The sequence below is a fragment of the Lampetra planeri genome, chromosome 13 (genome assembly GCF_965212315.1).
Source record: "Lampetra planeri chromosome 13, kcLamPlan1.2.h2, whole genome shotgun sequence".
NCBI classification, from domain to species: Eukaryota; Metazoa; Chordata; class Hyperoartia; order Petromyzontiformes; family Petromyzontidae; genus Lampetra; species Lampetra planeri.
The window spans coordinates 2,042,058-2,113,440 of record NC_136119.1 but is presented as its reverse complement, the minus strand read 5'-3'; the positions used below and the strand labels follow the sequence as shown (position 1 = coordinate 2,113,440).

Genomic DNA, 71,383 nt, shown 5'->3' with positions numbered 1-71,383 from the left:
GGGTTTGGGTTCTGCCTTTGGGCTCTTCGCTTCAGGTCTTCAGAGTGGTTCTTCAGATCCCCAGGTCTTTTGGTCTTCAGGTGGACGATGACTACTTGACCCGTTCAGAGGTCCGGCTTTTATACCCGTTCCAGAGTTTCTCCGCCCCTAGCCATACCTTCCTTCTCGAACTCTCTAGGGGGCCCTGGAATGTAACGGCATCCCCCCCCCCAGCCCCCCTCTTGGGGTCTGGGGTCCCTGGTGGCCCAACGGGCCGTCTCATCCCACCTATCCTGTCTACCACCCTCTGTTGGCATATGTCCGCTACTGCAGGTAAGAATCACAGCAGAGGTCGCAAACGGGTTTTGATTCCTTACCCGTACCCGTACCCGGCCGCACCAGGGTCGCAAACGGGTACCCATACGCTACCCGTACCCGAAATGAGTGACAAATGGTTACTTACCGATGACTCACGGCCTACCCGTACCCGTACCCGGCCGCACCAGGGTCGCAAACGGGTACCCGTACCCATACCCGGCCGGGTACGGGTAGCCGGGTATCAGGTAGGGTACGGGTATCGGGTACCCGGTTGCGACCTCTGCTACACAGACATGATTCCTTGCAAAAGGTTTAAGTTTTGTGTTTTAACATCTTAACACAACTGTTTTATTGCCAGAAAGGGTAACACCTATTCTTATATTTTGATACTGGCAAGAGAGGTTCCATGATGTGTTAATGATTGTTAGACTATTCGAATTTATTATTAACAAGTCACCGATCATTATCTGGCATGTATGATATTCTTAAAAAAAATAGTGGTCAGCTTCATACATATTGGCTGTCTGCAAACGCTGATTGAAGACGCTTTTGTGCGTATCAATTCATGTCCATGTTGACGTGTGGTACCTTCGCGCAAATGTGGTTTTCATGGCGTAAAAAAACGACCGGCCCTGTGGACGTCACGAGTGCAAAGTTGCGTGCTTAGGTCAGATCGGACGATAGCGGCTGTGGTTTATTGCCTTAACATGCTGGCAATCAGTTCTTCAACGTGGCCATAAGGCTCTCGGGTTACTCTAGGATATGCCCTGGAGTAATCCTTTCGCCCTACCAGCGCGGCAGCACTCCGTGCAAGGAGAGCAACCCCCATCCAAACGTCACCATCGACGCCAACCAGAAGCAAACGAAAAGATAACTTTTTTGGGGGGGGGAATTCGGTGAAACAAGAAATAACCACCCCTTCAATATTTTGTGAAGCATCAACATATCTTGGGGCCGACGTCGCTCAGTCCTCTGCATTCCCCGTGCACACCAGACGTATATTTGTGTATGAACGAGGAGTAACGTAGACACTAACGTCGTCCCAAAAACTTGGTAATGGACTATTGACTTATTCATACAGTATGCTGCCCATGCATGTTTTTCATGGACTCCTGAAATTCCTTTTGAAGACAACAAAACAACAACCAGAGTTCACCGCATTGGCGAGATGTTAAATACGTCGCCTGGTATGCAGGAGGTCGTGGATTCGATTCCGATCCTGACGATGTCGAAATATTTGGAGTTTGCATTGTTCTCCCCGCAGCCGCGTGGATTTTTCTTCGGGTCCTCCGATTTTCCCCCTCCACATTTAGAAACGTGCATTTACAGCATTAGACCGCTACACATTTCCACACGATGAGCCACTTCGTTGAGCTATTATTGATCGCCAGGTCGCTTCTTAAAAAAAGAGATTTTTTTTGCTCAGTGGGCTTTACCTGGTAAAATAAAAAAGAAACTAGATTTGAAGCTTTCGTGACTGCATGGATTCATACTTTTTGGTTTTTTCGGTAAAGTCACGTAGGTAAAAACAAACAAATAAATAAATAAAACAAATGAAAACAACTAAATTAAATCACGACGTTTCGGGAGCAACACAAGCGTCCTTCTTCAGGTGGGGACAACGTGATTTAATGGAGTTGTTTTCATTTTTTTTTACCTACGTGACTTTACCGAAAACAACAGAGAGTATAAAAAAAATCTTAGTTTAATAGTTAAGATGCAGGTGTTTGAGGCAAGAATATATAATGCCTGTGTTACTGAACAGATTCGAGAATTGGACTCCAACATTAAACAATGCAATGCAATAACGTGCACAATATTTCACGCGCGTAAACGACTGTGACCGACGTAGGAAGCGAAGCTGAGTCTCGCTCGAAAGCCACGCGAGAGATGTGTGGGGGCTTTTAGCGTCTTCAAAGTCGGTGTGAGTGTGAATGCTGTGCGTGTTCCAGCAGCGCAACGGCGCTCCAGACGGCGGGGACTGACACGGAGAGACGGCGCCCCGCAGTGGCCACGGTCCTGGCTCTGGGTGTAGAGGACGAGGAGGTTGTGAGTCGCGCTGCTGCTGCTGCTGTGGAGGAGGAGCTGTAGTGCAGGGTGACAGGAGCTATAGTGCAGGGTGACATGAGCTGTAGTGCAGGGTGACAGGAGCTGTGGTGCAGGGTGACAGGAGCTGTAGTGCAGGGTGACAAGAGCTGTGGTGCAGGGTGACAGGAGCTGTGGTGCAGGGTGACAGGAGCTGTGGTGCAGGGTGACAGGAGCTGTGGTGCAGGGTGACAGGAGCTGTGGTGCAGGGTGACAGGAGCTGTGGTGCAGGGTGACAGGAGCTGTGGTGCAGGGTGACAGGAGTTGTGGTTCAGGGTGACAGGAGCTGTAGTGCAGGGTGACAGGAGCTGTATTGCCGGGTGACAGGGGCTGTAGTGCAGGGTGACAGGAGCTGTGGTGCAGGGTGACAGGGGCTGTAGTGCAGGGTGACAGGAGCTGTAGTGCAGGGTGACAGGAGCTGTAGTGCAGGGTGACAGGAGCTGTAGCGCAGGGTGACAGGAGCTGTAGTGCAGTGTGACAGCAGCTGTGGTGCAGGGTGACAGGAGCTGTGGTGCAGGGTGACAGGAGCTGTGGTGCAGGGTGACAGGAGCTGTGGTACAGGGTGACAGGAGCTGTAGTGCAGGGTGACAGGAGCTGTGGTGCAGGGTGACAGGAGCTGTGGTGCAGGGTGACAGGAGCTGTGGTGCAGGGTGACAGGAGCTGTGGTACAGGGTGACAGGAGCTGTGGTGCAGGGTGACAGGAGCTGTGGTGCAGGGTGACAGGAGCTGTAGTGCAGGGTGACAGGAGCTGTAGTGCAGGGTGACAGGAGCTGTAATGCAGGGTGACAGGAGCTGTGGTGCAGGGTGACAGCAGCTGTGGTGCAGGGTGACAGGAGCTAATGTGCAGGGTGACAGGAGCTGTAGTGCAGGGTGACAGGAGCTACGGTGCAGGGTGACAGGAGCTGTGGTGCAGGGTGACAGGAGCTGTGGTGCAGGGTGACAGGAGCTGCGGTGCAGGGTGACAGGAGCTGCAGTGCAGGGTGACAGGAGCTGTGGTGCAGGGTGACAGGAGCTGTGGTGCAGGGTGACAGGAGCTGTGGTGCAGGGTGACAGGAGCTGCGGTGCAGGGTGACAGGAGCTGCAGTGCAGGGTGACAGGAGCTGCGGTGCAGGGTGACAGGAGCTGCAGTGCAGGGTGACAGGAGCTGTGGTGCAGGGTGACAGGAGCTGTGGTGCAGGGTGACAGGAGCTGTGGTGCAGGGTGACAGGAGCTGCGGTGCAGGGTGACAGGAGCTGTGGTGCAGGGTGACAGGAGCTGTGGTGCAGGGTGACAGGAGCTGTGGTGCAGGGTGACAGGAGCTGCGGTGCAGGGTGACAGGAGCTGCGGTGCAGGGTGACAGGAGCTGCGGTGCAGGGTGACAGGAGCTGCGGTGCAGGGTGACAGGAGCTGTGGTGCAGGGTGACAGGAGCTGTGGTGCAGGGTGACAGGAGCTGTAGTGCAGGGTGACAGGAGCTGTAGTGCAGAGTGACAGGGGCTGTGGTGCAGGGTGACAGGAGCTGCAGTGCAGGGTGACAGGAGCTGTGGTGCAGGGTGACAGGAGCTGTGGTGCAGGGTGACAGGAGCTGTAGTGCAGGGTGACAGGAGCTGTGGTGCAGGGTGACAGGGGCTGTGTTGCAGGGTGACAGGGGCTGTAGTGCAGGGTGACAGGAGCTGTAGTGCAGGGTGACAGGAGCTGTGGTGCAGGGTGACAGGAGCTGTGGTGCAGGGTGACAGGGGCTGTGGTGCAGGGTGACAGCAGCTGTGGTGCAGGGTGACAGGGGCTGTGGTGCAGGGTGACAGGAGCTGTGGTGCAGGGTGACAGGGGCTGTGGTGCAGGGTGACAGGAGCTGTAGTTTCAGGGTGACAGGAGCAGTGGTGCAGGGTGACAGGAGCTGTGGTGCAGGGTGACAGGAGCTGTGGTGCAGGGTGACAGGAGCTGTAGTGCAGGGTGACAGGAGCTGTGGTGCAGGGTGACAGGAGCTGTAGTGCAGGGTGACATGAGCTGTAGTGCAGGGGGACAGGAGCTGTGGTGCAGGGTGACAGCAGCTGTGGTGCAGGGTGACAGTAGCTGCATTGCAGGGTGACAGGAGCTGTAGTGCAGGGTGACAGGAGCTACGGTGCAGGGTGACAGGAGCTGTGGTGCAGGGTGACAGGAGCTGTGGTGCAGGGTGACAGGAGCTGCGGTGCAGGGTGACAGGAGCTGCAGTGCAGGGTGACAGGAGCTGTGGTGCAGGGTGACAGGAGCTGTGGTGCAGGGTGACAGGAGCTGTGGTGCAGGGTGACAGGAGCTGTGGTGCAGGGTGACAGGAGCTGTAGTGCAGGGTGACAGGAGCTGTAGTGCAGAGTGACAGGGGCTGTGGTGCAGGGTGACAGGAGCTGCGGTGCAGGGTGACAGGAGCTGTGGTGCAGGGTGACAGGAGCTGTAGTGCAGGGTGATAGGAGCTGTAGTGCAGGGTGACAGGAGCTGTGGTGCAGGGTGACAGGGGCTGTGTTGAAGGGTGACAGGGGCTGTAGTGCAGGGTGACAGGAGCTGTAGTGCAGGGTGATAGGAGCTGCGGTGCAGGGTGACAGGAGCTGTGGTGCAGGGTGACAGGGGCTGTGGTGCAGGGTGACAGGAGCTGCGGTGCAGGGTGACAGGAGCTGTGGTGCAGGGTGACAGGGGCTGTGGTGCAGGGTGACAGGAGCTGTGGTGCAGGGTGACAGCAGCTGTGGTGCAGGGGGACAGGGGCTGTAGTGCAGGGTGACAGGAGCTGTAGTGCAAGGTGACAGGAGCTGTAGTGCAGGGTGACAGGAGCTGTAGTTCAGGGTGACAGGAGCTGTGGTGCAGGGTGACAGGAGCTGTAGTGCAGGGTGACAGGAGCTGTAGTGCAAGGTGACAGGAGCTGTGGTGCAGGGTGACAGGAGCTGTAGTGCAGGGTGACAGGAGCTGTAGTGCAAGGTGACAGGAGCTGTAGTGCAGGGTGACAGGAGCTGTAGTGCAGGGTGACAACAGCTGTGGTGCAGGGTGACAGGGGCTGTGGTGCAGGGTGACAAGAGCTGTAGTGCAGGGTGACAGCAGCTGCAGTGCAGGGTGACAGGGGCTGTGGTGCAGGGTGACAGGAGCTGTAGTGCAGGGTGACAGGAGCTGTGGTGCAGGGTGACAGGAGCTGTGGTGCAGGGTGACAGGAGCTGTAGTGCAGGGTGACAGGGGCTGTAGTGCAGGGTGACAGGGGCTGTAGTGCAGGGCGACAGTACCGACTAGAGATTTGGTGGACGACCGAAGCAAGAGACGTGTTGGCACAGGCAGGAGGAGATTCTGTGTTGGCTTGCCCTGTTGGTGATGGGAAGCCAGTGGAGGGAGCAGATGGAGGTGAGCGAATCTCAAACTGAGGATGTGAAACACCAAGTAAGATGCGGGCGATTACCGTTTTTACAAACTTTGGAGTTTCTTGAGGTTTTCTCGATGGAGATCGCATTAGGGACGGAGTTGCAACAGTCGAGGCGAGACCCGATTATGCTGCACGCAAGGCGCTTGGTGAGTTCAGTGGCGATGGGTGACTGGGGTGGCAGTTGCAAGATCTGACGATGAGTGGCTTGGTGGAGCTGTCAAAGGACATGCGCGTTGCTCGTAACAAGAACTCGTCTTTCGTGTTGAGTTTAGTTTGCCCCCCCCCACACACACTCCGATGAGCACGGTTGGCAACGTACGGTGCGAAAGAAGTGCAACATACATACGTTCAATAATGATACAAAAAGTATTGGCAGATTACAACAAAATGCCCGAAACACGTAATACAGAAGGACCATTCGCCAAAATGTCGCCTGTTATGTTTTCTTTTCTTTTCAGAGGCAGCACAAATGTGTAACGTTTTTCTTCTTCTAATAATTTGTGCCAATGCGCCACTGCCAAGCCAGTCTCGCGCACTTGTTTTGTTGGGGCTTTAAATTGGCACGGCACCTGTGCACAGAAAGAGTGAAACCGCTGATTGGATGCCACGCATACATTAAGCAAATTAATGTACGCTGACAAAGGACCGCGTTGAAGCACGAATGGCATCACGTTTCACTTGGGACGATGTGGGGGGGGGGGGTGAAACCGAACTCGATGGCTCTCTGTTCCTCCCTAGACGGGTCGTGTGTCTCGATCTACATTCATCATCGTCGTCAGCAATCGCAGCACGGAGGCCCTGCTTTGTTAATGTTTAAATGTTCCCGACCCTAGCAAAAATAAAATCTAAATGTAAATCTGCGCACCAGCGATAGCACCAATGGCTGGATGTGCAATGAACTCATGGACTCAACCGAAAGTTTAATATTTGCTAAGAACTGTACAGTCGAGTTTTCGAAATGCTAGACGCAGCAAAGCTCGGCCGTGATGAATCTTTTATCATGGAGGGTGACGTGCAAAAACGTTGCGTTGAAGTGGGCGATCGTTTACCCGAAAGCTCATGCCAATCACTATTCACGCAGCCGCTACACAACGCGGTGCCGTTTACACTGCTGTGACACTGGACCCTGAACCCAGAGTTCAACTCCTAGCCAAGGCTAGTCCACGGCGGCGAGCGATATCTGATCGGATCACGGACAACCGCCTTCATCCAGTAGAGGATTGTCATAGGGCTGCAAATATATCTATTCAAGTCGTATTGGTACGTACATAATGTATTTACAGTTCTGATGCCATACTACTTTTGCTTAATTGGAATGTGTGTCGTTCCCACGTAGAAATCGTGATAAGGTTATGAAAATAATGTAGAACTTGTCACGTGCACAGTTTTGGTTTATTATTCATCCTGAGTGTGAGAGAGAGAGAGCGCTTCTGAGGTGCGGGAAACTACCGTAGAGTACTTCGTGTCGGAGGTATGTGCCTGTAAATTATGTAGTCTCTACTGATGGTTAAACACAGCTGGGGGGGGAGGGGTTAAGAATGGGAGGGGGGTTAAGCAATGGGGGGGGGGGTTAGAAATGGGGGGGCGGGGTTAAGAAATTGGGGGGGGGGGGTGGTTAAGAATCGGCGACCTCCGGATGACATGTCCAGCGTGCTAACCCTGACATCCCTGCCAAGATAAACCAAACGTCACCAAAGCAAGTTTATTTTAATGACGACACAATTTTACATTGAAAAATACTGTACGTTTAAAGATCAAAACATATTTAACCTTGCATGCGAGATTAATGCATAACCTCGTTGGCAATGGCTGTTGCCAAGATCGCAACTTTTCTCTCAACTAAACCACCCATTGTGCCCATTTGGCAGGGCACGAATGGTCGTTTGTTCAACTCGAATTCGCACGGATGTCGCCAGGGAAACCGCAGCTCGCTTCTGCTTACACATTTAAATCACCTAGCACCGAACACCAACAAACATTAGTCATACGCGCTGATGACAAAATGTAATCATCGTCATCAGCCGCCATGGTCAATCCACTGCTGGATTCGTGCCTTCTCCTCCTTGAGTCGTCGTCGTCGTCATCCCTTGGGGTCCTGTGCTGCTCCTGCACGTGGACTTAGCTCGTCGCTCCACCCATCCCTCGGACGAGCCGTCTCCTTCGCATTGCACCTCAGGGTGCTCCAAATGCGCGGTCTCCAGGACATCTGGACCACCCTCTAGCAGGAGCTCAATTCACATTCTATTCATACTCGTTGGTTCTTTCGGTAAAGTCACGTAGATGAATTTTTTAATATAAAATTGTATTTAATTTTTCATTTTTTATTTACATTTTTCATCTACGTTACTGTACCGAAAGAACCAAAGAGTATGGATCCTTGCAGTCACAAAAACTTCAAATCTAGAATTCACATTCTATCAGCGCGTATAATACGAATTGGAACACCAACAAAACCTGCGCACATACAAAATTAATTTGCAAAATACTGTAAACTATCTTGATTTGAAGCTTTCGTGACTGCAGGAATCCATACTCTTTGGTTCTTTCGGTAAAGTCACGTAGATGAAAAATAAAAATAATAATACATTTGTATTATTAAAACAAATCATTCTTTTTTTCTTTTTCATCATAATAATAAAATTTTATTATTTTTATTATTATTTTTCATCTACGTGGCTTTACCGAAAGAACCAACGAGTACTCTAAACTATACTAAATGTAATGTGCCTACGCACGGTTAATAATCGGCCATGATATATCCACTGCTGGAGGAATGCCTCCCAAAGCCGCCACCACCACCTCTGGTGGCCTGGCAATGTCAATTCACCTGGAGCACGAGTCGATTTCATGGCTTCATAGTCCCAGGATTATAGCTTCGGAACCATGATATTTGCCAGCGATATGCGATTAACTTTAAACGATACCATCCCGTTAAGTGCATTCGTGCACTTTGCAAATAAACACACCGGGAGACGAAACACAAATGTCATGTTTGCTTGCATCTAAATATGTCTTTTTAAACACGTAGCAAAAAAAAGTAGCATCAGCAGGAATATTGTCCGAAAGCAACCCCTGTCGTGACCAGCAGTACACTCAGTGCCCAGCGCACGCACGCAACCATACACCACGCGTCCTGCATTCCACTATGCGAACATCCCTTTATCAGCACAAAGGTTGCAATGGTCAGATTTCTAGCAATCAGGGTCACACCTCTAAACCGATTGTTTCAAGGTCGTTTAGCCAGAAAGAAGGGTGGGGGGAGGGGGGGATCACACAGAGGTTCGAAAGTATATAACGCTCATTCGCTACAGGCATTAGGTCGTTGATCCGCCCTCCCCGCGATGATGTCAGCCGCTCTCGAGTGACGGTGAGCGCATATATAGTAGGTGGTTGGTTGGATGCCCGTTGCTGAGCCACGCCGAGGAAATACGACAAGACGCGCAAAGCCACCGCGCCGTGCGGAGAGAGATGGAATTCCTCAAACTCAACGAAAGCGACTGGCTGAGCCGCTACTACGCCAGGAAATCGGTGCTGCAGCCGGCATGGGACCACCTGCGCCTCAACTACACCGACCAGCTGCGCTCTCCCGTCTTCCCGGTCGTCTTCAACGTCGCCTTCTACGTCTTCTGCTGCCTCTGCTACATGCCCTGTAACCTGCTGGGCAAGCGCTGGGCTTTCGTCCACCGCTACAAGATCCAGCAGAACACTCAGCCCACGAGCACGAACTTCGCCAAGTGCTTTTGGCTCACCATGTACAACCACTGCATCTTGATCTTCCCGGCCGGAGTGGCCCAGTGGTACTGGAGGCCACCGATACCCCTGCCCGAAGAGGCGCCGAACCTCGGCGACTTAATAATGGGCGTTGTGGGGTGCCTGCTCCTCTTCGACTTCCAGTACTTCGTGTGGCACATGGTGCACCACAAGTTCCGGTGGCTCTACAAGACCTTCCACGCCGTGCACCACGAGTTCATGTCGCCCTTCTCGTGGTCCACGCAGTACCTGGGCTGCTGGGAGCTCTTCGTGGTGGGCGCCTGGACCACGATCGACCCCGTGCTGCTCCAATGCCACCTGCTCACCACGTGGGCCTTCATGGCGTTCCACGTGTACACCTCGGTGGAGCAGCACTGCGGCTACGACTTCCCCTGGTCGACGCGCCACTGGTTGCCCCTCGGCCTCTTCGGCGGCTCGCTCCACCACGACATGCACCACCAGAAGCCCATGTCCAACTTCGCCCCGCACTTCAGCCACATGGACAAGATCTTCGGGACCTTCTCCGAGTGCGTGCGCATCCCGGAAGGCGAGAAGCCCATCCAGGATACGCACGCCACGGTGCATTCGTACGACAAGTCCGAGTTCAACTTGATGCAAGTGTTTGGGAAAACTGACGAGGAGAAAAAACTGGCTTGAACCTTTTTGGCTCCGACATCGGCAGCAGCAGCACACCCCACCCACCCCCCTCCCTCCATGAGCACGGTTGGCTAAGTACGGTGCGAAAGAAGGTCAGCATACATACATAGAGGTAGCAGCACGTGATTTGCGGCTATAGATTCAGGGTGAGAAGGAACATTAATTCGGCCTGAGGTCTTCTCAGATTCGGGCGATGACTCGTCCCACGCGTGCACTAATTGGTGAATGGAACACCAAAGGCAACGTGTGCGATGGTGACGATGGTGATGATGGTGACGATGGTGATGATGGTGATGCACCAGTGCTGGACTCCCACCAGATCGGTTCTGTTGAGAAACTGTGTGGGCCGCGTGCGTCAGTTTTGGCGGAGAAAGCACCGACAACGACGACGAAGATGATGAAGATGATGACGACGACGATGATGCTGTGGCCGGCGCCTTTCAATTTCTCAACGAATCTACCTGATTACGCGTTAGCAACCGCGGGACCGGACAACCCAGAGCTGGAATTCATTGCCTCCTCATCCTGGAGCTACGATCCGTGCCACTGTTGCTCAAATGCTCGCAAGAAGTGACCCTTGCTCGGGTTGCTGAGAGGCAGCCTCTTCCTGAAATGCACAGTTATATGACGTCTCGAAAACGCAGTTCTCAGATTGCGTAGGGGGTTGTAAGTGGGTTGTTTTATTCGTGAAAGTGTAAAGTAGCAAGCAGCGCTGCTGAGTAATGTGAATGTTTAAATATTCGATTAAAATCCGAGTGGACAGATCTGATGCCGCACTGCATAGCGGCAGTGAACATATGATGTAGCAATCTCTACTGATGCGATTATGTGAAAATGTGTTCCTTCAGTAAATACCGATTTTTTAAGTGTATGTGAAACGTGTACACAAACGACATTGTTTTTACACCATCAGTACTGGCATAATACTACAAGTAAAATTGTAACGCGTAGGCTTTAGCGATCATTATTATGATTCATAATTTTTTTTAGTTCAGGTCGCGTGAGTAAAATGTGTGTCGTACACCCTCCTCTACCCGATACAACCAATTAATAAAGTTGTCACGTGAACAAATGTGTCAGTGTTTTACTATTTCAGCAGCGCACCAGTATGGGTACCCGATAGTTAAATACGTGTGGAGGGGCGCCACGGTGGCTAGGAGATGTTAACTACCTCGCCTGGTGTACAGGAGGTCGTGGGTTCGATCCCGACCCTGACGCCTGCTATATATTTGGAGTTTTCGTGTCTCGCTCTCTCATCATCATCACGGTGGCCAGGAGACGTTAACTCCCTCGCCTGGTATAGCAGGAGGACGTGGGTTCGATTCCGACCGTGACGCCTGCTGCTGTATATTTGGAGTTCGCATATCTCTCTCCCTGTGGTCACGTGGATATTCTCCGGGTCCTCCGGTTATTCCATCCACGTTTTGAAACACGCGTTTAGAGTATCTGGCTGCTAAACATTTCCCGATGATAAGCCATTTCGTTGAGCGATCATTTGTGGCCATGGTCGATTCTGAAAAGCACTATTATAGCTCAGTGGGCCTTACCCGACAAAATAAAAATATTTAGTTGTAGTGAGTTAACCTAATTACCATTTTAATTGCGCGGTTTAAATTGTTAATGGAGGATAATTTGCCATACAGCGTCCCTGGATGTTTTTTTTAAGGCGCCTTCAAATAAATGAAGTTTGGTTGATGGAGAGAAGGGCGGCTTGCATTTCAGGGGGCTCTCGTCTCCTTACCAAGTCAAAACAACGTGTCTAGTAGTAGCTCGGCAGTTTGCGTTTGGTGGTCACGGAGCCAGGTGTCGTGGACTGTGCCATGTGAGCCTGAAGCTTGGCGAGAGAAAACCAAAACCCCGTTAAAGTTATGGTGACGCGCTCCACCGTGGACTACTGGTGCCATCGCTTCATTGACTTTTGTTTCAAAATGCACGGCAGTGACATCGCTTAAACGCTTTTAAAAGGCACACTTTAATGGCAACTTTTAAACAAATACTTTTTCATTAATGAAGCTTCAAAACCTGTCGTCAGAAGGCACGATGAATTGTAAGCTATTGACAGCATTAATATAAATATCGACCGTTAACCCGAGTACAGGCCAACGCAATCACATTTAGAAAGAATGATTAAAAAACTCCTCCACTCATATATGTTGAACTTCTTTTGCGCCGTACGTAGCCATCCGTGCTAATCGGAGGTGCGGGGGAAGGACAACAAACTAAACACAAAAAACAGCTCCAAAGAAATTCGTTTTCAATTTAGATTAACATTACCCTTTGGTTCTTTCGGTAAAGTCACGTAGAAAGCAAATTAATTAAATAATAGAATACGACGTTTCGATTGCAACACAAGCAACCGTCATCGGGTAGAACTAAATTTGAGAGAGAGACAAAACACAGACACACACAGACATACACACAAGCAGAGAGAGACAACACAGAGACACACAGAGAGACACACACAACATAGACACAGAGACTCAATGCCTCTGTGTCGAGGCCTTAAATAGAGAGAGGGGGGGGTGCAGAGGTGGGTCTGTTAGATTAACATTTTTTATATTTCTGGCCCTCAAACGTCAAGTGGCAGACAGAAGGACCCTTCGAGTTTAAAACTACATCCATTGCCATTCCACCACAGCAAAGCACTGTACTAAGAGAATACAGCCCTTTATATTCTGCAGATTATGCTATTGCGCGTTTCCCAACCAATAACATTCCAACTGGGCAGTCAGCATCACGTCACAAAGCAAAGACATTTTCACTTGAAACTCCTGCTGGAGAGCGGTCCTCACCATCCTGTTAAAGAACATGTCACGAACCTACTGCCCTCAGTGACTTCAACAGGGCTGGCTATTCCACACAAGGGGAATGACACTTGTTTTTATCACGTGCCAAACATTTTTTTTTAATGGCATATGGTGACTATCTTTTTTGTATGTGATGGCAAGTCACTAGACAAATTATGGTACACTGGGGAGGCCAGATTAGGGGTTTGGTTGACCCAAACGCAGATTTGAACCCAGATTCTCAACGGTGCCACCTGTCAAGCTCAAACGCAAGCAGCGTGCAACGAAACTGTCAACGGTTACTTTAACGACCCCAGCGGCGATAAGCTCACACGCGTTAGCAGTGGGCGCAGTGCAAAGTTTCATTTGGAAAAGCGATAAAGGATTTATTTGTAGTTTTTCTCTTTCGTGTAGCCGTGCCGTTTTTGGGCGTGCACAGCCAGTGGGACACACGCTTCACATCCATGGACTGCAGCGGCTTGGGGCCCAGTTGCGTAGGGGCAGGGGGTGCCTTGCCCCCCCCTCCCGCCTGGTGACCAAAGCTACGAGTTGGTGGGACCCCCTTGACAAGCATCCATGTTTTCAAAAGCAGTTAAAAAAAACTAATTTTTTTTAAACGCTGTTTAAATGTATTTTTCTGAAATGCTTTCATTGACGTTCCACGTTTTACTTTCATTTAATACGAGCGGTAATGTTGGGTTTCCAATAATCAAATATTGAAGGGCCCCAATCTTGATTTGAAGCATTCGTGACTGCAGGAATCCATACTCTTTGGTTCTTTCGGTAAAGTCACGTAGGTAGAAATAAATCACGTTTTGATTGCTACACAAGCAATCATCAGGTGGGAAAACCACAGCAAGAAAATACATTCCTGCAGAGGGAGCTGGTAGGAACGTTGGGTTGCTCGGTCAACGGCGGCGTGGTGTATTCCGCAAATATGCCCGACTGAGGGCAGGCACAAGCCAGCGTGAGTAGGTTAAACGTTGAGTTTTATAAGGGCACCACGGGGTGACCAGCCCCTCCCCACCCCTCCCCACCCCCACCCAGCCCCTCCCCACCCCCACCCAGCCCCTCCCCACCCTCCCCACCCAGCCCCATGCTCCTCACCCAGCCCCTCCCTGCACGACGGACACAATAATCCCCGGTGGGCTGGTGTAACCAGGAGGTTCCAGTAAAATGTTTTTGCTAAAGTGGGAGAGCTCGCTCGCTCTCCCACTTTAGCAAAAACGTTTATTGTAGGCCCCACCTGACCGATTGCCGCACCCCTTGAGCCGATGATGTCGTTACTACCCGAGTGGGCAGCACTGTTTAATTCGTTGTCATGGCCCATACAAGCCACACCACACTACCGACAACGGAGTTGATGAGTAGAATGGCAAATAGGCATTCACGTATCAAAAAACACCGTTCCGACGGATTAGCGTTCGTCACCCAGTGCGCGGAGCATTCTCAACCACGTGCAGGAGGGATACCTGTAACCCGGATGACAAGTTGGAGGCAGTGGCCTGCACTCCACGATCAGCAAACAGGGCAACTACCGACTCTGAGAACTCGGTGGGCGAGGGGACGACAACTATCAGGAAGCCACTGGAGCCATGCACTTTTAAATCTAGGCCGAAAAATTATTTCTTTAAAACTGCTTTGTGTATTTGGTTTGATGTCCTTCCGCCGCACCTCCGATTAGTACGGTTGGATACATATGGTGCAAAAGACGTTTAAAATGCATTACATAAACCTTGGTATAATTCTGCACGCACAACAATTTTGCTGGAAAAAAGTGTCACATTAGACATGAGTAGGCAGTGTGAATAGGCAGTTGGAGCAAATAATTGATTAAATGTGTCAATTCTATTGGCCAATATACCAATAAGAATAACAAGAGTTTAATATTCTTTGAGTCTTTCGTTAAAGTCACGTAGAATTTTTTTACAAAAAAACTACGTTTCGATCGCAACACAAGCAATCGTCATCAAGAGAAAAAAGACGTCGCGATCGAAACGTCGTAGTTTTTTGTAAAAAAGTTTGTTCTAAGTGACTTTACCATGAGACCCAAAGAATATTAACTCCTGCAGTCACGAAAGCTTTTAAGTCAACATTTAAGAGTGTTTTATATTTATATACGTGGAGTTTTAGAATGGAGCCCAACTGATTTATATCAATGTCACTTAAGTCACACAATCCAACCAACAAAAACCACCAACAACACACGGTTCACTGTAGGTAAAGTTTTATTTTGCTTTCCTTCCGCACATAAATAGTCGGGTCTCATATGACAGACGTGGTGCGTGTCTGAAAATTGGCTTGAGCTCCTTTCGAGGAAACTCTTCGGCAATGTGTTCCACATGTGCATGCGATCAAGCCTCGAATGTGGACAGGAAGGACGTCACGATCTGCTTCAGCTTCACGTCTGTCGCGTCGGAGATCTTACCCTCAGTCCTGACAGCAAGAGAAAAGAAAAGGTTAAAAAATGTTGTGGACGTTATAAGTGTCACCAGGAGATGTGCAACGATTCACGATTTCGGTCCAAGAATCCGTTCCCTGAAGCTCGTTTGTCCCATGCCGTTTGTTACACCGGCGCGATGGTAACATCAGCTTATAATCTGCATGTAATGCTGAATTTCTTTCACAATTGGCATAAAATGTGAATAGATTCTTACGAGCAAATTTGGGAGTGTAAGATCAACAACACTATAACCTCCGATTAACACGGTTGGATGCGTACAGTTTGAAAGAAGTTCAACATACAAACATATAACCCAAAGAGGAAACACATTTTTTACCTTTAAGAATGGAATTTAAAAGGGAGTTTTATTAATTGCAACCTCAACGATTGCTCTGCAATATCAAACAATATTAGTACCACGCCCATTTTGAAGGTCACTCCAAAGACACAATGCACGACAGTGGACACATTATAAGACCGACGCATTAAAAACGACGAGACTCGCTCTCATTCCACACGACAAGAACGCGCGATCCAAATGGTCATCTCAAACGTGAACCTGGCGTCTGTTAGGACCTACCGGATGGTGGCGAGCACCTCCTTCTGCTGGCTCTGGATGTGCAGCAGGAAGGCGCTCTCAAACTTGGTGATCTTGCTGGGCTCCAGCTTGTCGAGGTAGCCACGCACGCCCGCATAGATTATCGCCACCTGCTCCTCGATGGCCATGGGAACTGCTCGCAGTGCGGAGAAACGAGGGGAGGGGGTAGGGGGGCGGAACAAACGGTAGGGAGTTAACGACACAGACGGTTGGGGGGGGGGGAGCGTTCCATGCTTGTAATACATATGCATTAATTCCACATCTCCATTTGTTAGCAAGAAGACCCCTTCACAGCACCACAGTGGCGAGATGTTAACTCCCACGCCTGGTATGCAGGTCATGGGTTTTGATCCAGACCCTGAGTTTGCATGTCCTCCCCGTGGTGGTGTGCCTTTTCTCCGGGTCCTCCGTTTTTTCCCCCTCCACATTCAGAATCATCATGCGTTTAGAGAATTTGCCTGCTATAAATTTCCACATGTTAAGCCACTTCATTGAGCCATCATTTGTTGCCAGGTCACTTCTGAAAAAGAGCTGGAGAAAGCTCCGTTTTATCGTTTATATAAAAAACACAGCATGCCCTGGAACTCTTGAACTCCCCCCGCACGGCTCGGTCCACCTTGACGGGGGGGAGGGCGCGATGCAGGGGATGTGATGCAAGGGACGCACCGTACTGGCCCTGCTTGAGCAGCTCGGTGAGACGCACGCCACGGTTCAGCAGCTGCTGAGTGGACGCGTCGAGGTCCGAGCCGAACTGGGCGAAGGCGGCCACCTCACGGTACTGGGCCAGCTCCAGCTTCATGGAGCCGGCGACCTGGGGCAGACGGGGAACGCGCGGATGTCAACGCACACCGCCCGTTCCACGCCGTGGACGACGTAGAACTACCGCTCTCACGCGAGCCACGCAAATGTCCCGCGGGCAGCGGCGGTGGCCGGCACCAAGCCTCTCGTCTCCGCATCGGCGAAGTTTTACACGGCATCAAAGTGGGGAACTTATGGGCACACAGGCCGGGATTCATCCCTCCTGGCCTGCAATTCATGTTAATCCGTCAATGCAGGCATCTAAGATGCACCAATCGGGTACTAGAGCGGAATGTCTTTGACCTGGCAAGAACACCGTTTATAATTTTTTTGCAGTCAGTCACATGTGACAAGACAAAAAGTGACCGAGGTGTGTGTAAATTATTGGCCTCCCGTTAGAGGTATTTGTAAGTCCCTATATGGCCCTCGGGATGGGTTCACAAAACAATTTGCCTCCGTTTACCCATAGCTCAGGCATCACGGCCATGTTGCTAACCACTGCACAATCTTTACTGCCACCTGGTGGTAGGCGACTTGAAGTACCACAACATACCTTGCAAGCGCCACAAGTGTCTCAAATAAAACGTATCGGCGCCATGTTGTTGTTGTTAGATGCGATATTCAGTGATGAAATTCCACTACGCCACAAAGACACTGCACTCCTGTTGTCAGATACCCAGGAATCTACTGGATATCTCTGAAAAATAACTTTATAGCTCATCGGACTCCTCCAGTGTAAATATTCTGATGCTGAGTCCACTGCTGGATGAGGGCCTCCCCATGCCGCGTGGGAGATATTTGACCATCTTTCGCCATGCTGATCAGTGCGGGCTTATAAAGGTGCGGAGCACGGAAGGGACACAGCATAGCACAAATCCATACGCCATCCTCTACTATCCACCACGTAGCCCATCGGCAGCATATACCTCGTGTCTATATTCATGGTGGTCGCCCATTCAAGGCAATAGCAAGATATCCACCATGCCTAGCTTCCGAGAGCCGATGAGATTGGCTGCGATGCGGGTGATTTGGTTGTAGCCGTTGCTCTGAACACATCGGGGATAATTCACCTGCTTCATGGCCTTGGTTTGGGCAGCCGATCCCACACGCGACACGGACAGACCGACGTTGATGGCTGGCCGGATGCCCTTGTAGAAGAGCTCGGTCTCCAGGAAGATCTGTGGATGAGAAGAAACAGCCACCAAAAAACAAATTACAACCTCTCACAACCAACTCGGTATAAACCAACACTTAATTAAAATTCATAACTACCAAATGGGATTTATATACTGAACAAAATATTAGCTATTCCCACATACAGCATTGGAGATTGTAAAGGCCAAGTACTGTTAGTGAATACAGTAATCCCTCGCCACTTCGCGGTTCAAGTTTCGCGGCCTCAGTGCATCGCGGATTTTTCGAACTGATTTAAAGGCCTCATTATACCTGTGCAGTAACACCATCATCATCATCATTCATCATCACATTCATCGAACTGCACAGGTCTGTCATCGTCGTCATTGTCATCGTCATTGTCATCGTCGTCATTACTGGAGTCAAGTCTCAAGATACTACTGTCATTGGTGAGTGTAGAACACCATAATACGTATCGTATGAGAGAGAGAGTGAATGTATAATATTAAGGTTTTATAATTAAATAGATTTAAGTAAAATATATATATAAAGTATAAATATACCTATTTTAAACATTGTGGTACCCACACACACATATACGGAAATTCCTAGGGGGCCAATCCTACTTCGCGGATTTTCACCTATCGCGAGGGGTTCCGGTCCCCATTAACCGCGATAAACGAGGGATCACTGTATCTACAAAGGCCAGCATGACACAGAAAGGGGTGGTGTCGCCAGCACTCTGCTTAACATTTCCCATTCCGACGACGTTCATGTATGTCATCAGTTTTTCTTCCGATTCTGTTCTGATGACGTATGTGTACTTTATCGGTACCGAGGCTCCCACAAGGCAATGCGGGGGGGGGGGGGCATGCGGCACAGCTGGGCGCCAGCTATCATAGAGTGCGGTGGTCGTGTTGCTACAGTTCTCTGCGGGGAGTACGATGTCTTCAAAAACAACGGCGCTAAGCCTCTCTGAATAAAATTAACTCCAACCGCTTGCGCGTTCCGGGATTCAGCAGTGAACGGGACCCACCATGCAACTTGCAGAGGTCTCGGAATGGGAAAGGGTTAACAACATCACAGGCAACAAGGTCTCAAGAACTGGGCCCAGCTGTTTCAAGTCAGGGATAATGACCTTGCTCTTTTTGTCTGCCTATGACCAACCGCCTCTTTCTCACGAAAACATGCCCAATGTTTCTGTACAGCGTCTTGAGATGCAGTCGCATTTTGACGCCGTACGCATCCACGTCGTCGTATAAACTTGAGAGGCACACGAGCAAGGCACACCTGTCCATCGGTGATGGAGATGACGTTGGTGGGAATGTAGGCAGACACGTCGCCGGCCTGGGTCTCGATGACGGGCAGAGCGGTGAGGGAGCCGCCCTTGAAGTTGTCGTTCATCTTGGCCGCGCGCTCCAGCAGACGCGAGTGCAGGTAGAACACGTCGCCGGGGTAGGCCTCGCGGCCCGGGGGGCGGCGCAGCAGCAGCGACATCTGACGGTAGGCCACAGCCTGCGGGCGCGACACAAAGATCCCCCACCATGTAGCCTTAACAGACTGTGGCCCAGTACCGGTTAAGATAATCCTCACTGGTGTTGGCGTGAACGGGTGCAACACGCACACACACACAGAGACGCACGTAAAATATTTGAAGTTGTGGAAATGTTTCTTTGCCGTGTACTAGACATGTACCGATTCACCTCCCTAACCCGCTCGCTCCCAGAGATTTGGTGAACGGTCACACAGTTAAATTCATGCACAGTTCAATTCAAGAACCGTTAAATATCTGTGCCCGTTTGTTTTTTCTGTGCTGTTTATACAGCTCTCTTCCAAATGCAAACTTTGTACCTAAAATGTGCAAATATCAAAGAGCTGATCCTTACGCGTGAGCTTAAGAGTTTACATTTCAATCAATTTACTGCCGCATCATTACATGCCCTGTGTACGCTGCGTGCTGATATTATTCACAAACTCAGATAGCCAACTCAAAGCGTTGCTCTCGTGAGCATGACGAAGGGGCCTTTATCTCCATGGGCGACCCCCGAGCTGACGGGGATGAAGGAGTGCGAGCGCACCTGCTTGGATAAGTCGTCGTAGATGATGAGCGCGTGCTTTCCGTTATCGCGGAAGAACTCGCCCATGGAGCAGCCAGAGTAGGGAGCCAGGTACTGCAGGGGCGCAGCATCAGAGGCCGTAGCCGACACCACGATCGTGTAGCGCATGGCGTCTGTAAATCGGCAAAGCCATTAACGGGCAATTAAACTGGACGTCCGTCTACAGGCGTCTGACCATGAACAAGAGGTAAGTGGGCTTGGGGAGTACGAGACGCTCGAAGGGATGATGGCCGGTGGTCAAGACTACGCATTTAGAATCAAAATGCGTTTATAGTATTTGGCAGCTGTACATTTCCACGTGAGAAGCCACTTCATTGAGCTATCATTCGTGATCGCCAGGTGGCTTCTGAAAAGGAGCTGCATACAGCTCCCTTGGGCCTTACCTTGTAAAATTAAAATCATTTATAGTTTTAGTTTTTACTCATGTCTGAGTAGCGGCCAAAGGAGGGAAATGTACATTGACTGCGGAAATGGTGATATCAAATAAGCCCATGTGCAGGATACAGATGGATGACAAACATTGCAGCACAGTGAGACGGCAGCGAGAGCTTGGGGAGGCGTTCATCCAGCAGTGGATTCATCGTCACTGATAATGGTGCATCGCTACAGCTCATCGAGACACCCTCTTAAAACACACAGTGGCAGTTAGTGATATAAGTAACAAAAGTCAGCTCGTCATGTGATAGATTACAATGACATATTTTCAGTAGATATCAATATATACGACTCATCATCATCATCAGGTAGTATTGTGTGTTTGTCCACATGTTGTTGACAGGAGTGATATTTCGATGCCTTCTCTGCTGTTGTTATTGTTAGTCTCCGTTATACCCATCTACATACGAATACGTAACACGCGACTGCCGGTACATAAAAACAATTGCGACCGAGCGACCGATGAAAGAATAAGAACCAGAAACGTTATCATTTTATCTGAACGGTGGGTTAGCGAGCATTATTAGTCTTATAGGAGTCGGCGGTCGTGCAGCAGAGGTTGTGGGGAGTTTTACCGGCGTCTGTGAGCCTCTTCACCAGTTGGGCCACGGTGGATCGCTTCTGACCGATGGCCACGTAGATGCAGTACAGCTTCTTCTTTTCATCCGTACCCTCGTTGAATCGCTTCTGGTTGATGATGGTGTCAATAGCAATGGCCGTTTTCCTGCAAGAAACAAGAATAGTGTGTAGCACAAATAACATTTTCAGACCTTGTGTCCTTAACAAATTAAGACTCATAACTTTTCACCCTCTTTAAAATCATGAACAGTATAACCATTTTTGAAGTCCTATATGTATGAATGTTGAACTTCTTTCGCACCGTACGTAGCCAACCGTGCTAATGGGATATGTAGCCGTTTACAAACGAGGCAGGCACACAAGCAAGTTTTCGAATAAAAATATAAAGATTGCCCTAAAATCCTTGCAAAAAAATCGAATCACTTCTGCTACGCAGAGGAACTATGTATGGCCTATAATGCAAAGAAGGCCAGAAACAAAAAGATATAGAGTTTGAACTATGCATGTACATTTTAAAGTGTGCCAACAATGAAAGAAATAGCACGCTTGAGGAAAGATTAATTTTCGTAGGCTTTGGCAGCACTCACTGCCGTGACCGTTAGGAAAAGGAGCGGTGCTCCCATTTGGCCCAGTTGCTCGTCGCAAGATGCTGACGCCTGCTCATCTCTGAGAGTAACGGCCGTGGTTGTTGGCTGCCAAGCCACATTAAACGAGAAGCATCGTCCCTCTGAGAAAGATAAACAGTGGGAATGTCGAACAGCCCAGAAGGGTTCCTTGTTACACACCCGGTCTGCCGGTCTCCGATGATGAGCTCGCGCTGTCCACGGCCGATGGGCACCAGGCTGTCCACGGCTTTGATGCCCGTCTGCATGGGCTCGCGCACGGAGATGCGCGGGATGATGCCCGGAGCCTTCAGCCCCACGCGGCGACGCACCTTGGCGCCAAGCGGACCCTGTCGAAAACGAACGCCAATTTTTTTTACGACTTGTTCTGGTCGGCGTTTGGCCAGGCCCTCGGTCAGAAACTCGACTTATTCCTGAAAAAACAGGGCCATGTTAATTCAAGTAAAGCCAAGTTATTTCGCCTACTTTTATTTTAATGATTTTATTTCAACTCTACGTGAGCCCGCTACAAAGTACCGATCACAGAACAAGAAGGGGGTAGGAGGGCAGGAATTCTAAAAACAAAAGCCCGAGATCGGTGCGGCAGGGGGGAGATTGGGCTCACTGCCCCACCCAAGTGGGGGGCCTCTAGCAGAGAAGTGAAAGTTCATATGGGGGGGGGGGGATTAAAGGTAAGGGAGGAAGATATCTAATATAAGAGGGGACAAGGGCGTCAGGAAAGAGGGGGGAGGGGACAATGGTGTGGGGGGAGGGATTTCGTCTACTTCTTAATGAAAACTAATTGAACGTGACAGCATTTCTCAAGCGGTGCCCTGACCTTCCCATCGATGGCGTTTCCCAGGGCATCCACGACGCGTCCCAGCAGTTCCTCTCCGACCGGCACGTCCACGATGGCCCCGGTCCGCTTCACCACGTCGCCCTCTTTGATCAGCTTGTCGTTACCGAACACCACCACGCCCACGTTGTCGGGCTCCAAGTTCAAGGCCATACCCTGCGAACCAAATCACGAAGCTCTTGTCACCATCTGCCATGGTCAATACATTGCCGGGTGAAGGTCTCCCCAAGTCGTAGCCATGGTCTCACAATGCTGCAATAGTCCACCAAGCATAGGCACACAAGATTTTCAGTCGACTTCCCCCTGGAAGCCGTTCATTCCTTGGCTGCCACTCTGTCGCTATTCTTGATCATCGGTCATCACCCTCTTCTAGCGACGTATTCCTCCTCAAACCCACTTACTGTTCAAAACGGTTTAAATTATGCCATTAACCTTCATATGCTCGAGCTGTTCCTTTCTATACCTAATATAAGAAACTGCCATCACACAACTACTTTTTGAATTATGTTAATGCACCTAAATATCAACACTCGGTGGCACAACTGCCCAGATGCATTGCAGTGTGTTTGTGACGTCAAACATAAATTTATGTTGAACTTCTTTCACACTGTACGTACATAGTCAACCGTGCTAATCGGAGGTGTAGGGGAAGGATAACAGATTAAACACAAAAATCAGTTTTAAAGAAATAAGTTTTCAATCTTTATTTAAAAGTGCATAGCTCCAGTGGCTTCCCAATGTCGAAAGGAAGAGCGTTTCAGACGGCCGCAGAAGCACATCTGAAAGCGCACGATGCAGTGACCATCTTTGTTCGATGGCGTGCCAAAAGCCGCTGCTGCGAGGTTAACCGGGAGTTGTTGTGATGGTTTATGCTCCTTGACGAGATGGAAGATGCCAATTAAGTAACGCAATGTAACATTGAGCCGATACAATCACCTCGCTACATTTGAGCACCTGGTTTAATTGCAGGCGATTGAAACCAGGATTTAAACCCAGGATCTGATTAGTGCGCGGCCAATTCCTCTGATGCAGTATAAGCCTCCTTGAGTCGCCCAGCAACGAGAAACTCTGTGGCCCTGTGATCCACCTCACTTACGCGCCGGCTAACCCTATGGGCAATATCCCACCTGATCTTCTTTAGACATCCTGGCTTTGCCTTGTTCTTACGCATATTTTATAAGATAACGGTTTTAGTTTATTTAAAAGTTCAAGACAAGAATGGGAAGGCAGAAGAGTTCATCTGTCCCTGTTAAAAAAAACATTTCAATAAAACTACGATAAATTGAACTCCGAGAACTTGGTTATTGCAAGCAATTAACATATAAGGACTTTACATAGTTGAGAAAATTAATTACACTGCCATTGATTTACCTATTTATTCAAGACACTTTCAGATTGGGCATGCATTGGGCCATTTTAAACCGGAGCAAACCGGAGTGCTCAGAAAAAAAAAATCTGCAACGCATATAAGAAAAAAGGTGTGCAGCAATGCATTTACTAACCCACTTGCTGTGCTGTCATCTCCTTGCTAGCTCGCAACTCAGCTGAATTGAGACATTTTACAACTATGCGATTCACAGACCCTTGCCTCTAAAGCAGTGGTTCTCAAAGTGTGGTCCACAGACCACCAGTGGGCCACGATAGTCATCCAAGTGGTCCCGTGGGCTGTGATGCAAAGGCAGGTTGATCCGGAAATAATGACAATGTTATTCTTGGTTCTTTCGGTAAAGTCACGTAGAAGGGGAGAAAAAAAAAATTGCTGTGGATTTCACACCTGATGATGATTGCCTGTGTTGCATTCGAAACGTCGTTAGAATTTTGTATTGTTATATATTTTTATTATTTTATTATTTCCTTTCTACGTGACTTACCGAAAGAACCAAGAATATTAATCCCTGCAGTCACGAAAGCTTTAAATAAAAAAATGACAATGTTGATACGTTTTGTTTTGGACATGAATTAATATTTGACTTACGAAATTTAATTTAAAAATGAAGTTAGGTAAACTACCCTGATTAAATAACCCTCGCCCTACGATCTAAATGACACCTCTAGAAAAAAACTTATAGCTGAATTGAAACAAATACTTTTTTTTTGTTCTAGTTATATTAATCATTTTGTACTACTGGTATTTAGAGAGATAGGCGAATGCCTTGGGTCACCAGGAGTGGGCAGCTGTGTGGTCTGCGGAAATGTTTGCATCGGCTAAGTGGTCCACACGCCAAAAAAAATTGAGAAACACCGCTCTAAAGCATTGAATCACTATGCCCGGGGTAATTGCCAAAGTTCCGGTCGAGGTCTGTTTCTGAGAGCTCAAGCCACGACTCGGCGCATGTCGCATCGTCATACCTTCAGGCCGGAAGAGAACTCCACCATCTCCTCCGCCTGGATGTTACTGAGGCCGTATACACGAGCGATACCATCTCCGATAGACAGCACACGGCCTGTCTCCTCCAGCTCAGCTGACATGTCCGTTCCCAGGATCTTATCCTCCAGGATTGACGACACCTCAGCCGTGCCTGGGCAAAACAACATTTCCAATAACGTTACAAACACCACTGCCCCGCTGTCTCCGGGGCTCATTGCTGTTGATGCGAGGTCCCAGTGTTGCTCTCTCCTACGTTCCTACTTCCTCTACCACTCCTCCTTGTTAACTCTCTCGTGTTATTCTTTTTCCAAAGCTTCTTGAGAAACGACAATATTTAACTTCGACATAGAAGTGTAATGTATGACTTACTGTTAGTAGCTCAGCTTATTGGAGAGTATATTGAGTATATTGACGATATTGGATGTAGTTTATATTTTAGTTTTTTACGTGGTGGTTTGGCTGCTGCAGCTCCTTACTATTAAAATGTCCCTCCCTTTTCGATTTAAAGCTTTCGTGACTGCAGGGATTCATCTTCTTGGTTCTTTCGGTAAAGTCACGTAGAAGGGAATAAAATAATAAAAATAAAACATAATAAAATAATTCTCACGACGTTTCGGCCACAACGCAAGCAGCCGTCCTCAGGTGAAAACTAGGTCTGTCGGGGAGACAGCGTCTGAATGAAACAGCACACGAGCTTGGAGCATATATATAAGCTGGGTTGGAAGGGGGGGAAAGGGCGGCTGCTTGCGTTGTGGCCGAAACGTCGTGATAATTATTTGATGTTTTATTTTTATTATTTTATTATTTCCCTTCTACGTGACTTTACCGAAAGAACCAAGAAGATGATTCCCTCCCTTTATTACTGCTAATCCTACTTCCTCCCTTTATGACTGCTAATACTACATAATACACGAGCATAATATGACTTTGAGACCTCCCCACCACCTACACATTCCATATCTGCATTTTCCATAAATATGCTAAATTCCTCTTTTGATATGTAAATTCCTTTGTCAAGGCGCTATCCTCTTCTAACCCAGCTTATATATACGCTGCCAAGCTTGGTGGTGTTCATTCAGACGCCGTCTTTCCGACAGCCCTGTTCTTCACCTGAGGACGGATGCTTGCGTTGTGGCCGAAACGTCGTGAGAATTTTATTTTATTATGTTTTATTTTTATTATTTTATTATTTCCCTTCTACGTGACTTTACCGAAAGAACCAAGAAAATGAATCCCTGCAGTCACGAAAGCTTTAAATCGAAATTTAAATCGAAATTTAGACTATATTTAAATAAAAAAGCTGTCGTTGATTAATTTTAAATTCTCTATCCAATTTGTGCGATGGTAAGTAAGCATGCTTAAATCAATATTGGAAGGCTTTGAGTAGAAAAGCTTACTTGGGCAGCCAAATCAGTCTATCATAGGTTTGGGTTGATACAATAACTACCACTCTGTGGCAATTTAAGTGGTAAACACATTTGTCAGACTTGTCACTGCCATGGGAATCTGTAATTTCCACCAGTGACTTTGTCCTACCAACGTTGTAAATTAAAGGACTCTGACACCTACATTGAATTGAAATGTTTGGTGATGTATTTTTCACTAAGCCTGAATTCTGGTTTAGTAATTCAGTCCAGTCTGTGAATTAAACTTGTCTGGGAGAATTCGAATATTATGTGCTCTAGTATAAAGAGGTAACTCAAGTATAGACTCCAGTTCTGTGGTTTAAAGGAAATAGTGCACAAGCTTCCTGATGGAAAGCCACACAAACGAAAAACTCGAATACTGTACTCCAGAAAATAGGCCAAGGTCATTAGTCCCAATGCCCCTTTGCTTTGACATGGTCACAGGCACGAAGGTGAAACCAGCACTGCCCTTACCGATCTTCTGGAAAGCAGCAGCAGAAGAGTGGACATCTCTGCTGGCCACAAACCCAGCTCCCAGCGCACCCCTTGCCACCTGAATCGCAGCCACGAGCAGTAAAATAGTTAGCTATACCAGTACAGTACAAGACATAAGCATTTCACAAGGCAAATGGTTCCCGTTTTTGAGCGATGGGTGACACTAATCTTAGCTGTCTGTCCTTTTCGTGGTGACAACTCCACATGACTATGGCAGGTACCAGTTATCCTATAGGTTAACCGCCGTTGATTTCCCACACCAGGTGCATAAAGGTTTTACTCGGCAGTATTTATTTAATTATGCAGTGATTACATAATGCTGGCAGTGGTTATGGCAATTACGTTGATGATATCGGTCATGATGATCGTTAGAACAGTATCACAATCGTGATGTTAATGGTGATAGCAAAAATTGTGGAAATGTTCACGGAAAGCCACCATGTTTGCATAACAATCTAAATCTGTCAAACAAGTGAAAATTACACGTCAGGTGTTTGACACAACTGTCCACTAACCAATGACCTTAACAGCGACATACCAACAACCACTACTCCAGCCAAAATATAAATTGTGAATGAAAACCGTATCACAACAATAATAATGCAATTTCCGTCTCACGCGGTCCGACATTGCTACCATCTTAAAAAATACACATCCACGACGCAATGACACAATTTCGCAGGCTTTTCAAAAAGGTCACACTGTATGAAACATATGCATACAGTATGCACATGCCGTGTACATATAATCACCAGGCGTGAGCCAAAGTCCCCTATGAAGTCAGAGAGGAGAGCGAAGGGCATTTGCCCCTTCTGACCTTCCCAAGAGCAACACCGTGGCTCTTGCCATTCATTTCATACAACAAAAAACTAATTTTACATAATGAAACACTCATCACATTACGAAGCAGCACACCACACACACACAAGTGAACCGTGGCAAGGCAGCTTTTCAGATACAACCATACGTGTCATTCTAATCCAAAGCCCGGCGAATCCCTTGATTAAGACAATGGCGATAGGGAGCTAAAATCCAACGAGGCCAAATCCGTGGCCACGTATTATGGGGCCTTGGGCTGGCTCAATGAAGGTCAAGGGACCATCATCACACCTCGCCATCGCTTCCTTCCTTCTGTCAGATCCCGTAGTTGTTGCAAGGTCGACATCCGACATGCATGGACCACTGTTTTGTTAACGTCCTTTAGACTTAGCAAAGACCACCAATCAAACCCAATGAGACCACGAGATGGTCACGACCAATATCAGTGGTGTCACCAAAACCTCGCCGTCGCTCCCTTCCCTCTGCCAGACGCGTGACCTCCGAATTGTCTAATCTTTAAATGCAGCCGTGGTCTTGCAGTCTTATAAATATCATTAATCACGAACCGACCATCTGAGATTACAAGAGAATATCAACATCAACACGAAGCATAAGATGTTGATATTATATTGTAATCCCTTCCCCCTGTCAGGCATCTGACCTCCAAAATGTAATTATTTTCACGGCGAATTAAAAGAAACGGCGTCACGAGATTAATCCTAACCAAACCCTGACATTACAAGAACAATTATCACCGCCAAACGCCACTGATGCCCCCCACCACCACCACCACCGCCACCAACATCGCCATCGCTTCTTCCCCTTTGCCCGGCTCGACGCGACCTCCAAACAGCGGTACCCGGTCCGCTCCGTCACAACCACGAAGCTTCAACACGCGATTTCACCTCACTCCATTCATTCGTTCGTTGTCATTCCCACACCACCACCACCACCACCACTCTCTCCTCGTGTTTCTCTCCCCGTACCGAGCGGCATGAGTGGCGGGCGAGCGCCCTTGCGACGGAGGACGAGAGCCGAGCGGTGAGCATTGCGGCGCGGGGCTGGCGACCAAGAAGAAGATGGAGGAGACTGAAGGCGCGTGAAGGGCGCCCGGGAGACACCGCCACGCCCACGCCCCGCCCACCACCGCCCACGCCCCGCCCACCACCTCCCACGCCCCGCCCACCACCTCCCACGCCCCGCCCACCACCTCTCACGCCCCGCCCTCCACGCCCCGCCCCGCCCTCCACGCCCCGCCCCGCCACAGACGACGTCAATCAGCCCCAACACCACAGCCGCCATCTTACTCAGGGGGGACTGTCGGCCACTCCCATTGGGAACGCGTGGAGGTTGTGTTCCATCCCTCCCCTCCTCCCCCCTTCGTGGGGGTGGAGAGAGGGGTGACGGTGGCTGCGACGTGGATGTAAAAGCTCGGTGGGGCGTGTTTCGTCGGCGACCGTGTGGCCTAATGGATAAAGGCATCTGACTTCGGATCAGAAGATTGCAGTTTCGAATCCCGCTCTGATGCAGGAGCCGTCACTCAGCCCACACCACAGCCACGGCCTAACCCCGCCATCTTACTCGGGGGAGACTCGGCCACTCCCATTGGGAACGCGTGGAGGTTGTTTCCCCCCTCCCCCTGATAGCGTCATCGATTTGCGGCAGGGAGATGTGTGGGGTGGGGGGAGTAATAACCACCCCCCTTACCCCCCTAGCAAAGATGGCGGGCGAATTGTCATCAACCCTCGGTGACGTCATTGCAGTACTCGGCGGTGTCGAGGTAGGGGGGGGGTACCGGCACCGCGACCTCCAAATCCGTACAGCGGTTAAGCGATGAGCGCGTGGTCGTCCGGGCGCGTGAGCACCTCCGATTGGTGGAGACGGCGGCGGTGACGTGCGTCCCGCGTTGAAAGGGGGGGGGGAGGCGGCGACTTATCAATAGCACGAAATGTAACGTCCCTGCTGAAGGTGACGTCGCCAGAGCGTATTTTAACTCAAATAAATTGGCGCGGCGCGTCGTTGCCTTGGGTGGCTTACGGAGTTGTCGCCGAAGCGGTTAAAAAGTGGGTGCTTTGTGTGTTTGTCTTATTTAGCACCTCCCCCTCCAGGCGTATCGGGACAATTTTACTTCTTGGGGGGTACGGATAGGTGACGGTGGCTGCGACGTGGATATTAAAGCTCGTTTGGGGCGTGCTTCGTCAGCGGCCGTGTGGCCTAATGGATAAGGCGTCTGACTTCGGATCAGAAGATTGCAGGTTCGAATCCTGTCACGGTCGAACATTCTTTTAAAAGTGTCATTTTTCTCGCAGCCCCTTTCGCAACGTAATACATGGAGTGTAGGGGCGAACGTATTACGGAGCTAAAAACGAAACACCGAGTTCAAAAACGACGTTCACACTTACAGCAGCAGCGGTGTGCGTGTTTTGATGGCGCGTTAAGGCCACGAGTGCCACGCGTTGACTCGCCGACAAATCGGCCTAACCCCCCCCCCCTCTGTACGTGAACGATTTCGACCAGATGAATTTCTTTTTTCTTTTTACAAAGTTGGTGGGTTGGTTGGTGCGCGTTACATGCCCACCCCAAACACCTGTGTGGGTTGTTTACGGCGCAGGTAACGGCATTCACAGTGCTGCTGCTGGCATTCACAGCTGCCACATGTGTCCCCCCACGGTCTGGCCATTCCAAGATCCATCTCGCTTCAGCGCCCGAGGTTTGTCTCGTTGCTATCATCTCTCTCCTTTGGCTGCGATTCCAACACCAGCCGTCAGCCAATTCATCTCGTCTTGGCCCCATGATGTGCCCTGGCCAAGCACACTTTTCTCAGCGGTGAATATAACATCTGGAGTGAGTACTGGGCCACTTTTTGGGTACATCAATATCAGTTGTACTATGGAATGTGGAATTTATTCCACCAATGTTGGACAGTTGTTGGAATCGAACCATGCACAAACCGTAGCAATGCTGTCCTTACCTTGTGATTGATCAATTTAATGTACGAAATGCATTTGTTCGCAGGCGGTGAAAAGCCACAAGCTGCTACCTCCCACTGCAAATCGCCTTGCGGGCAAGACGGCTTATGAAGTTGCATCGAGTGTCCCAGGGACTCCCAAGGATTACGGAACTCTGTGACCGGGCACGGAGAGGTGCAAGAGCAGGGCCCAGAGATGACGTCTCCTGTGGGGAAGACCGACCAACATTTCGTGGGCAGGCACTCGACTGCACAATTGCTTCAACAAATGGCTGTTTTGCGTGCGGAACTCAAAAATCTACGGTAAGTCCCTCGTAAAGTCGTCTTGCCCGTGAACGTCACCCACCGATCCCTCCACCCACGTTGTGGTCTCCCGTCGACCAGACCTTGTGTCGTCTCATCCACCCGGTGTTCAACCACCACACCGCAGGTCCTCTGGGCAACGCTTCCTCCATCACACTGCTGCACTTTCGAATGTTCTTTAATCGCCTCTTTTCCAAGTTTGTGTAACCTCACTCGGTAAAAAAAAAAGTATGAACGGTTACCTGCTACAATTTTAATCATGCGGCGTTACGTTGGCCGTTTGGCATTTTTGGGCCTTTGGATCTATGTTTGGTAACTGCAGTAAAACAAATCCATCTATCACTTGAAAGTTTTGAGGATTTGTCATGATGCTGGTATCTAATTGTAACTTTCCAACCCACCCATACTGGACATCTGTGAAAAAGAGCTTCACAGCTCATCGGATTCCTCCAGTCTAAATTAAGATTCTGATTAATTTTCATTATCTAGATGCCATTTAATGATGTGTACATTTTGGTCACAACTCTTATTTCTAGTGGACTCAATTGTTTTAGGCGTGCCAGGAATACAGAGATTTCTACATTTCATAAAGATGATGTGGCTGCACCCGCACTGGTAAGGGTCAAAACGCATTGCACCCTACGTCCCCGTGAGCAGACTGCAGTTGGATCAGGCCAAACGAGTGCACCGCAAGGACGTGGAGGGAATCAAGGCCACGCTGCGCCAGGAGGTGTCCCCAGCGGTCGGCAACGAGACTGAGGCTCAAGTGGCAGCGCCGAGACGCTCTCCGTCTCCAGGTGTCTCCTCCCTAGAGACAGGTACATCACACCTGCCACATGCCTGCCACATGCCAGACGAGATTCCCTAACGGCAATCGCAAAAATAACACGTTAACGGCACGACTCGCTTTAAGTGCATCGAAGAGCGTTACTCAGAGTGGTGTAGTGAATGTAGTGCTTTGGAGGCAAGGATCATATACGTTTAGGAAACTCCCAAACCCACAGAACTGTGGTGACCAGTTGATGGCAGTACAGAAAGTTGGTTGTGAACCCCCTTTGAATCTGCCTCAAATGAGTACCCGATGCGGTGTGTAAACATCGCCACTGGGGAGACAAAGGCGTCCGGTTGTGGTGCTGGCCAGCCACCCCCTCGTGTGCAGTGTTAGCCTTCATAGCTGCTCGCTAACAGCACTTGCCCCAAAAGTCTGTTCGGGCTATACGGGGGATCTTTGTCTTTGTGTACCTCTCAAGTGTTAACTCCTCGTTTATTGGTGGTGAGTTTTCTCCCAGTGTCCCACATTATCTCTCGCATGCGAAACGTCTTGAAACTCAGTGAAGCTTTCCGGGATAAATAAATGACGTTTTAACAGTGAATAAAACAACCAAGGAGATGTTGACTAAATATCAACTGGATGGCACATGTGATAACATCGAGTGATGTGCCGATACAGCACCTGACATACTATAAGGGAAAGGCAACAATGGAGAGAGAGTGGCACCCCCACAATTATGGCGGTGAAGGGATAGATGCTGATGATATCAATGATGACGATGATTTCCATCGAGGTAAACGGGCGATTATATTATGTGTAGGAAATCTTATGACGCGGCCAGTTGGCTACGTGGAGTCATGTTTCCCGACCAAGAACGGAACACCTCGACAGCCCTCTGTGTGCGCGGCCTCGCGGGCCCGCGTCCGTCTGGACAGATCCGTGTTCAGCAACGCGGAGCACTCGCTCGCTGGCCTCCAGCACTTCTCACACGTCTGGTACAGCAGCCCGCGACACCCGATACAAATGCTTACTGCCACGTGACAAACATTCCTCACTGTTGGTGCCCGCTTGGGAAAGTGCACCCCCGAGTGTAATCGTTTATAATTTGCAGGAATGTTTCGGTATACTGCTGGACAAGAGCCTTCCCCGCACCATATGGGTAGTGGCCGTTGACCATACTTCACCACGTTGGTCGGTATGGGTTGACCAAGTTGGGGAAGGCCCTGGACCGGCACAGATATCATTCGCCACTGATGTTTGCCATTTCTGGGAATCGAACTCGGAACACCGGGGTTCATAGCGCAGTGCGAAAAAATACTCTTTAATCGTTCTTAATTTGCAGGAATGTTTAAATACATTGCTTGATGAGAGCCTCTCTGCACCATACGGGTAGTGGGGTTATTTGATCATACTTACCCACACAAGTCGGTGCAGCTTGGTAAGAGTGTACGGATTCACTCCCTTGGTTGCAACTCCTTTGTTAGTCTCGACCACCTGCCACCATCTTTCCTATCGACACGTGCTCAACAGTGGTGTATAAAATACTTCATCCCTGCCTTTACGTGGTTGCTTAAGTGCATCCTCCGTGCTGTTGTGTCACACAGGATCCTGTTTGTGTTCCACAAGAATGGCCCCTCCGCAGCTAAAGCCAAGGTTAAGCCTCCCAGGCTAAACGGGCTCAAAGTCGGAGTGTTTTCAACGAGGAGTCCTCATCGACCCAATCCCATCGGACTTTCCCTGGCCAGGCTCGAGAAAATTGAAGGTACGGACACAGCTAGAAGATATGTGTGTCCCATATACATAACTAGCTTTACTACCCGGCTTCGCCCGGGACTTGGATTCACCACGCCCTGCCGCCTTTGTCTCCCCAGAGGCGATGTTCACACACCACACCAGTTACTCGTTTGAGGCTGAGTCGACCTAGGGGAGGCCCATGACTGGTTCAAATAATCGTCACCGGTGGTGGCCGTGAGCTGGAATCGAACTCGGGTCGCCGGGTTCGTAGCGCAGCGCGCCAAGCACTACGCATGTGCGGGTGACATGACAGATGTGACGTCACAGCTCACTTTCCGTGCAAAAAATATGCATTATTGCGCCCCCCCCCCCCTCCCCAAAAATACCAAAGTCTATCTTTATAATTTTTGCATGGTGTACAGTCTGGAAAGTACCCACATGACAAATTTCAAGTTTGTTGCATGTCGGGAAGTACGCTAAACATTTTGAACAGACACACATAATCACAAATTTCCCTTTTATATGTATACTAGCGGAAGTACCCGGCTTTGCCCGGGTGAAAAATATATTTCTTAAAAACCTTACATATATATACACAGATACTAAGGTATTGTCAAAGCCCGGTGGGCTGTTTGTACATTTCTCCACCAACAAATATATAAGAGGCTTTCACAAGTCCAAAAAGTTGTAGAAAGTGGGGTAAATAGTTGATGTCAAAAGGTTTCCGAAAATTGCGGTCTCCCCCCCCCCTCAAAAAATATCTTTACCCCTCATAGGTATATATACTAACAACACCTTACATACAACAGAGGAAGTAGTATCTATTGACTCTGTAGTAGTATCTACTGACTGTACCGTAGTATCTACTGAGCCAGTAGTAGCTACTGACTGTGTAGTAGTATTTAGTGACTAATAACTACTGACCATAGTAGTATTTACTGGGCCTACAGTAGTATCTACCGACTATATACTCGTAACGACTAACTGTATAGTATCTGCTGACTATAGTTGTATCCACTGACTATAGTAGTAACTACAACATCTATAGCAGTATCTACTCACTCTATAATAGTATCTACTGACTCTAGTAGCTACTCACCGTGGTAGTATGTACTGACTGTATAGTAGTATATACTGACTGTAGCAGTATTGACTGACTTTAGCGGTATATACTGACTGTTTTAGTATTTACTATAGCGGTATCTACCAACTCGATAGCAGTATCTACTATCGCTACAGCAGTGTATACCGACTGAGGTCGTACCTGCTATCACTACAGCAGTGCATACTGCTGTGTTGGTACCTGTTATGATGACAGCAGTGCATATTGTGGTGGAACCTGCTATGATTACAGCAGTGCATACTGCTGTGGTGGTATCTGCTATGATGAGAGGAGTACATATTGTGGTGGTGGTACCTGGTATGATAACAGCAGTGTATATTGACTGTACTCATCATTCACCCTCACCATTCACCACTCACAACTCACCCTTACCACTCATCCTCACCACTCACCACTCCCACTCACTATTCACCATTCACCCTCACAACTCACCACTCACCAACCTCCCTCACCAATCTCCCGCACCACTCACCCTCACCCTCACCACTCACCCTCACCACTCACCCTCACCACTCACCAATCACCACTCACTCTCACCACTAACCCTCACCACTAACCCTCACCACTCTCACTCACCACTCTCCCTCACCACTCACTCTCACCATTCACCCTCACCATTCAGCCTCACCACTCACCCTCACCACTCACCGTCACAACCACCACTCACCCTCACCACTCAACTTCACCCTCACTACTCACCATTCATCCTCACCAATCACCACTGACCAATCACCACTCACCACTCTCCACTAACCCTCACCACTCAACCTCACACTCACCCTCAAAACTAACCACTCTTTCACCACTCACCCTCACCACTCAGCACTCACCCTCACCACTCACCCTCACCACTCACCCTCACCACTCACCCCTCACCGCTCACCACTCACCCATCACCACTTACAACCGCCACTCACCCTCACCACTCATCCTCACCACTCACCCTCACAACAACCACTCACCCTCACCACTCACCCTGACCACTCACCACTCATCCTCACCAATCACACCCTCACCAATCACCACTCACCCGCACTGCTCACCCTCACCACTCACGCTCACCCTCACCACTCACCCCTCACTAATCACCACTCATAACCGCCACTCACCCTCACCACTCACCCTCAACACTCACCCTCACCACTCACCGTCACCACTCACCCTCACTACTCACCACTCATCCTCACCAATCACACCCTCAACAATCACCACTCACCCTCACAACTCACCCTCACCACTCACTCTCACCACTCACCACTCACCCTCACAACAACCACTCACCCTCACCGCTCAGCACTCACCCTCACTACTCACCCTCACCACTCACCACTAATCCTCACCAATCACACCCTCACCAATCACCCCTCACCACTTGCCACTCACCCTCACCACTCACCCTCACCATTCACCCTCACCACTCTCCCTCACCACTCTCCCTCACCACTCACCAGTCACGCTCACCACTCACCCTCACTACTCACCACTCACCCTCAACACTCACCCTCACCTCTCACCACTCACCCTCACCCTCACCACTCGCCCTGACCACTCACCACTCATCCTCACCAATCACACCCTCAACAATCACCACTGACCCTCACCACTCACGCTCAACACTCACCCTCACCACTCATGCTCACCACTAACCCTCACCAATCACCCTCACCACTCACTAATCACCGCTCATAACCGTCACTCACCCTCACCACTCACTCTTACCACTCACCCTCATCACTCACCCTCACCACTCACCCTCACAACAAACACTCACCCTCACTACTCATCCTCACCAATCGCACCCTCACCAATCACCACTCACCCTCACTGCTCACCCTCACCGCTCACCACTCAACCTCACCCTCACCACTCACGCTCACCCTCACCACTCACCTCTCACTAATCACCACTCACAACTGCCACTCACCCTCCCCACTCACCCTCACCACTCACCCTCACCAATCACCACTCACCCTCACCACTCACCCTCACCATTCACCCTCACCACTCACCCTCACCATTCACCCTCACCACTTTCCCTCACCACTCTCCCTCACCACTCACCCTCACCACTCACCAGTCACGCTCACCACTCACCCTCACTACTCACCACTCACCCTCACCGCTCACCACTCACCCTCACTCACCCTCACCGCTCACCACTCACCCTGACCACTCACCACTCATCCTCACCAATCACATCCTCACCAATCACCACTCACCCTCACTGCTCACCCTCACCGCTCACCCTCACCACTCACCACTCACGCTCACCCTCACCACTCACCCCTCACTAATCACCACTCACAACCGCCACTCACCCTCACCACTAACCCTCACCACTCACCCTCACCACTCACTAATCACCTCTCACAACCGTCACTCACCCTCACCACTCACTCTTACCACTCACCCTCACCACGCACCCTCACAACAACCACTCACCCTCACAACAACCACTCACCCTCACTACTCATCCTCACCAATCACACCCTCACCAATCACCACTCACCCTCACTGCTCACCACTCAACCTCACCACTCACGCTCACCCTCACCACTCACCCCTCACTAATCACCACTAACAACCGCCACTCACCCTCCCCACTCACCCTCACCACTCACCCTCACCAATCACCACTCACCCTCACCACTCACTACTCACCCTCACCACTCTCCCTCACCACTCTCCCTCACCACTCTCCCTCACCACTCTCCCTCACCAGTCACGCTCACCACTCACCACTCACGCTCACCACTCACCCTCACTACTCACCCTAACCACTCACCCTTACCGCTCACCACTCGCCCTCACCACTCACCCTGACCACTCACCACTCATCCTCACCAATTACACCCTCACCAATCACCACTCACCCTCACTGCTCACCCTCACTGCTCACCCTCACTGCTCACCCTAACCACTCACGCTCACCCTCACCACTCACCCCTCACTAATCACCACTCACAACCGCCACTCACCCTCACCACTCACCACTCACCCTCACCACTCACCCTCACTACTCACGACTCATCCTCACCAATCACACCCTCAACAATCACCACTCACCCTCACCACTCACGCTCAACACTCACCCTCACCACTCATGCTCAACACTCACCCTCACCACTCATGCTCACCACTAACCCTCACCACTCACCCCTCACTAATCACCACTAACAACCGCCACTCACCCTCCCCACTCACCCTCACCAATCACCACTCACCCTCACCACTCAACCTCACCCTCACCACTCAACCTCACCCTCACCACTCAACCTCACCCTCACCACTCAACCTCACCCTCACCACTCAACCTCACCCTCACCACTCAACCTCACCCTCACCCTCACCAATCACCACTCACCCTCACCACTCAACCTCACCCTCACCACTCAACCTCACCCTCACCACTCAACCTCACGCTCACCACTCAACCTCACCCTCACCACTCAACCTCACCCTCACCACTCAACCTCACCCTCACCACTCAACCTCACCCTCACCACTCAACCTCACCCTCACCACTCAACCTCACCCTCACCACTCAACCTCACCCTCACCACTCAACCTCACCCTCACCACTCAACCTCACCCTCACCACTCAACCTCACCCTCACCACTCAACCTCACCCTCACCACTCAACCTCACCCTCACCACTCTCCCCCTCACCACTCTCCCCCTCACGACTCTCCCCCTCACCACTCTCCCCCTCACCACATGTTAAGGGTGATCCTAAAGGAATCTACAACCTTCGATGATTCCTTTGCGTGATTCAAAGAATCGATTCCTGGCGCATAGGAGGTTTCCATTTTTAATTACAGAGTTTTATTTTCATTGTTATGTTATGTTTTAAAGTTTTCAGGAGTTTTTAATTATATTTTAGCCCCGGTCAACGCCGGATATTTCCCATTCGTAGCAGTTTATATCAACTCTATAACCAACTAATATTAAACGGAAATAAGGCGATTCTAAATGAATCTACAACCTTCGATTCCTTTTCGCGATTCAGAGAATCGATTCTTGGCGCGGTCGGGTTTAGAGTTTTAATTACACAGTTGTATTTTCATTGGGATGTTATGTTTTAAAGTTTTCAGAAGATTTTAAATGTATTTTTCCCCCGGGCAACGCTGGGTATATCGAGTTTATACCACAAAGTCGACGCCTGACAGACTTGCGTGTCGAGGCCTAGTACCGTGCAGAGCCTCCGGCCTCGCCTAGATTGCCCACCCGGCTGAGGCTGGGTACTGGGGCCGTTAACCCCCCCCCCCCACCGCGCTACAATAATACTGTCTAATCTCTATAATTTTATTATCTACCGACCCTATAATAGTAATTGCACACATTGGGGTGGGGGGGAGTGAAGAGGACGTGAAACTTTGATGAATTTACCTCAGAGTTGCGTGTTAATGCGTGCGCATATTTTTAACGGGAATTAAAAATGGCGTCCACCCCGCAGCGAAGTTGTTGCTACCCGTTGCCAGGGGCAACCGCCGTGGTCCGCGCCGGTCGGCGATATTAAATAAATAAATAAAGAAAGCTTTAAATAAATAATTAAAGCGAAATCACACTGAATCGATAATCGGTCCGATTTAAAGTTTAGAGACGAAAAATCGGAAATGCCTAAGTTTACCGCGGGGCCGGGGGCGTGCCCACCTGCAAAATTTAATCTCGGCGAACCCCACGGTCCGAGAGCTACATCCCCCGCAAGGGAGCGTACGCAGACGGACGGATAGACAGACAGATAGACAGACAGACAGATAGACAGACAGACAAAAAATGAATTATATAGGTTAGATATGTCAATCCACTACTGAGGGTTATTTGACCAAACTTCACGATGCCGATTAGTGCGGGTTGGTGAAGGCAGGGAGCGTAGTTGTGGGTGCATGGTTCAATACAATGGATATCGCTTCCTGGGCCTAAGTTATCTGCAATTTAGCCCATCAGGAGTCACTAACAATATACTCTGGATAGCTGTTTCCCATCCAAGCTGTCTGTCCAACATCAAATCTGCTTAGCTTCCCCGATATGATGAGATCAGGTGCATTTTGGTCAGAAGATACAGATACAGCAGAATGGTATTCAGCTGTGTGTCATGCAAATAGGCTCACCTGGTTAGTACCTCATCGAAGTCATTCATTCTAGCTTACTTAACAGATTGCATATTGTCGGTAATTTGGGTGAATTGTCATGATTTGCGGTCACGATTCGATTCAAGAATCAATATTTTTTGGACATTGTGGTAAATGCTGCCCCAACTGGTAGCAGCAAAGGGTCACGTGAACCCAAAGCATGCAACATATACGAATTTATAATAAATTATTATAACGTGCACGATTTGAGCGTATGAACTGATTAATCGATGCATCATTGCATGCCTGGTTATGTTGTTTGCATTTTCGATTGTGATTGTTGACTGCATGTTTTCTTTTATCATAGGTGGAACACTTTACCTGTCTGGAATTGACATGATCGACGGCACGCCGGTTTTGGACATCAAACCGTATATACCGGAGTACGATGTGCCCGTTAAAGCAGTCGACGGTCACACAGCGGCAACGGAGGACCCGGAAGCGAGAGATGCCAGCCCTGATGGTGAACATCTTCGAGTATCCGACTGCGTTGACAGTGACAACTATGGTAACGTTCACTCATGTGGCTCAGGAGAACCGGTTGTGACTGCCGAGGAAACGGGTGGTTGCTTAGTGGACGCAAGTAAAGAGCCTCTCGCTCGCGAAACCCTCGAAGCAAGAGAGAACTCGCGTGCGAGCGCTGTGGACCCTGCTACGCCGTCTTCCGAGCAACAGAGTGCGGTGGCATCCTGGGTCAGAGAGGCGCCTGTCAAAAATTTGGTGGTACGCTTCACGCAACACGCCGAACAGGAGCTGCAGCAACTGGTCAACGCTGCTGACAAAGGTGAGAGGTGGCCGCTGCAGGAAAAAAAAACCCTTTAATTTAAAAGCTCTGCAAGCCAAGCCTACGATATCTGGTGTTCCCAGGTGATCTATTGATGTACTAATCAGGCTGCAACCTGCTGAGCTGCCTGCCTACCTCCCGCCCTCCAATTTCACTCTTCTCTCACCCTTAAGGATTTCTGTTGAAGCCCCCAGTCACCCTTCACTGATTGGAATATTGCTCATTCTCCTCTACTGTCTGTTGGCTTAGAATTCCCTTCCCCGGCTATCTATGCTGTCAATTCTTTGCCCCCCCACCCACCCCTGTTTAAGACCAGGGTCAAGACCTTTTTTTATTCCTCTCTACCTATGACCAACTGCTTTCCTCTCAACTATAAACATACCGACCGTGAGATGCGGTCGCATTGGGATGCTACGTAAATCCAAGTTGCATTCTATGCAGCTTTGTACGCATTTCATTTTTAATACGCTTCCCTCCGTGACGCAGCTTGTGTGAACGTCCACCACTGCTGGCAGGGCGCTCTGCGCTCCGCCACTTCGGCTCCGCGGAGGAGGTGCGGCGCGCGGCGACGGCGGTGCTGTCGGCGGACCCGCGCTCCGCTTACCGGCGACGCTCTTGCCAGGACCAGCTCTTCTACTTCCACCTGGACGGCCTGCACCTCACGTGCTGGTTCGGCGACGGCTTCGCGGAGGTGCTGCGCGCGAGGCTCACCCGCCCCGAGGCCACCGCCACTGCCGCCGTCCCAGAGGGAGAATCGAAGGACTAGCGGTGCCCCCCCCCCCCACCACCGGTGCTCCTCCCCAACCCCCCAAACGTTACTCCCCAAGGAACCGGTGGCGCGAGACACGGCTCGTCTTCATGGTAGACGCAATCCAACGAACAAATGGCTCTTCATTTGTGGATAATTATACAAATGATTAAATAAGTAATCATTCAATATCTTATTACATTTTAATTGTACATAGGTTGTGTGCCTCAGGCTGTTATATGTGAATCTCCAGTTTCAATGATAAGAAATGACTGTAAAGTTAAGGTCAAGCGTTGCTATTACGGCGCTTTTGTGACGTTACTGTGATGTCGCTCCCAAGACATTTGGATGTTGATGCAGTTGACCTTGTGTGAAACCACGACAGGTGAACGTTATTTGCTGTTACCTTTAGAAACGAGTGGAACAAATTAAGCGGAACAAACTAAACAGTAAATGAGATGGGCAATCCAAATGAGAGAAAATATTTAAAGAATTTAATGTTGACTCCGAAAATTAAAGAATGAATCAAATATCAGTGAAGGTGGGGGTGAATCATCATATAAGTCGTTGAAATGTGTAAAACTTACATCAGTGACATCACAAGAGTGCTTTTATAATTGTATTTACTCTAACTTTTGGGGGGCTTATTTTAAAAAAAGCGAAGCTTCAAACTTGTGTTTAAAATAATAATAAAGTGTCCCTTGAGAGGTTTAACAGACTGCTGGAGCAAGTTCTGTTAGCGAGCACCTATGAAGGCCGGCACAGCACAAGAGGGGGTGAGTGACCAACACCACGCCCAGCCAACTTTGTCTTCTAGTGCTGATGTTTACACACCGCACCGGGTACTCTTGAGGCTTAGACGACTTACGTCTTTCGAGGCTTGGACGACTTACTAGACGCCCAGGACCGGTTCAGATCATCGTCCCTAGTATTCGTCGTGAGAGTAAATCTAACTCGCGACGCTGGGTTTGTAGCGCAGTGTGCTAACCACTACACAGCCCAGGACACACAGCATAGGTATGCATGTACATACGTAGCTGCAAGGTAAGAGCTGCTTGATGTTTGAGTCATGTATGTTGAACTTCTTTCGCACCGTACGTAGCCAACCGCGCTAATCAGAGGTGTGGGAAACGGTGTCATCTCAACACTGTCATCTCAATAGGGTCAACAGTGTCAATCCCAGACACTGTTGACTGGAATGTAGTTTGACTTCTGTTGACTGTAAGAACCCACGATCGCTGCCGTCTGCGAAATGACATCTACGTTTCCTGGAAGTAAAGAAGGAAAGCCGTGTATTCAAATAAGCAAAATCAAAGTGTTATTTGGAACCTTAGTTTAGAAACAAAGCATGACATTTATTTAAGGTAGACCTTGGAAGACGAAAATAAGTGATATAAATATGTATGTAAAGAAAGGTAGAAGGAAGCAGCAAACATTCGTAAAAAGACTGCGATTCTGGTAAATTCCTGGACATTGCTCAATTATTGGTAAACTATTGTAGGTATGGTACATTCCCAAATGTGAAACGGAATATCCATTGGCATACTAAAACAGTACAAAGGCCCAAATAAGTAGTTTTAAAAAAAGGTTGAAGTACTTTAATGTTTAATGGTAAGAGAGGAAAACCTGTATCATGTGTTTAATATAGTTTAAAAAATAAATAGGCTTGTCGTATGATTGCACATATGCTCAGTCTATGTTAGGCTTGTTTCAACAACACAAAAGAGTTGCCAGGACAGCCCCTCTTGCCATCCGTTAGCCAACACACCCATGCCCTGTCTGGGTGAAGAGAACAGGACGGAGTAACATTTATAGTCGAGAAACAAACAAATAAAAAATATCCACGGACTGTACATTGAATATTGCATATTGCAAGTACATTAAATCTCGTTAGATGCTTACACAAACATGCAGTGGGAGAGTGTAGATGATTGGCATTCACATTTTGGCCCAACTTGAAACATGCTCGAAGCCAGTAAAAATGTTGATTACTGTAATTTTTGATAATATTGTTACATGTGTGTGTGTGTTTAGGTTTTCTTTTCTGATATGAACACTTACAACCGTGTCCGAAAAGTGGCCTTCAAGGTTCGAGCTGTGTAGACGCACGTTGACCCAAGTGCTGTGAACCCAGTGAATGAACACAAGACCTCCGGACCTTTACCCTTGATGCGACGACACATCCTCTACCAAAAAGGCACCAACTGGATCCACACATACGCAACACATTTCCTTTTAAAGTTGAACTTTTCCATGATTTTAAAACGCCAGATTTCCAAGTTCCCTTTCGATGGATCCACAGGTACTGTTTTGATAGAAACTTAATCATTTAGTCGGTGGGGGATCAAATTACACTCCCAACTTTCGTCAACGGCCAAAGGTTTGATGTATTCGGCTAAACGCGTGTGCAATGCATATTCTCTTGAACGATACGGTAATTCCATTCGTGTTCAATGTTCGTCATTTGGAATTGTTTTTGTATACATTGCCTGATGATGATAGCTTACATATGTTTTGTATTTATTATTTGTAAAGCGTTTTTTTGACCTGTGACCTGTACAGCGTAGGCCTGATGTGTGCCGCCCAGCCTAACTGGCGAGCAGACAACACAGCCTTAGCAGTTTTCTCTTCCTCCGCCTCAGTGGTGGGTAAGATGGTATTAGGCTGAGTAGGGCACTGTCATCTAGAACAGAGGAGGAAAACAACTGTTATTCAATAACAATATGGTAATGGTGCTTTAATATAATTTGACCGTTTGTAAAACATTATGGCTGTACAGTCGTGACCTTGACTTTTAGTTTGTCAAAAATGCAATGTTCAGATTCATCCTTAATGATCACCTTGTAGAGGTAATTGAATAATGAATTCAAATCTGGTGATTATGTTTTCTTCTGCAGAGGAATTATTTATCAGAATGTACATGGCTCAGCATTACAACTCGTTTCTGTGAGTAGCTACATTTTACTGTTAAAATAAAACTTAATGCTTCCTAAACCACCAGTGCTGCTTGTATTTTGGAACCCATGAAATAGCTATTCGTAACCCAGAAGAGAGTATACGAGGTCTTTTTTTATGTTACATTTAAACAATTATCATTTAAACTTGTAACCTTGCCACGTAGCTTTCCTGCACTTTCCATGAGAGAATAACTTGGAGGCACGAGGAGTCGCAGACAAGCGGAAAAGGCAGTCACTCAGTGAACTGATGCTATTAATTGCCAATGCTCTGCAGTCCTCCATATATTAAGTTCTTTTCAGCCAATTAATAAGTGCTTAGAGATGTGGGAGGAAACCGGAGCGTCCAGAGAAAACCACCGCATGCAAAGGAGAAACACTTCCATAACAGACGTAACAGGTGGAGTCCACATTTTCTGTACCGAGCCATGGTACGGGTCCTCGACGCCCACGGGAAAGGGAGTTTCAAAACATTTGTGATCTACCAACCATCGTCTCCACAGTGCTGGATTACAGCTGCCACGTGCGTAGCCACCACTGCCCGGCTACACATTCCTCTAAGTAGGTAGTGATTTAAGTTCGTTGCTTTAGTAATTAAACGCACTTATGAATATCAGAAAATGGGATTATGTAAATTCTCGATACCGCACTGATCTTATTCCATTGATCTGCCTTGCCTTAACCTCATGTAAGGGAGAGGAAATTAAAAAGGTTTTAGTTTGCCAATATTTGCCAAAACAAGGTAAAATGCAAGATCTTTGAGTACCTTGGTTTTTAAGTGGAAGTGGCATTGACTCCCTGAGTTTACTGAGCAGAGCTTTCATCTCTCTCAGATCCCTGTAAAAATAAATACATTCAGTTTTAGACACAACTGAGTACTGTAATGTCACATTGAAAGTATTCTAGTGTGTGCAATGTACAGTATGTGCAGAAACATAATTGTGCCAAACAAGCGTCAAGACATTCTTTAAAAGATTTGATAATTGTTTGCAATCCAGAAAGACAGATCCTTTGTTGATAAACCAGGTAGAGCCCATGGCTAACAGTCTAACTTTGATGTATGCGTGTTTTACATGCGAGCTTATGCATTGTAAACTTCCATGTATAACTTTTGCTCAAAGCGTTCCAATTTGTGTCTGTTCAGAATAAGGGCTTTGTGTCTCTGTCTCCATCTATCTATATCAGTGTCACCATGTGTGTTTCCCTTTTTACGCCCATCTGCACAGGGCCCAACATAGTGTCCATCTGACTTGTGTTTAATGTATAACAACTTGCATAACCCCTGGAGTCTTCTCCAATTGACGTGTTCTCAAAGTGCATCTAGTTGATTTTTTTACTGCTCCTAACTGCTGCTGCTGTGCCCGCAACCGCACCTCTGGGTGTTGTGGATCTCCATCGGCGTGGTCCAGCCGATCTCGGCGAGGTTGGGCGTCTGCGACGCGGCATTCTCATCGAGGATGGGCGTGTGTGACGCGTCCTGGGCCCCGCGCTGGCCACTCACCGGCGTGCCCCGAGCCTCCCGGCCTGCAACGCCGACCACCAAACAAAGATTCCCCCGTGTAGCCTCAACAGGCTGTTGGGGTGAGTGCTGTTAGCGAGTAGTGCCCTATGAAGGCCGGCACGGCGCACTAGGGAGTTGGTGGCCACCACCACGCCCGGCCGCCTTTTGTGTCCCTAGTGACGATGTTTACTAGACACCGCACCAGGTACTCATTTGAGTCTGAATCGAACTAGGGGAGGCCCAGGACCGGTTCAGATATTCGTCACCGGTGTTGGCTGTGAGCAGGAATCAAACTCAGGTCGCCGGCTTCGTAGCGCAGCGCTCTAACCACTGCACTACCCCTCACCACGCCAACCACCACCCACCATCGCCACAAAAATTAGCTGCTCACCCCGAGCTCTCATTACTCTGATAGTGCTTGTCTTTGTGCTGTATGCCTTTTGGTGTCCTGGTATAACACTGTTTGAGAGTTTGTTTTTTGTTTGCATTCTGACCACAAGCATTGTGGTTAATGCAGACATGATTCCTTGTAAAAGGTTTCAGTTTGGTGTATTAACATCTTAACACCTGTTTTGTTGCCAGTAAAAAGGGGAAAACCTATTCTTTTATTTTGGTACTGGCAAAGGAGGTCCCATTATGGTGGTGAAATGTTAACTACCTTTGCCTGGTATGAAAGAGGTCGGAGTTTCGATCACGACCCCTGGCACCTGGATATTTCGGGTTTACATGTTCTCCCCGTGGTCGCGTGTCCTCCGTTTTTTTACATCTACATTTAGAATCAACATGCGTTTTAGAGTATTTGGCTAAAATACATTTCCACATAAGCCACTTCGTTGAGCTATCATTTGTGGCCAGGTCGCAACGGAAAAAGAGCTATACAGCTCGGTGGGGCCTTACCTGGTAAAATAGAAAATAGTAATAGTTTATCCAGGAGTGTATTGATCATGGCTGATGATAGTTTGCAGCCTGATCAGTCTAATAAAGTACCTTTCCCTTGCAGCTGGAAGGACTCCATGAGGCAGATGGACTTGAGCATCTCTGAGATGTACATTTCCAGGCAGCCGTGAAACTGGATGTAGAGCCTGTATATGTCGTACTGGATCTCTCCTTCCTCGGGCCTGGGATGGGGCAAAGGGGAACGGCCGAACAGGAGAAAACAATGGACCCAGGTTGGTTAAACTTCGGCAGTGCTGGTTTCAATGTTTGACCGAACACACGGGCCAGCGATTACGAGTAGGGGCATATCTAGCATGTCACATCGGTGCAGAGTGCACCCTTAAAATATCCCAACAACCACCACAACTACACTACCACTATCAAAATGGCCATTATCACCACCATCAACTAAATCACTCCCACCAACATCACCAACACCATAACTATCAACACGACTACCCTCAACGCACTTACCACTACCATCACCACTACACTTACGCCACCATTTACAACCACCACCATTATCAATAGTACCACCACTCCCCACGGCATTAATGTTGTGATTGTGCATTACCACTGGCAAAAAGGGATTTACAGGAATTTGAATCCCAGAGGTGTCATGGATTTTGATTGTTGAGCTTGGCCCCTGACCAACGTGGGTACCTCTTGAGGGCAGCCATGTTGGTGAGGGGCGGCCATGCTGATGAGGGGCGGCCATACTGGTTTACTAACAAAACAAATACCTGATGAGGGTGGACACGTCATTGTGGGGTGACCATACAGGTGCAGCAACACACCACGACTACCTGTTGAGGTTGGGCATACTGGTGTGCAAACGCAACATGGCTAACTGTTGAGTTCAGCCATACTGGTGTACTAATGCAACACGGACAGCTGTTGAGGGTGGCCACGCCAGTGAGGGGTGGCCATACACACACCACACCTGTCAACCCACACGGTTTACCCGTATTCTTGTACAGGGAAATTTAGTTTTCAGGTCAATACGGCAAACAGCCGTTTAAAAATGGGCAAAAAAAAGTTTCGTCTATGTGTGTTTCTCCTTTACGATGGGAGTTTGTAGGATGAACGTTGAAATTTATAAGGGCACAAGGTAACCAATAAGGTCTGAATTGCTCCGTAATAAGGTAGGCACTGATAAGGAGTTGACAGGTGTGTATAAAGGTGCACCAACACGGCTACCTGTTGAGGGCCGCCATGCTGGTGCACGTGTCGGTTGCCATGGACGAGCACTGGCCCCGCGAGCGGCGCAGTTGGAGGCGTCCGGCGAGGCTGTCGCTGCTCGCGTCCCCGATGGAGATGACGAGCTCGCGGAACGTGGCGACGTGGGTATGGAACTCCTCCACCATCTGTGCAGCGGAGGTGAGGCGGAGTGAGCCATGGAGGAGGAGGAAGAAGAAACCAAACAACGTTACCAAAAACATCCTGGCTTCACGAATCTGCCATTCCCAGGATCGTAACGAGCGTAGGGGCAGGGGCTAAATCTACGAGTTGGGGCCCCCTTGACAACCTCCATTAGATGTATTTTCAACAACAGTGTTAAAGAACAAAAACGTATGTAATGGTGTGATTAGACAGGAAGAGCCGCCGATATTTCATAGCCTGGGTGCGACCGTGCGAGACATTCAATATTGGGGCCCCACCTGACTAATCGCCGCAACCCCAAGCTGATAGTCACTACTACGCTACTGGCCAATCCATTGTCTCCCCGAAGCGACTGTGAAGTTGTGGGATTTTGCTTCTAGTTTTAAATATTCTGGCCTCCTGCTGCACTTACGATAAGGGCAAAGAGTGGAAGTGGTCGGGGTTGGCAGAGTAGTATCGTGGATAAGTGTGGGGAACACAGTATGAGTGGTATCCATGTACTCCTGTTTCCTTATAACCACATTCCTGCAGAGGGAGCTGGTAGGAACGTTGGGTTGCTCCGTCAATGGCCAGGGTCAACGGCGGCATGGTGTATTCCGCAAATATGCCCAACTGTGAGGGCGGGCACAAGCCGGCGTGAGTAGGTTAAACGTTGAGTTTTATAAGGGCACCACGGGGTGACCAGCCCCTCCCCACCCAGCCCCACCCCTCCCACCCCCTACCCAGCCCATCCCCACCCAGCCCCTCCCTCCCCACCCAGCCCCTCCCTGCACAACCGACACAATAATCCCTTGTGGGCTCGTGTAACCAGGAGGTTCCTACCAGTGATAAACTTGTAGTGATGTCCAACAAGGAATTGGCAGAACATTCTGAGACTATATGTTAATAAACCAAGCAGTTCCATCAATATAAAAAAGCCAAAGTGTCTCTATTACAATATATAATTCACAATTACCATTAGTGTCGTTGTGAATATAACAATACAATGAGCAGACTGTCTCCGTCATACGAATATTTTATCTGTGTCTCCACATGACAAATAAAATAATATTTTTCAAGGCCCCTTCGGCCCCACGTTCATTCGGGGAGTTCACAATCCCAGCAGCTTTGACCCGGTACCAACAACACTCTGGGCCGGGTTAGACTCACAGTGCTTCATCATGCTTTCTTGTGACAAAAAGTGATAAACCGCCAGATATCATAGGCAAGGACCATCTATAAAATATATTTGTATGTGTAATGACCGAAACATTACCACAAGCCATATGCAGCCAAACGGCAATTAAAAAATAAACGAAAGTCTCCGATTGCAAGAAAGGGGCCTCCACGGTGATTGGTCGGGAGGCAGACTTTTAAAGGGATTGGAGAATAAGGTGGTTAAATTTCGATTTAAAGCTTTCGTGACTGCAGGGATTCATATTGTTTTTTTCGGTGAAGTCACATAGAATGGAAATAATAAAAAAATAATAAAACAATAAAAAATAAAACAAAAACAATATATTGTAATAGAGACACTTTTATTGTTTTATTTTGACTATTTTATTATTTCCCTTCTACGTGACTTTACCGAAAGAAGCAAGAATAATAAGGTGTTTGAACGAGAAAACAGGATCCGTTAAAGGGAACGGACAGGGATTGGCTAAAGGTACAAAACAAGGACAAGAAGGTTCGAGAGGGGGGCTGAGGGATGAAGAGGTGAGAACACGAGGAGTGGGGACGGACGGAGGAAGTCTTTAGTAGGGTCCCTGATTGTGGAAGTCTTTAAACAAAACAGGCTCTTATTACTTTGTTATCGGAGTCGTTATATATGTATGAGAAAGACGTGGTTCGCTTATCAATTGTATTGCTGTATAAATGTTTTATTCGTAATGCGTGCGTGCCCGTGGGGACTTATACAAACACCCAGTCGTGTTACATCATGGCACACTCTTGCAGCGCTCCAGTACCACAACCAAACACAGCTGCTCTTCGCAAAGCTGACGAGACACGTTTCCTCTCGTCTTGAATCAATGCTATTGAAATTAAGCACTCCCAAGTAGCCAATGGCGGCTGACGGATCGTGCAATAAACACGTGGAGAGACGCGCACGTGATGGAGACGTCTCGTCTACCTTATTTATATTTGTTATTTATATTTAACGGAAAAAACCCCACAGACACGAACGAGCGGCTACCCGTCCATGAAGGCGAACTAGGGCTCTCCCAAGGTGTGGCAGATTAAGTGCCGAATTCGAGGAGAAAAAAATATATAGACACAAAAACAATACAAATAAAATAACGGAGATGTCATCATTTCAATTCCCGTGCGCGTACAGAGAGAATTATAGTTCATTTGTCAACATTTCTGAGAATGTATTCGTTGGGCAGACGGACGAACAACCCAAGTAATTATGCCTCTGTTTAACAAACAAATAAATACGCTTAAAAAAACACATTAAACGTAAAATAGGGGGCAACATTTTTCTCATTTTACCAAAAACCTCAGCCGAGATCTGCCCTTGGGGGTGGGGGCGCCGATTGCGCGGCTTTGGGGAGTCCCGTGAACACACTCCCCACAATAACAAAGACAAAAAATCCCCCGTCTAGTCTTAACAGACTGTTGGGGCAAGTGCTGTTAGCGAGCACCTCTGAAGGCCTGCACGGCACACTAGAGGGTGTGTGGCCAGCACGACGCCCGGCCGTCTTTGTATTCCCAGTGGCGATGTTTACACGCCGCACCAGATACCCATTTGAGGCTGAGTCGACCTAGGAGAGCCACAGGACCGGTTCAGATTCCCGTGAACGGGAATCGAATTCGGGTTCGCCGGGTTCGTAGCGCAGCGAGCTAGCTGCTACACTACCGCTCCCCACAATAACAAACGGCACCATTAACAGCAGCGGCAACAACACCGCCAACAACAAGAACCAAAAACATCCCCTTGCCAATTCCCTGGCGTTCATAGCCAGAATGTCCCCTTATGAACGCTCCCCAGGGGCCATCAGCCACTGGGGTCAGAGCGGTTTGGATGAACTCTTCGATGCAGTGGCCGGACGGAACGTGCGCCGGTGGGCACGGCGGCGTTGCTGACGAGTGTGCAGGCGGTGCAACTGCACCGGTGCACCACGGAATGTGGAGGGAGGGGGTAGGGCCCAAGGGGAGGGGGCATTTGACTGCTTGCACAAAGGGCCCATGCCAACCCACGCAAACGCCATCCGAATAACGATAATGGGAGACTTGCAGTATTGTAAGCAAGAGTGGAGAAATAAAAACGTAACATACTTTCGCAAATAAAATATGGTAATGATGAATTAGCCTTTAAATATGAAAGAGGCAGCGGTTTAAAATCCGGGAAGATTTATGAGCAAATTAAATGTATATTTTAAAACACGTGCGTTCGTATTGTCTGTTTCTAGTGGATTCAGTAGCCAGTGAGGGAATGGTTTGTAAAGCCGATGCGATATTTTTTTCAAAGTGCGGGCGGGCATCACGGTTGAAAGAATAATCTCCATAATTTGACATTTACTTTTTGCAATTTGACATATTTACTGGCACGTCTCAGATCGAAAGGGTCTATTTTTTTAAGACGGGCAAATTGAGGGTAGTTCGATCTCTCGCGATATCCGAACAAAAGACGTCCGGTGTGGAGATGTAACCAACCAAGTTTAAAATAGGTACCGGCTTCTAGAAGACGTGATGTCCGTGACACGAGCCAAGTTAAATATAAAACGGCAAAGCTGTGAACAAAGAGGTGGTGCAAAAGTGTCCGAGTTGAAAAGGGATACAAACCGTGACAACTTTTACCGGTCGGTTCCAATGATCGTAATTGGCGTGCCTGAACCGATTTGTTTTGGCTGTGCCCGGTGATGGAGGGTTTCTGATTACACATATTTTGTCAGACGGTGATGTCGCCTAACCCCAAACATCTACTATCTGTAATCATAACATTGGCTGCGGAAACCTACGGGCAAAACAAAGTATTACTGTAATTAAAGATAAGCTTGCGTCCAATTAAAAGTTGTCCTTACTAACAATGCATATACCTGTTAACACCATTATTGCTCAGCGTCGATAATTACTAAGGAGCCCCACTTTGTGGGGAACATCGTCATTGTCATATTCGTGTCTGGTCTCTGTCATAAGAATGTGGACTTTCCACTGCTGACTCAGGACCACCAATAGATATGAGCAACGTTCCACAATCGTCTTAATACGCGTGACCTATTTATTCAGCAAAGTCCGAAGATGATTTTTCAGGAGATTTCTGCATTATGACGTTTAGGCCAACATGGATTTCAATGTAAGAAGCAGAAGATTGGTAGGCGAAGAACAGTGGCCCAGAGGCTAGGGATGGAGACAGAATTCCACGTGTTGTGTTTTGTTTAATGGCATACAAAAGGTGCAATAGCAGTCGATTAATTCTGGAAACGCCATGTGCTCTGCTGGAACAGAAGCTTGCACAAAGTGTTTTTTTCAGTCCAGTGTTAAACCTGCATGGTCAGCCACCATGGCGAGATATAAACTACCTCGCCTAGTGTGCAGGAGATCGTGGGTTCGATTGCTGTATATTTGGAGTTTTCACGTTCTCCCTGTGGTGGCGTGGATTATTTTCCAGGCCCTCTGCTTTTTCACTCCACATTTAGAATCAACGTGCGTTTAGAGTATTTCGCTGCTAAATATTTTCACGTGATAATCCACTTTGTTGACCTATCATTTGTGATAGCGATAACCCATCATACACACAAGCTGAAAACACTTTTAAGGTTTGTACAGATGGGTTAACGAATCCACTTTCTGTACTGCCATTCTTTCAGCAACACATCGCCCAGCAGATTTGGGAGTTTCACAAATCTATGTGTGATCCCCCAACCCTTTTCTCCAACGCGCTGGATCACAGGACGTGCGCCACCACACACGTCTCATAACAGAACGACGTATGATTATTATTATTATTAATAATGATCATACGAACGTACGGCAAGCAATCCACTGCTGGATGTGAAGCCTCCCCCACACCATGTTGGCCATCGGGGTCTCTGAGCCATGCAAGTTGGCAACGAGGTGGGACCCCAGGACCTTTTCAGTTATCATTCATGACTGATCTTAGTCGTAGCAGAGAATGAAACTCGGGTAACTAACCGGGTGCAGGAGAGCTGACCGCTCACTGTTCCCGACAACTACGTCGGTATGAGTATCACTAATTGCCTACCCATGGTGTAACAAAGCAAAGCGACATATTATTTTTTATTAAAATCCACTCACGTTCTTCCAGAACATGAATAGTGCACGGCGCGTGTAATATTTATGAGGCAACCTTTATGAATAAACCTTGATTAGTAAGGAGAATTTGTTTTTCCTTTACAGAACATTGAGGACTCGGTCTAGCAGACTCACTCACCACACTGCAGGTCACAATAACACACTCACCCACTCGCTCACCACACTGCAGATCACAACAACACACTCACCCACTCACCACACTGCAGGTCACAATAACACACTCACCCACCCATTCACTCACCCACCCACTCACCACACTGCAGGTCACAACGACACACTCACCCACCCACTCACCCACCCACTCACCATACTGCAGGTCACATCAACACACTCACCCACTGACCACACTGCAGGTCACAACAACAACACACTCACCCACCCACTCACCACACTGCAGGTCACAACAACAACACACTCACCCACTCACTCACCACACTGCAGGTCACAATAACACACTCACTCACCCACCCACTCACCACACTGCAGGTCACAACAACAACACACTCACCCACTCACTCACTCACCACACTGCAGGTCACAATAACACACTCACTCACCCACCCACTCACCACACTGCAGGTCACACCAACTCACTCCCTCGCTCACATCACTTCTCTTTCCTCTTCTGCCCAAGCACTGCTCCACTTTGGAATTCCCTCCTGCGCCTCTTTTTCCCCGGCTCCGAATCTACGCCGCTATACTTTCGCACGCCTGTAAACTGTGCGTTTAAGAGCCATATGCCAATGGCGAGGTCTGCGAGCGACGAGATGGTTTCACGAGAAAGAGTTCGTGTAGTTCTGCCATTCCTCCGTTAAGGTGGCTTACTATGTATAGGCAGGGCTGCACATAGGCGAGGGTCGGATGGATGCGGGGCCTGGGGCAACTCACACCGCGTAGGCCTCCCGACCCAATGAGACTCTTTGACTGCCCCCTTGTGACTCTTTGGCTGCCCCCTTGAGACTCTTTGGCTGCCCCCTTGAGACTCTTTTGCTGCCCCCTGGAGGCTCTTTGGCTGCCCCCTTGAGGCTCTTTTGCTGCCCCCTTGAGGCTCTTTGGCTGCCCCCTTGAGTCTCTTTGGCTGCCCCCTTGAGACTCTTTGGCTGCCCCCTTGAGACTCTTTGGCTGCCCCCTTGAGACTCTTTGGCTGCCCCCTTGAAACTCTTTAGCTGCCCCCATGTGACTGTTTGGCTGCCCCCTTGAGACTCTTTGGCTGCCCCCTTGTGACTCTTTGGCTGCCCCCTTGAGACTCTTTAGCTGCCCCCATGTGACTCTTTGGCTGCCCCCTTGAGACTCTTTGGCTGCCCCCTTGTGACTCTTTAGCTGCCCCCTTGTGACTTTTTGGCTGCCCCCTTGTGACTCTTTGGCTGTCCCCTTGAGACTCTTTGGCTGCCCCCTTGAGTCTCTTTGGCTGCCCCCTTGAGACTCTTTGGCTGCCCCCTTGAGACTCTTTGGCTGCCCCCTTGAGACTCTTTAGCTGCCTCCATGTGACTCTTTGGCTGCCCCCTTGAGACTCTTTGGCTGCCCCCTTGAGACTCTTTAGCTGCCCCCATTTGACTCTTTGGCTGCCCCCTTGAGACTCTTTGGCTGCCCCCATGTGACTCTTTGGCTGCCCCCTTGAGACTTTGGCTGCCCCCTTGAGACTCTTTAGCTGCCCCCATGTGACTCTTTGGCTGCCCCCTTTAGACTCTTTGGCTGCCCCCTTGTGACTCTTTAGCTGCCCCCTTGTGACTTTTTGGCTGCCCCCTTGTGACTCTTTGGCTGCCCCCTTAAGACTCTTTAGCTGCCCCCATGTGACTCTTTGGCTGCCCCCTTGAGACTCTTTGGCTGCCCCCTTGTGACTCTTTAGCTGCCCCCTTGTGACTTTTTGGCTGCCCCCTTGTGACTCTTTGGCTGCCCCCTTGAGACTCTTTGGCTGCCCCCTTGAGTCTCTTTGGCTGCCCCCTTGAGACTCTTTGGCTGCCCCCTTGAGGCTCTTTGACTGCCCCCTTGAGACTCTTTGGCTGCCCCCTTGTGACTCTTTGGCTGCCCCCTTGAGGCTATTTGACTGCCCCCTTGTGACTTTTTGGCTGCCCCCTTGAGACTCTTTGGCTGCCCCCTTGAGACTCTTTGGCTGCCCCCTTGAGACTCTTTAACTGCCCCCTTGTGACTCTTTGACTGCCCCCTTGAGGCTCTTTGGCTGCCCCCTTGTGACTCTTTGGCTGCCCCCTTGAGACTCTTTGGCTGCCCCCTTGAGACTCTTTGACTGCCCCCTTGTGACTCTTTGGCTGCCCCCTTGTGACTCTTTGACTGCCCCCTTGAGACTCTTTGACTGCCCCCTTGTGACTCTTTGACTGCCCCCTTGAGACTCTTTGGCTGCCCCCTTGAGTCTCTTTGGCTGCCCCCTTGAGACTCTTTGGCTGCCCCCTTGAGGCTCTTTGACTGCCCCCTTGAGACTGTTTGGCTGCCCCCTTGTGACTCTTTGGCTGCCCCCTTGAGACTCTTTGACTGCCCCCTTGTGACTCTTTGGCTGCCCCCTTGAGACTCTTTGGCTGCCCCCTTGAGACTCTTTGACTGCCCCCTTGTGACTCTTTGGCTGCCCCCTTGTGACTCTTTGACTGCCCCCTTGAGACTCTTTGACTGCCCCCTTGTGACTCTTTGACTGCCCCCTTGTGACTATTTGGCTGCCCCCACGAGAATATTTGGCTGTCCCCTTGGGGGCAGACGTTTTTAAAAAGAAAAACACTTAACTCTTGCACCAAATTTAACGTAGAGATAATTGCTTATCTCGGGGAATGGGGGACACCATGGAATATCTTGGTGACAACAAAATCTACAGTCAAACTGCATTGTTAAATAATAACCGGGGGGGGGGGGGGGTCGAAATATACGCAGTTTATTCCATCACCTATTTTGTTTATTGAAGTCAGAATGTGTGTTGTCATCTGCTGTTTATCGGCTGCTGTTTGTGGAGTTCTGCGCGTGATGCGGCTCGTGAACTGTTTTGATCAAAGACAAAAAAACTAAAACTAACCAAATGTCACTCTTCTTCTTGGAAATGTTGCCGACCCCTCGCTCTAATGGATGGCGAATGCAAACGTCCTCGGCAGTGAGTGCACCAAAACAAGCACCTTGCACCTCTATCGGCCCATACATAGTTAATCGGACGGAAGCGAAAACCTTGCCCACAGCCCCACGCGATACATTAGTAGGGTCACAGTTCACTCCCCCACCACTCTCAACCCCGAAGATTCCATGAGGATGATCGCAATCTCAGGGGCACTCGCTCGCGTTGAGTTAAATAATCTAATTCGATGTCATCACACTTATACACATCTTGCTGTTGTGCCCTAATTTTGATTCTGCTGTACCGAGTATATATCTAATTTTAGTTTTGCTGCGTGAGTGAAAATGTATAATCGAGGCATCATATGAGTACATTTATGTATCATTAAGTAGATCGATTATCGCATAAGCAACAATACGTCCGCTCGTTGTACATGTAAATACTAAAGCCCCCACATTTTTCAGTTTGTCCCTTCTCAAAACTGAGTAAGGTTCTGAGCTGCCGATGGAAAAATTGCAATTTTGCTGTTTAAAAAGACAGTTATTTTCCAGGTGTTTGTAATTCTTCTGCTGGATGAAAGCCTTCATCACACGCGTGTTTGTCACACGAGATTGTTTGACCATACTTCACCAAAGAGATCAATGCGGCTTGGTGAAGACTTGGCCCAGGTGAGGTTTAGTTTCCACTCGCCACTCATTTTAGCCACCATGACCTTGAATAAATCTCAGGTGGGCTGGGTTTATCGCGGGAGACACGACTGCACTGGTTTGACCTCATGTAGAAATGTTATGGCGTTCAATGTTGTCTATCATAAGTCTGATTTACATTTTGAATAAAAAAATAATAGTATCCATCTTCAAAGCAGTAGATGTTATGAATGAAAACACGAATGTCTTTTTTGATACTTGGTATTGGATCGATCGCTAAAAAGGGGGATGTGTTCAAGCCCCAATTACACGGCACCTACAGGAACTCTGGGTCATAGGCATGAGCATTAGAAACTCAATCCCAGCTGACCGTTTCAAGTTTCATTTATTAGGTATAGCCCTGTGAGCCATTCGGCTCTTGAATCGGGTGCAACCGCAACAAACAAAAAAACTAAAACATGAACAAGAAAACATCTTAAAGTGACTGTGTGCAAACAGAAAATCCAAGAAAAGACAGCAAAATATTGCAGAAAAAGCACATAGACCGTGGCTTACTCCATGCAAAGGCTGAACCCAGGTAAAAGCGACCAGCATAGATGGCACACACTCACACACACACAGGTGTTCGCTCTCATCTCCACACACGTACAAACATACTTTAATTACATTTACGGCCCTTCGTGAGTCCACTGCAGAATCGTCTACTCATTTTGCGTCGGTAATAGCATTTCCTTCACCGTACTGGTCAGTACAGTTGTAAAATGGTGGGGGGGGGCAGACATCGCTTGCTATGGCCAGGAACCACACTCAGGTAGTCAGGTTCAGAAAGCAATAACAGATGCATCCGGACTCCCCATGCTACTTGCACCTTTCAGAAGTAAAGACAACATTTGGCAATTGTTCTTAATGCCACGATCGTGGTACATCAAATATCGTCGCATCCCGCGTATGTTTGAAAACTGTTATCCCTTACCAGTCCGATTTTTAATCGGCAATTGGACTCACGTTGCCATCGATTGACTGTGATCACGTAGGATTACTAAAACATTACTGAAAATGAAATGTCATAACTTCCTTAAATAATGAATGTCCAGCTTCCCCTTACATCCATGATCAATGGAGCTCCCATCTATATACATTATTTCTGTACATCAGCACACGGCTGTACCCATAACCAGGAGCAGGCGGCGTCCACTTTCTGCTGTCTTTAGGGTCGCACTCCGCGGAGGCTAATTACTCGCTTCATTGATAATGCAGCATGACACTGAGCACGCTCGAGAACACGAGGCTCGTCCTGTCCTATGAGTGACGTAAATCTCTGTCTCTCTCTCTGGTATGCAGTGTTTTGAAAGCAACTTTTTTACGTTGGTTTTCGCATTTTGTAAGTAGATGCAATTATATTTTCGTCAAATTTCAGCTCTTCTAAGAACATCTCGGAATTTAAACCGGGCACTCAGCTGTCTATTTCTTCGAGAATATCTCAGAATTTAAATCGGACACTCAGCTGCATATCTCTTCTAGAACATCTCGGAATTTAAATCAGGCACTCAGCTGTCTATCTCTTCTAGAACATCTCAGAATTTAAACCAGGCACTCAGTTCTCTAGCCCTTCTATAACAGCATCAGAAGCTACTCTATAATTCTCGTATGTTAGTATTCGGTACAAAGTGAAAAAAAAAATGTGTTCCATAATCAATGGGGTGGTCGCTCATCTCCACGAGTATCCCTGATCCGGTCATGGAAATTCCACATTCCCATTGCATAATACTTTCACTCCATAGGACAACCTCTGTTGGGGTGGTCGGTCTCCTCGATGTTACTTCCTCCCGGGCAGGTAGATGATTGGCCTTTCTGATTGTGAGTGGAGAATTTTTTTACCACAGTTGTCACCGCGCCTAATCATACCATAGAGAGGATTGATGTTTTCTGAGGGGCCACCATGCAAACAACATGCAAACAACATGCATGTTACAAAGTGACCGCAAACATCGGAACCAAACGCAAAAAAACAATGCAGTATTTACTTTGCATGCAAAAGGTCGTGCGATTGTTCATTATTTAATACGATATGCTATATAAAACAGCAGTAATATAGACATTCCCTTTGTAAATCCACTGCTGAACGAATACCTCCCCATGACGTGTCGGTTGTGGGGGGTCGTTAGTTCGACTATACTTCACCACGCTGGTCCGTACGAGTTCGCGAAAGGGGTACCCCAGTCACGTTAGCCCGTGGCCAGGCATCGAACCCAGGCGCGCGAACCACTGCGCCACTTTTCCCTCCCCCCTCTGTATACAACACATTCATCCTGCGGAGGGAGCTAGTAGCAACGTTGGGTTGCTCGGTCAATGGCCAGGGTCAACGGCGGCGTGGTGTATTCCGCAAATATGCCCGACTGTGAGGGCGGGCACAAGCCGGCGTGAGTAGGTTCAACGTTGAGTTTTATAAGGGCACCACGGGGTGACCAGCCCCTCCCCACTCAGCCCCACCCCTCCCACCCCCCCACCCAGCCCCACCCTCCCCAGCCCCACCCTTCCCACCCAGCCCCACCCTCCCCACCCAGCCCCTCCCCACCCTCCCCACCCAGCCCCTCCCCTCCCCACCCAGCCCCTCCCCACCCTCCCCACCCAGCCCCTCCCCATCCTCCCCTCTCCACCCAGCCCCACCCCTCCCATTTTTGGATGCACAACGGACGGACACAATAATCCCCTGTGGGCTGGTGTAACCCGGAGGTTCCTACCAGTAAAATATTACTTGTAATATAATGCCGGAGATTGAGCGACGGGCAGGACGAATCGCTGTGTCTATGCAGGGGGGCAATGACTCGTGTCGTGACTGAGCACAGCTGCAGTACACCTCCGATTAGTGTCAAATTCCGATATTGCGCCTCGCTCGGGTCAATCATCATCATCACCACCACCACCATCGTCTCCAACGCACGCACGCACGCGATGTGCTCGCCGCTCTTGTCCGTGAGCGTGGTGGCGAGCGAGCGCGGTAACGTTTACAGGTGCGGGTTTTACAGGTGCGGGGATTACCTGCGGCACGGCAACCCACCCCCCATACGCCTCCAAGGCGCGGCCACACCACTTGGCTGGATACGTGCCATCGTTGTTTAATGTTGTTGTTGTTGTTTTGACTTAAAACTTTCGTGACTGCAGGGATTAATATTCTTTGGTTCTTTCGGTAAAGTCACGTAGATAGAAAAATAAAAAGTGAATAACAGCATCAGGCTACAGTGTTCATTATAGACTGCCAGTACGCTCACCGAGATTAATAACCATTGCTACAGTCGACATTAGACTGCCAGTACACTCACCAAACTAAATAACCAGGCTACAGTCTACATTATAGATTGCCAGTACACTCACTCCGATGAAGAACCAGGCTACAGTCTACATTTGTGTTTTTTTATTATTTGTATTTTATTTTTATTAACTTTATTTTGTATTATTATTTTTTTATCTACGTGACTTTACCGAAAGAACCAAAGAATATTGTTGTTGTGAAACTTTTTTTTGCAAATTAACATTCACATTGATTTTCTTGCTCAAATGAGCATTGATATCCCGTTGTTCAACTCCCGTTTACAGCTCCGCAGAGGCGGTGGTTGAAATTCCACATTACTATGGTGGGGGGCGAGTCTATCCATAAAACAACCACTTCCACACAAAGTGGTACTCGCTCTTTTATATCGATCCCCGGACGGATGATAGGCTGAGTTGACCTCCCAAACTGGGTTTTATTGAACTTGCAACCTTCAACTTGCGAGCCGCTCGCTCGCTTTACCACTGAGTGACCTGATGATGGATTCCCTTACTTACCCGGGAGGACCTCACCGACTCGCCAGACTTTTTCAGGAGGGCCCTGCGAAATTTGGGATGTTTGTCCAAATTCCAAAGCGAAGGAAACGTGAGTAACCTGGAGAGAATCCACCACGTGCAGGATGGGAATAACCCACAAACGTCACCGCAAAGACGTTCTTCACGAACCCACTTGCTCTACTGCCATCTCATGGCCACCTCGCATGCAGCCCCAGCCGGGGTTGTGAGCATTTCACAAATCTCGACGCAGTCCACCAACTCTCGCCGCCACAGCGCTGGATCGCAAGCGTGTGCCCACCACGCCTCCTCGCCTAACGATTTATTATTTGGGGGTCAATGAACCTCAAGACTCTATTTCAGGAGCGTCCTGCATGGGGGATGTTTGGCCAATGCCAAACAATAATGAGAGTTTGAATTCGTGCCGGAAAAATGCCCACTGTTAACCGGAGAAAACGCACCGCGGATACGAGGGTGTTCGCGCTCATAACTCCGAACCGATGGATTTAATAACTTCTCTACCGCCATTCCCTAGCCACCTCACAGCCTATAACACCTGTTATTCCCCGAAAGTCTTCCCATCGGTTAATCCCGCTGTAAATGGTTATAAACGATCCCCTGGTGCGGAGCGGTGGTTCAGTGGTTAGCCGCAAACTGCATTTGCAAACCCACACGTACCAGCGTGGTGAAGTATGTCCAAACAAACCCGCACGACCTATAGGGCGTGTGGAGACCTCAATCCAGTATTGCATTGAGAAAAGGGCTGTAAATTGTTATCACATGTAATTATAACTACGGTATTGTTAGATCGTACTAATTGGGGGAGTCGTTATTGTCAAAGCACAGCTGGGTAAGGGAGGGCCTTTGCACGCCATATCCGGGGTGTGGGGGGTTATTTGACCATACTTCACCACGCCGGTCAGGGCGGGATGGCGAACGCGGGTAGCAAACCCGAAGCGGAGGCATGACGATGTTGCTCCATTGCTCCCACTACCCTTAGCCACACGAAGCCTAGAACACCTGTTATGCATGGTGGTCGCCCATCAATCCCCTGGCTTTAGCTTCCGATCAACTCCTATTAGCTATTATTTTAAAATTGTATCTTTACCAAGTAAGGCCCACCGAGCTATACTATATCTCCTTTACAGAAACGACCAGCTTATCACAAATGATAGCTCAACGATGAGGCTTATCAAGTGGACATTTATCGCAGACAAATAATCTAAACCCGTAGAAAAATCCACGCGACCATGGGAAGCAAGAGAGAGACACGCAAACTCCAAATATACAGCAGCAGGCGTTAGGGTCGGGATTAAACCCACGACCTCCTGCATACCAGGCGAGGTAGTTAACATCTCCTAGCCACCGTGATGATGAGAGAGAGAGACACCGCAAACTCAAAATATACAGCGGGCGTTAGGATCGGGATCGAACCCACGACCTCCTGTATACCAGGCGAAGTAGTTAACATCCCCTTGCCACCGTGGTGCCCACAGATGATTTGATGACAGTCGTGAGGTATTCATGAACCCTACCATCTGGCATTCTTCCACGTCGCCCTTGGTCATGTCAACGGCACCGTGGCCTTGGGACGGAGGCTTGCGGACAGAGGGTCGGGGCCGCTGTGGTCGGCAGCCATGCAGTGCAGACGTCATGCAGACGCATCTATGAGGAGGAGATGGAGGTGGAGGTGCAGATGCAGGAGACGGCGACGGAGGTGCGGCTTGAGAAGCGACCGTCACTGACGGGTCTCTCTGCAACAGCTTGGTCGAGCGTGGCAACCTTGAGCAGGTGGTGGCTGTGGTTGCTGTGGTTGTGACGGTTGTGGCAAAGGATGGTGTTGCTGGTGGTAGAGATGTCCAAAAGAACAGGGCTCCTTTAAGGGACACGTCCGCATCACCCCAACGCTCGCTGCAGAATCAGCGACGACACCCAAATCGCACCTTCTGCATGACCGCCTCCTTCTCTTGCTGCTGCTGATGATGCTGCTGCTGATGATGCTGCTGCTGATGATGCTGCTGCTGATGATGCTGCTGCTGATGATGCTGCTGCTGATGATGCTGCTGCTGATGATGCTGCTGCTGATGATGCTGCTGCTGATGATGCTGCTGCTGATGATGCTGCTGCTGATGATGCTGCTGCTGATGATGCTGCTGCTGATGATGCTGCTGCTGATGATGCTGCTGCTGATGATGCTGCTGCTGATGATGCTGCTGCTTCTGTTTGTCGCTGCTGCTGCTGCTGCTGCTGATGATGATGCCGACGATGATGATGCTGCGGCTGTTGCATGAGAGGCAGCGAGGGTCGACTGCAGGCGACTTGGTCGGGACGGCCCCAGGCTGGACGAGTCGCTCGTGCAGTAGCGGACGCAGCAGCAGGAGCAGCAGCAGCAGGATCAGGAGCGTTCAGTGCAGCTTCTTTTTCAGATGTAATCCGGGCCTTGATTACTTTACGTGGCTGCCCCGTTTAATAGTCATTTAATATCGCCGTTACTGCGACTACTACTGCTGCCACCACCGCGCCGCTTGCTCTTCACGTTATTGTTGAAACAAATCTCTCCCGTCCAGCCCGTCACGTCTTCCGAAAGATGCAATCCACGGCGCAAAAACCATTTGTTGAAATGTACTCGGGACACCACGTTTCCTTCTCGCTGCACGCGCCACGCGCACGGCTCATATATATAATAGAATAGATACACGGGCACACACACACACACACAGAGCCTACGTTTCGCTCGGGCGTATTCACACGCACATTCTTCGATCATAGACGTGGTTACAAAAGAATATAAAAATAACAACAACCGTTCAGCCTAAACGCCACCCTCACCTACTGCTGCTGCTGTTGTTGTTGTTGCCGCTGCTGCTTCTTCACTGAAGCCACGTCCATTATACTGCTGCTGCTGCGATCGCCAGGGATGAGGGTGGAAATGAGAGAAAGCATTGGACATGTGCAGCAGCAGCAGCGGCGGCAGCAGCAGCAGGGGAGAGAGCGATGGAGCGAGCTGGTCGAGGAGGAGGCGGAGACGCGTGCTGTGCGAGAGATGATGTCGGAGGGGCTATGCCGCTCAGCGCGCCGGCCGAATGCTAATTCTGCCGGAGTAGGCTCGACCCCAACCCCGACACACGCACACACACGCGCCCCCCTCTCTCTCTCTCTCTTAGAGGGGGGTTTCGTTTTTTTTTGGGGGGGGGGGAGGAAAGAGGTTGGGGGTAAAAGAAGGTGAGATGGGTAGAGAGTGAAGAAGAGGATGATAATGACCGTGGTGGTGATGGTGATACGGCGAGAGGGGGTCGCGAGGATTACCTATGAATTTGGAATTAGTGAATCGTGATGATAATGATGATGTCAAATGAGATTGGGATATAGAAAGTTATTCGGATGATGACGATGGTGATGATGATGTGAATTGTGCATTACGGAATTGGTGATGTGTATTGCACATTACGGATAAGATCATGATGATGATGATGTGAATTCTGCAATCTGGATATGACGATGATGATATCTGTCGTGCATTGAGGAAATTATTATTTTGTGAAGAGATGATAAGATACAAAAAAGTTGTCGTAATGATGATGTAAATTACGCATGATGGAATTGGTGATGTGAAGAGATGATAAAAGAGAAAAGTTATTGGAATGATGAATTACGCATGATGGAACTATCGATTATTTGAAAATAAACTGGGATTTGATGATTATGCATTATAGAAAAATCATTATCGCAACGCTTTATTACCCCTGGTGGCGATAATGATGATGATCATAATAACGATGTTAACAATGGGTATAATGACCATGATGTTCACAATGATGTTCATAACGTTTATGACCATAATGATGTTATCATGATGGAGTTGTCTGTGGCGATAACGACGTTCAAGATGGCTTTCATGATAATGATGATCAATCATAATGATACGTGATATTGGTTTGTGGAAACAAAACACCGATCGCATTTAATGCGTTATTACGAGTTCTCCATCCATCTTGAAGATTAAATAATAGATGAGTGAGCACTAACATAACGTGTCATCACGTCACATGATATATATAGTTCAATGTAATGCACTACACTACGGCGGGTTGGAGAGCTCTTCATCCAGCAGCGGATCGACCATGGCTTCACTCCACGACATCTGTGACGATATTTTGGTTGTCGTCGTGACCCCCACCCTCCCCCAAACCAGCCCCACCCCTGTGCTCAAGGGAAGGGGCGCGAACTTAAACAGAAACAAAAAGGCGGGGCCTAAAATAAGAATAATAGGCGTGTCCTAAAAAGGAAAGTAGCAGCGTCGAAAGAAGAAGCGGAACCAATGGGGCGGCCTGATTCAGGCAAGGGGTGGGACCTTAATCAGGGAAGAGGCGGGGTCTAAAGAGGAGTAGGTGGGGCCTAAATCATGGAAAGGGCGAGGCTTAAAAAGGAAAGGTGCAGGGACTTAGGAAATGAGCAGGCCCGGGTATAAAGAAGGGACAGGGCCTGTAGAAGTTGCAATTCTCTGTTGAGTTAAAAGTATAGAGTCAGAAAGGCCACCCCACAGGCCAACACGCAAACTTCGTCTCAGTCGAATGGGGTTCACAAAACCACACTTAGTGACCACCTCCCTCGGCAGCTGTGCTTATGATCATCATCATGCACAACCATGTTTGTCTCAATCCACTGCTGGATGAGGCCATGTTTGCTTGCGGTGGGGCAGGGTGTGTGTGTATTATTGTGGCCTTGTGTGTATATGGTGGGGCTAAATGTGTGCGTGGTGGGGCTGGGTGTGGTGTGGCTGCTACTCTGGTTATGTAAGCGGAAGGAGCCACTCTGCTCCTCGCCATTAGCATTCGCCTCGTAATCCGAACAGAAGCTGCTGCTGCCTCCCGACCCAAACCCCCAAAATCCGAGTCGTCGCTCAGCCTCTCCAGCCTGCCCTGCTCTCATTCTCACCATTCGTTCAGTCACTTATTCATTCATTTTCTCATTATTCACTTAATGGTGAATAAATTACTCAACTTACTCCTTTACGTATTTATTCGCTCACTGGTTCCCCCCTTTTTCATAATTCGATACGTCATTAATTGCCTCGTTAATTAATTAAATCATTAATTGATTAATCAATGCACTAATCTCTCAGTCATTCGCTCATTGACCACTTAGTGGTGTAGCTTCAGTCATTCTGTCGTGCATTCATTCACTCCTCTACTCATTTGCTTTTTCACTTTTCCATGGATTCACTTGTTAATTTTCTTATGCGCGCTCATTCATAAACCTTGTGATTGACTCTGGTGGTGTGGTTGTGCATTTCTCTGTTTGCTTTGCAAAGATACAAATCAAATCGCCTCCTGTGCTTCAATGGGCCTGGGCCGAAAGAAAGGGAAAATTCACATTCCGATTGTGGAATCCAGTCCGCTCCACGAGACAAACCGCTGTTGACCAACCCACATTGTGGCACTCACTCGCCTGGTATACAGGAGGTCGTTGGTTCAAATCCCAACACTGACGCCTGCATATTTGGAGTTTGCGGTGTCTCTCTCGTGTGGAATTTGTTCTGGGTCATCCGATTTACCGCTCCACATTTAGAAACAGGTTTTTAGAGTATGTGGCTGCTATACATTTCCACGCGATAAGCCACTTCGTTAATCTATCATTTGTTATAGCCAGGCCACTTTTGAAAAACAGCTACATAGCTCAGTGGGCCTTACCTGGTAAAAAAAAAAAGTTTAGTTTATAGTTTATCGACACCCTCTAGGGTTTGATTGGCTGAATCGAACCTCAACCTGCATTCTTCCAAGTTCACATCAGCAGTTGAGTTCATCCCACATACGTGCAGTCGCAGGTGGTTGTTGTCAATTCCAGTGATGCACAATAACTACTGAAACGTAGCACAAATGTCTTCCAAAATACGCGTATTCCAAAACGATATATTTTTGTGGACTTTGACGTCGCAGAGGGTCGATAAATTGGCTTCACTTCAAGGGCATTCTCAGCCTAAAAGTTAAAACATCGGCGCTCTCAGTCTCGCGCCGAGCACTCGCAGATCAACCATGGCCCATCGTCGGTTGACCGAGTAGTTCGCCTCCCGGGGGACGTGACGCTAACGCCAATAGGAGGCGTGGACAAACATCCCACGAGCCGATGACTCTTGACCGCTGTCAATCAAACTGCCGGATGAGTGGCTTCTTCGCGCCGTTACGGGTGGGTTTTGTGGCTCGGTTTGTTCGACCATACTTCACCACGCCGGTCTTCGCGGGATTGGTGAAAGCGGGGGAGGGGCACATGTGGGAGGCACGGAGGTGATAAAAGTACGGTACAACACCGGGTGAAGGAAGACACTCCCCGTAAAAGGACACGCGATGTGACATTTCATGTAACCTGGACAACAACGCCATCCGCTGGTGGCTGGGAGAAGTCTTTATAAAATTCATGGGGATGCAGTGCCGGATTAAGTTAGTGCGGGGCCTGTAGCATATGCTATAAAGGGCCCTAAAAAAAGCACATACATATTAAAACACACATTTTGTACTTGCATAGCAAATAAATTGTATTTTTTCATTCGCTATACAGCCAGATAATACGACAAATCGCTAGCCTTAAACACCCAGTCGTTCGTAAAAGTTGAAGGCGGTATAGTACTATAGTAATAGAGCAAGTGCAGAATCACTGAACCGGAATTGATTGCTTGAAAGCATTTAGCGTGGGGCCCTTGAAAGTGCGGGGCCCGTAGCTGCTACATATGTGCCACGAGGATAATCCGGCACTGTGGAGATCCAATCTCTCATCTCAACCTCGAGATGTGGATCGATCCTTCTCTGATGGTCGGACAACAACAGCCGTGTTGAACTTCTTCAAATCAATTTTCAGATTGTTCGCAAGCAAGATATAGAATTACATGGTACCGCTTATTGTAACTAGCATCAGTACAGAACGTTCGTCATCGTCATCAGCCGTGGTCAATCCACTGTTGGATGAAGGCCTCTCAATCCTCAATCCGTCACCATCTCTCGCGATGCCGACACCTGCACACTACAAGGAGATTATTGTATCGCTCCGTCTCCTTGGCTGACGTCTTACAGCTCTCGGACGCATTTCTATTCCTCGGCCGCTGGGATATTTTAATTTTAAATTACAGTAATCTAAAAATAAGTGCGTACAATTTTACCTGAATTAACAGCACAGAGTGGTAAGATTGCAGGAAGCCAGAACACGTCAATCTAAATAATTTCCCCTGCGGCTGATTACATAATGCGGAACAAAGATCCCTTTAAAGTATTAACAGACTTTGGGGGCAGGTGCTGTTTGCGAGCACCTATGAAGGCCGGCACGATGCACGAAGAGGTGGGGTGGCCAGCACCACGGCCGGCCGTCTTTGTCTCCCTGGTGGCGATGTTTACACGTCGCACCCAGGTAAACCATTTGAGGCCGAGTCGACCTAGGGGAGGCCCAGGCCTGGTTCAGAGACTCGTCATTGGTGTTAGCCGTGAGCGGGAATCGAACTCGGGTCGCCAGATTCGTAGCACAGCGCGCTAACCCCGACGCCACCGCTCCCCACGTAACACACCAATTAATCGACATCTGAAAAAAGAATCAGACAATGCAATTACTTCACGTATCCGTCTCTCCACATGAAGACAATCAAAGTATTTCCTGCACAATCCACGCTCAGCCGCACAACCTTCTGCAGAGAGCGCAATAATTTCAGCAGCGCTTCTTCAAATCCAAGCCAAGCGCTGATGATGATCGCAGAGGCAAAGTTCACCGGCATTGATTCAAGCGAGCCTGACTGCTGATGAGACACCGGCTTAGTGTTTCGCTTTTGTATTTCAATCAGTGCCGCTGAAATGATGCACTCCCTGCAGGGTTGTGTAAGGGGCCGTCCATAAATGAAATCAAGCACCTGGGGGGGGGGGGGGGGGGGGTCAGACATTTGTGACGATGTGTGACGAGGGTGGGGGGGGGGTTTGAGAAATGTGACATCACATCAAAATGCGCAACTTTAAGTAATTATAAACACGTTCTATTTAATTAAATAGACTTTTAAATAAATGTTTTCTCCTACAACATCAGAGTGCAGCACCACATTAAATACGCACTACAATGACAATAGTTTAAAGAGCTTTAAAGCATGATTTATTTTGGGGGGGGGGGGGGGCAGAGCTTTGTGACGTCATATTTGAGAGGGGGTCTGACATTTTGTGACGCCGTGTGACGAGGGAGGGGGGGGGGTCAAAAATCGTCCAAAATCGCGCGACGTCATTTATGGACGTCCCCTAAGACGGACTTTTATGTTTTTCGTGGAGGGACAGAGGTATGAATGAGACATTGTCCGCTTATTAATTTTGCTGAAATTTTGCACAACGACGCTCAGAATTACTTAGAGTTATATTTATATGAGAATCTACGAACTATGTTTTTTTTATTTGAGCAGGTGAATTCCACTGAGCTATGTAGCTCTTTATCAGAAGCGACCTGGCCACAAATGATAGCTCAACGAAGTGGCTCATCATGCGGGAATTTATAGCAGCAAAACACTCTAAACGCGTGATGTTGATTCTAAATGTGGAGGGAAAACCCGAAGAACTCGGAGAAAAATCCACGCAACTGCGGGGAGAGAGACACGAAAACGCCAAATATACAGCAGGCGTCAGGGTCGGGATTTAACCCACGACCTCCCGTATACAAGACGAGGTAGTTGATATGTTGCGACCCATCGCCTTTCCAAACGTTCTTCGTATGGCCGATGTTGATATTGACTGCGAAGCAACAGCTGTCATGTTACATTGAGCTGGGTGAGCCAGATCATTGCGTCAGCAGTGGCAGAGTGCATGATGAATCGCTGTGATGATGTCTTCTTGGTATTATTAAGAATCGGGAATTGAGTCGCGTTATTTGTTCCGCGGTCTGTTCTGGATGACAGCCACAGCAGTCGCACGCCGCCTGAGATTCGTGCATCAAATCTCCGCATTTGCTGCCGTTGCCACGGTTTGTGAAGTGGATGCGGTTGAGGGGATGTGTTCCCCCGATCTTCACGTAATATCAACGCCGGGTGATTGTGCTTTCTTGTCGACTCGATTTCGGCGTTCCAAGCTTCGTCGTCGTCGTCTTTATATGAAGAATTTCACGGAGCGCTTTTGTCCAAGCGCTTTACAAGAATAAAAAAAAATGGTACATTCGTTATTGGCTGATGGGGAAAAGGGATGCGATTTGAGCGTTAGGGAGGGATGATAAGGAAGGGTTATGCTCGGAAAATTGGGGGGGGGGCGAGGTTAGGAAGGAGAAGGGGGAGGATGGCTAAAAGGTTTTAAGGAGGAGGACAGGAAGTAGGAGAGGGATACGCTCTTGAAAAAAGACGGGTCTCAAGGGAGGAACGAAACATAGTTCATGAAGTTGTCTGCGTGATGTGGAGTGGGAGTTTATTCCAATAGAGGGGAGCCAGGAGGGGAAAAGGTGCAGAAACGTGACTGAGCACAGGGAGGGAGGGGGGTGGGCGCTTAGTAAGGGACAATAGATATTGTGAACGCAGGGGCCGAGATGGGACATAGCCAGAAATAGAAATAAGAGAAGCGAGATAGCCCCGCTCACTGACTCTTGGGCTACACCCATCTCAAACCGTGAAAACTCCCTGCCTTAGCAGCGCTCCCACCATATATTCTCAGCAGCTCTCCCGCTATATTTCTCACCTGATGACGATTGCTTGTGTTGCGATCGAAACGTCGTGATATTGTTATCATTTGTATTATTTGTTCTATCTACGTGGCTTTACCGAAAGACCCAAAGAATATCAATTCCCGCAGTCACGAAAGCTTTAAGTGAAGATGTAAGCGAGATAGGGTGGGCCAGTCGCATGTTTTGACGGTTTAAGCGCGTGAGTCCCAAAAGGGATCGTAGCGCGACATCACGGAGCAGCATCGGCGGCTGAGGGACCTCGCTGAGACCCTCCTTGTGGACGGCGAGTCGCGCGTTTCCAACGATTCGCTGCGCCTCCCGGAGAATTGCGGCGTCAGATGCATATTAAACTTCTTTCGCACCCTACGTGGCCAACCGTGCCAATCGGAGGTGCGCGGGGGGGGGGGGGGTAGCGCCCTGCGACAACAACCACACACACGGGGAAGCCAGGGAGTTGGGGTCGACTCGAGGGTTCCAGTGATGGACCACTGCATTGCAACGTCCGGTTGGGCATCAACAGGTGGAGTGGTGTGGGATCATTCTGCTCCGTATCGATGCTGCGCGGCAAGGCCGTCGCCATGGAGTCAACATTGGGGGGGGGGGGGTGACCAAATCTTCCAGGGGGTGTAGGGGGTCCCCCCCCCAGAAAAAAAAATCGAAATTTGAAAACGAATTTTCTGTCTAAAATATTTTAAAAAATCACTAACACATGGGATGGACTTTTTATTAAATTTTTCAATAATGTCTAACAGTGTATTGTATTACATTGCTCTGTTTTTTTCTTTTTTTACCTTTTCTTGTTTCATTGTATGTAATGGCAGAGATTAGGGATTCATAAAGTACAACCATAACCGCAATCATATAAACAGAAATATATGCATTGTTATATGAAGACAAGTCCAGATATTGTGGCCAAGGTTTATCAAAATTGTTATTTTTATTTACATAGCAATTATATATATATTGTTTATAGCAATATATTGGGGGGGGGGACATTTTGAGCATATTTGAATATTGGGGGGGGGGGATGTCCCCCCCCCCCAATATATTATA

General features: G+C 48.8%; 4 protein-coding genes and 1 non-coding gene across 8 annotated transcripts; 3 read left to right on the top strand and 2 right to left on the bottom strand.

Moving 5' to 3' along the window:
- The first annotated feature begins 9,060 nt into the window (after nt 1-9,060).
- On the top strand, nt 9,061-11,208 carry LOC144721896 (cholesterol 25-hydroxylase-like protein 1, member 2). The gene has a single exon (XM_078599830.1). The coding sequence runs from the start codon at nt 9,198-9,200 to the stop codon at nt 10,134-10,136; it is 939 nt and encodes a 312-aa protein (XP_078455956.1). The 5' UTR covers nt 9,061-9,197; the 3' UTR covers nt 10,137-11,208.
- A 3,924-nt stretch (nt 11,209-15,132) lies between these two features.
- LOC144721895 (ATP synthase F(1) complex subunit alpha, mitochondrial) lies at nt 15,133-28,700 on the bottom strand. Its single transcript, XM_078599829.1, has 12 exons — nt 28,559-28,700; nt 26,733-26,811; nt 24,834-25,003; nt 22,467-22,640; nt 21,812-21,978; nt 21,023-21,171; nt 19,974-20,125; nt 19,186-19,410; nt 17,832-17,939; nt 16,630-16,774; nt 15,946-16,096; nt 15,133-15,358 (listed from the first exon to the last, which is right to left on the bottom strand). The coding sequence occupies exons 1-12, from the start codon at nt 28,619-28,621 to the stop codon at nt 15,277-15,279; spliced, it is 1,665 nt and encodes a 554-aa protein (XP_078455955.1). The 5' UTR covers nt 28,622-28,700; the 3' UTR covers nt 15,133-15,276.
- An 806-nt stretch (nt 28,701-29,506) lies between these two features.
- Nucleotides 29,507-44,131, top strand: TRMO (tRNA methyltransferase O). Of its 4 annotated transcripts, XR_013585997.1 has the most exons (8): nt 29,507-29,827; nt 30,588-30,843; nt 31,501-31,661; nt 32,436-32,610; nt 33,220-33,377; nt 39,913-40,389; nt 40,876-41,913; nt 43,172-44,131. XR_013585997.1 is itself a non-coding variant. In XM_078599826.1 (7 exons), exons 2-7 carry the CDS (start codon nt 30,737-30,739, stop codon nt 41,292-41,294), a joined length of 1,497 nt encoding a protein of 498 aa, XP_078455952.1. In that variant the 5' UTR covers nt 29,507-29,635; nt 30,588-30,736; the 3' UTR covers nt 41,295-44,131. The 4 variants fall into 4 exon arrangements, 3 of the variants coding, with proteins under 3 accessions (XP_078455952.1, XP_078455951.1, XP_078455953.1); XM_078599826.1 differs by having other exon boundaries at nt 29,507-29,635; nt 40,876-44,131; XM_078599825.1 differs by having other exon boundaries at nt 40,876-44,131.
- Nucleotides 29,776-29,848, top strand: TRNAR-UCG (transfer RNA arginine (anticodon UCG)). Its single transcript has one exon. It is a non-coding gene; the product is annotated as a tRNA-Arg (tRNA).
- Nucleotides 42,925-62,588, bottom strand: RGS7BP (regulator of G protein signaling 7 binding protein). Its single transcript, XM_078599828.1, has 6 exons — nt 62,215-62,588; nt 47,729-47,895; nt 46,580-46,710; nt 45,465-45,615; nt 44,858-44,928; nt 42,925-43,820 (listed from the first exon to the last, which is right to left on the bottom strand). The coding sequence occupies exons 1-6, from the start codon at nt 62,332-62,334 to the stop codon at nt 43,726-43,728; spliced, it is 735 nt and encodes a 244-aa protein (XP_078455954.1). The 5' UTR covers nt 62,335-62,588; the 3' UTR covers nt 42,925-43,725.
- Nucleotides 62,589-71,383: the final 8,795 nt, after the last annotated feature.

Coding starts and splice junctions, on each gene's coding strand:
- RGS7BP (XM_078599828.1), bottom strand. CDS start 62,334: ATGACGTCTGCACTGCATGGCTGCCGACCACAGCGGCCCCGACCCTCT. Junction 45,616..46,579: donor CTTCCAGCTGCAAGGGAAAG/GTACTTTATTAG, acceptor TCGGCGTTGCAG/GCCGGGAGGCTCGGGGCACG. Junction 44,929..45,464: donor GAGATCCACAACACCCAGAG/GTGCGGTTGCGG, acceptor TTATTTTTACAG/GGATCTGAGAGAGATGAAAG.
- LOC144721895 (XM_078599829.1), bottom strand. CDS start 28,621: ATGCTCACCGCTCGGCTCTCGTCCTCCGTCGCAAGGGCGCTCGCCCGC. Junction 21,172..21,811: donor ATCGGAGACCGGCAGACCGG/GTGTGTAACAAG, acceptor TGTTTCTTGCAG/GAAAACGGCCATTGCTATTG. Junction 16,097..16,629: donor GCTCAAGCAGGGCCAGTACG/GTGCGTCCCTTG, acceptor CACTGCGAGCAG/TTCCCATGGCCATCGAGGAG.
- TRMO (XM_078599826.1), top strand. CDS start 30,737: ATGACGTCTCCTGTGGGGAAGACCGACCAACATTTCGTGGGCAGGCAC. Junction 32,611..33,219: donor CAGCACTTCTCACACGTCTG/GTACAGCAGCCC, acceptor TGTGTCACACAG/GATCCTGTTTGTGTTCCACA. Junction 33,378..39,912: donor CAGGCTCGAGAAAATTGAAG/GTACGGACACAG, acceptor CTTTTATCATAG/GTGGAACACTTTACCTGTCT.
- LOC144721896 (XM_078599830.1), top strand. CDS start 9,198: ATGGAATTCCTCAAACTCAACGAAAGCGACTGGCTGAGCCGCTACTAC.